The 72089-nt window shown below is 37.1% G+C and overlaps 1 non-coding gene across 1 annotated transcript; it reads right to left on the bottom strand.

Annotated features, from left to right (window-relative positions):
- Window positions 1–34079: 34079 nt before the first annotated feature.
- Window positions 34080–34185, bottom strand: LOC121105739. Its single transcript, XR_005838390.1, has one exon. It is a non-coding gene; the product is annotated as a U6 spliceosomal RNA (small nuclear RNA).
- Window positions 34186–72089: the final 37904 nt, after the last annotated feature.

Below are 72089 nucleotides of genomic sequence, written 5' to 3'. Positions count from 1 at the left end.
TATACCCTCTTCCAAATGATCTTATGTAAAGACTTATTCATTTGATTCTAGTGGTATCTCTTTAGTATAGTGGAAGGAATTTGCATCACAAATGGCAACAGATGTTTTCTTCATTTACATTATACAAAGCAATAAACATATGTTGCTCTGGTTGCTAACTTGGAGCCAGAAACATGCAGTTTCTATTTTCACTGTTGAAGAGTCTGTGATATCCTGGAAAAGACATTGAATTTAAAGTCAGAGCACCTGGGATTCTATCTATATTCTACCACTTATTGCACTGTGACCCTGGGAAAATCACTTTACCTCTCTGTAAAATAAAGGATTTGGGCAAGATGACCTCAGAAATTTCTCTCTGCCCTTAAATTCTGATTGCGCCTCACACCATATTACTAATTTTCAATCTGCTTCAAATTTCTGAAGTTGTCTCTTTATCCTTCTGCATAGCCTCTACATTTCCCACTATTTTTCTAGGAAAAAAATTTCCACATTCCCTGTTTAAAAAGAAAAAGTCACATGTGACCTTATTATAAGAAATATTGATTAAATACATAATGTAAAATGTGAATAGAATTAAAGAATTAATTTATTACTGATCTTCAAGCTGTATTCAGTTCTTGGTGACCCGTACTAGAAAACTGAACACCTATGAGGTACCATGCAAAACACTGGGCAAACAATGAAGAAACTGCCATTGAGGAACTTACAGTCTCTTGGGGAACACAGTTAACGAGCATCACAGCGTAGCATGTGTTTAGTGGGGTCAAGACTGGGTGCCGTGGAAAGCATGAGAATGGACACCAGGCTTAGTTGGGGGTAGAGAGTGATGAGTGGCTTTTTAGAAGTGACAATGTCAAAATGAATGCTGATAAGACAAGTAAAGTTATGCCAAGGGAAGATAAACAGGGGAGAAAGTGGAAGAAAGTACCCAGGCCTCATGGGGTCTGATGTACCTGATTTTGTGTCAAAGTGTATCTACCGGTACTTTTAAATTGCTATCTCTTTGAAACAAACCAAAAAAGCCCCCACACTTTCCAATTCATATCCCTGATATATGTTACTAAAATAAACTGAGCTATGCTGGTAGATTAATAACATCTGAATGTTCATTTTCTTACTTACTAGTTAGTACCCTGCTAGAAAAGTTGTTGCCACTTATTTATTGTGAAAAGATCTTTGGGCACTTGTATGCTCATCAGAAATTATAGTATTCTTATTTATTCTAATTCTTACCTGTCCTTTCAAGATGTTCTCCTTAGGCTGAAAATCAGTAGCTTTTGTTCATGAATAATAATTCATTTTAAGAGTTAAAACTGAAGGTCTGATACTGTATCTTGAGATAACTAAAGCTCTTTGTCCTCAATGATTTCACTATTTGATTATCTTTTAGAAATGCTACCCTATTGAGGATTGCTTTTTATGCTATCTAATGCCTCATCCAGATAAACAAATTTTAAAATCCCAGCTGGAGGTGAGTGTTTGCCTTCATGGCAAACTCATCAGAAGCTTATTGTCTTCATCCTTTTCTTGCTCTTGCTTTTAAATCCATCCTCAAGCAAATTCTCTCCTTTTGTTTGTTTTTCGATTTGATAGGGCATATTAATGGGACAGATGCAGCAACAATGTGAAAACGGATTTGAAAGAGATAAAGCTTCATTTATACATTGTTCCTGTCCTAACACTTCATAGAGTTACTAAGTCTCCGTGCATTATTAGAAGAAGGCTCTGACATCCACAATGATCTTTTCCAGTTCTGAGTGGCATGGTGTATTGGCCTGTGCACAGCTTTACTTCAGCATCTCTATAGAGGAGAGGAGTAAGAAACAGAAAAATGTTCATGGAAATATTTATGCATGTGTTTTAGACTTAAGGAGTAAGAATATTCTGGAAACTACTTTTAAAATCAAATCTGTGCAAGTATTAATATTTTAATGTGTTGCTCCAAATAGGTGTTCTTGTCTTTTAAAACATCTAATTTCCATTTGAAATATTTTGATGAAGTAAATGTAGTGAGTCCTGATAAAAAGTAAGAAAGTCACTCAGGTTTTTTATAAACAATAATAAGAAATAGGAGTGGAGGTTGAAGAGACTGGTAAGCTGTGATATTAAGAACTAGTTTATTCTTTTGTTGATTATATTAACTCTTGTCCAAATGTCTTTAGAATATAAGTAATAAGACAGACATGCTTTGTAAGAGCATTAAGGGAAGTATGGAAAACACTTTTTGAAATCCATCCTGCTTTAAGCTCGAGGCACATATATCTTCCACCCAATTAATTACCCACTCCCCTCACCCCCAACTGAGCTAAGAGTTTCAAAGGTACTAAAAGCCTTCAGCATTGCAGTAAACCTGCAAATTCTAGAGTCAGACAACTTAACACAAATGTCAGCTTTGCCACTCACTGGCTATGCCATCTTGGAAAACTTAACCTCTCGAAGTCTTTTCATATCTATAAAATGAAGTGCCTATAGTGTTATTGTGAAAGTTATGAGAATAATTCACTTGAAGCATATAGCAAAGAGTCTAGCACACAGAATATGTCCAACATATTAACTACCATTAACAAATAAGTAAGACATATTAATATCCCTACTACTCTCAAGACTCCTACAGAACAATTGTGATGCTTGTCCATTAGAGCCATCAGTAGTAAGTGAATATGTCCAGGCGAATGTATGTATATTAGTGGGGAAAGTAGGTAGTATCGTCTTAATTTTAGACTGTCCATGATTCTGTTTTCAACATTTTTTTTTCTGGGCAATACATTGGATTGTGGTTTTTGTTTACCATGTCCACAAGCTCAACTTATTTTAGAAGTTTGGATTTGAAATATTATTTCTAAATTTAGGACAGAACAACGGAATAGAAAATTAGGTACAAGCGTTTTGTACTTCAAAAATTATTGCCAGAAGCATATTATAACTATGAACAGAAAAATTGCTATATTAAAAATTCATAACTCAACACATTAAGGTTTTATATCAGCTAAGTAGCTAATTAATTTACTGAATCAATCTAAAAGTACAGATTGTTAAATATGAAATATGATTAAATAGTCATGTTTTAACATCAAATTTGATAAGCTATAATTCTTTCATTTGCTTTGAGCTGTAAATTAAGACAAAATATAAATAGCCAAAGAAAAATGTTTCCATTGTAGAGAAGACCAAATAAGTATGCTTTAGGGTGGTGACTTGTACGTTGTAGGTGGTCAGTAAATATTCACTAAACTAAACTGACATAGACAGAATAAGTTTCAGAATAACTAGAGATGATTAAAGAATAGTTAAGAATAATGATGGTGTCTTATTTAATTAAGGGTGAGAGGCTGTTTGGGGAAGTTTTAAAATTGCACCCATATTAACCCCTGTCTTGTCAAGAGCAATGAACTTCTAAATAAATTTCTAATTTTGCAAAGAAAATCGGCTTCACTGAGCATGCATTATTTTAGCTTTTAAACAATTATCTGTGTTACTTTCAATCATGTAATTTAACCTCACCAGCTTTCCATATCACTTCTTCTGTAAAAGGAACATGGCAATCATGTTCTGTGCTGTTGAAAACCCCCTGAATCAGGAACACCTGACAGAACTTGTCCAACAAGAACATCCCAGGGCCCATCTTGGGCTTCCTGAATTAAAATCTCAGAGACTGGACCTGGGAACCTGCATTTTAAGCAGTGCTCCCGCCCTGTGTGGTTCTAATGCAGACTAACCTCAGAGAACCACTAGTCCTTAGAGTCCCTATTAATGACTGATTGAGGAAAGGAGTACCTGGTAGCATCAATGAGGGAGCCAAGGCATCCTTTCCTTTGGAACAGAATTCAGAGACATAATGTTTGCTAAAAATTGAAAGATAAAATAATAAAAAATGCCTATATAAAAGGAAGTAAAAATAAATAACATTATATAGTAAACTGTTATTTATTGTCTCCAGAATCAAAACAAGAGTAAAGAAAAATAACATTTTCTCATGTAATTAGTATATCACAATTTGGAAATTTATGGTTCTTTCCTAGAATTTAGGCGTCTCATCACAGTACATCCATGACTCTGCTACTGTGTCTATATTGTTTGTTTTCAAATCCAGACAGAGCACATGCTCTGTGATCAGGCATTGTTATAAGCATGTTACAAATTCTAATAAATTTTATAATCAAGCAGCAGATAGCCTGCTTTTTTGATATGAGTTTCCATTCCCAACATATGTTCACACGGGCTTATCAAAAGAAAGCTTAGCCCCCCCCCCAAAAAAAGAAAGAAAAGAAAGCTTAATAGAAAATGTACTTTCTTCACACAATATCCTCTCTTCAAAATAGGAATGTAAGCAAAAGAATGCATTTCCGTTTGAATCAATTCTGTTTGGCTATTTGGCAGCCTTGTTACAGTAGAAATGAAAAGACTCACACAAAGTTATTCATTACATTTAGAAAAGAAAGCCCAGGATACAAGGGAAAAATCATTCAGAAAGTATTAATCTTAGAAGGCATTTTCTAGGAGAAATAAACAAAATTGCTGAGATAATTTAATGTTCCTGAATTTTTAATAATAAATGGTTTGTATAATGATTTTCCCCAAGTTTTTTGAATTTTTTTTTTCTTTTCAGGGTAGAATATACTATTACCACTGGCTCAGCTCCAGGAAAGATAAAGGAGAATCAAATCTGCTCAATGTAGCAAAGGCCTTGAATATAGTTACCAAAAATGCTGCATACTTTGTAGGGAGTCTGACTACTTTTGAGCAGTAGCAGAAAAAAAAAATTGAAAGTGAAAAGAAATACATTAAAATTTTGAATTAGGTCATGTGATTTTTCTACTGGCAAGTGTTTCCTGTCTCCTTATAATAGAAATATATTTGATTTGTTAGAACATTAGTGCATATATCTATTATCTTTTTACTAAAGACACACTTGGGTGTAAGCAGCTCATCGTGTTCTAATAGACATGACACTAAATTGGAATTTGAAAACAAGGCTTGCTTGCTTGCTTGTTTTTTGTTTTTTGCCAGTTCTATTGCCTCACAAGTCATTTGGCTCTTTTGATGCTCACTTCATAATCCTCTTTATTCACTGATTCAACAAATAGCTGTAAGCGTAACATATCTATGTTAGATACAGTAAGTGAAGGGAAAAAGGATGTGAGTTCCTTTAAAAAGTTCATCCCTCAATACCTCAATACCTTCCAGACTTTGCTTTAGGTAAATCAGGTCAAACCAATCAGGTTCCAGGTGCGTAATACCAAATTCTAGTCCATGTTGCTTCTATTCCTAGCACTAATCTGATGCATAATTCTGCCCTATATTTTTATATCCCATGTCCATGCACTGAAATTCATAATTTTTTCCAAATAGTACCCTTATTTAGTGAGGGGAAGATATCTCTCAAAAGCAGTCAGTACTCCTTACTTACAATCTCGGAACTACCAACAAAATGGCAAACTATACGACCCAAAACTACACAACCCAATGTATATTTATTTGGAGTTTTGTCATGTAATTAATACATTTACCAAGTTTTTAGCCATCTATAGCAGATAATCATAAACACTTATTAATCTGTTACCAGTCTATCGCTTAAGCTTATTTTCATCAACAACAACAAAAAAAACCCTGCTGTTTCAAAATTAATGATAGTAGGAATTTTTTTTTAAAGATTTTATTTATTTGACAGAAAGAGAAACAGCGAGAGAGGGAACACAATCAGCGGGAGTGGGAGAGGGAGAAACATGTTGCCTGCTGAGCAGGGAGCCCCAGGACCCTGGGATCGTGACCTGAGCTGAAAGCAGATGCTTAACAATTGAGCCACCCAGGTGCCCCAATGATAGTAGGAATTAAAATCATTATAGGAACTTAGGCTTTTAACCAAATTTTGGAAGTAATTATGCTGAATAATGAAGGATGGGTATAGATTTCCTGCCCTCAGCAGATTACAACTAATTCTCCCTTGTGGACCCCCTAATAGCCTGAATGTGTCTGAACCCCCTAGAGGATCTATCTGATTTTACCAGAAACCAAAAATGCTGGAGAGGTGAATATGCAAGCAAGTCCTCAGATGCAAAGTAAGGGTCAGAGCTCTGGAGGGTAAATGGCCAAAAGCATGACGAGGTGGTGCGGCAGAGAGTCAAGCCAGGGGAAGCTATAAATAATAGAGCAACTCAAAACAACCTAGAACAGGGTTCATAATCATCCAGCTCTTATCCTGAATGGACATTAGGTAGGGGTATGGGTTGTCCTAAAAGGAAAGCACTAGGGTGAATATTTTTGGTCCTCAGCTTCAGGATAAGAGAATAAATTCCTCTTACACTGTTGATAGTAATGCAAGTTGGTGCAGCCACTCTGGAAAACAGTGTGGAGGTCCCTTAAAAAGTTAAAAATAGAGCTACCCTATGATCCAGCAATTGCACTACTGGGTATTTACCCCAAAGATACAGACGTAGTGAAGAGAAGGGCCATATGCACCCCAATATTCATAGCAGCATTGTCCACAATAGCTAAATTGTGGAAGGAGCTGAGATGCCCTTCAACAGATGACTGGATTAAGAAGATGTGGTCCATATATACAATGGAATATTACTCAGCCATCAGAAAGAACGATTACCCAACATTTGCAGCAACATGGACCGGACTGGAGGAGATTATGCTAAGTGAAATAAGTCAAGCAGAGAAAGACAATTATCATATGGTTTCACTCATTTATGGAACATAAGAAATAGCAGGAAGATCGGTAGGAGAAGGAAGGGAAGAATGAAGGGGGGTAAACAGAAGGGGGAATGAACCATGAGAGACTATGGACTCTGGGAAACAAACTGAGGGCTTCAGAGGGGAGGAGGAGTGGGGGACTGGGATAGGCCGGTGATGGGTAGTAAGGAGGGCACGTATTGCATGGTGTACTGGGTGTTATACGCAAGTAATGAATCATGGAACACTACATCAAAAACTAAGGATATACTGTATGGTGACTAACATAACATAATAAAAAATTATTATTAAAAAAAAAGAGAGAGAGAGAGAATAAATCCTGGCCCTGTAATAAGTATCAGTAATAAAGGGCATAGTCTTACAAAAAATTATACAATCATTTATTTCCTGTCACAAAATGTAAAAAGAAATTCTATCAATTTTTAAGTGGTGCAATGATAACCTAGTTTTCTAGGCATTACTCAGGATAATCCACCTTATTTAACCATGCCACCAATATTCAAACTAATATGCTGAGGTGAAAAAACCGTAAAAAGCTACTGAGCTCAAGAGGTACAAACTTCAAGCCAACAGGCAATGATGCAATTATGATTCTTCCCTGTGTATATTCTAAGAAAGGTATGTTACTTAATAAATATTTAATATATTTCCAAAGGTTTATTGATTTTAAGCCCTGTGTATTTTCAAAATTTTATTTTGCTAATAAAGATATTGCAAAAAATATATGAAAGAGAGAATAACCTTGTCGTTCGCTAACATAAAGACCAGTATCTAATTATTTTAAGATTAAAGAACATTTATTCTTTAAAGTTAATGTCCATTCCCCTGTCTTACTGATAAACGTATAAATACAGAGCTTCATCCACTAAAATTATAACAATAATTTTCTTCTGTTATATGTGCCCCTATCCTCATCTATTTATTTTTCTGTCCATTACCAACTCCTAGCAATAAAGATTTCTCATTTATAAGAACAAGGAAGAACTAGTCCTCACACCATTCTTCCCTAGTCCCACCAATAGCTTTTAAGAACCATAGAATATGTTAGGCTAAGGATACTTTACTAAAATAATATATTCTTGTTATTGTATTTATGATTTTATTTTTTGAAGCACTTCAATATGCCTCCTGAGACTCATTGGGCTAGCTCCAAGAGTACTTGGGTAATCCAGGTATCTGTGGGGCTCACTTTTGATTTGAACTCTCTCTGACCTATGCCCTTGTAGCCCGTGGCATTTCTGTTCCTCACGAATTCTCTAACTCACCAAATTTGCTTAGTTAAAATGTGTTCATTTGAAAAAACAGCAATCTCAACTCAAACTGTCCTAAAAAATAAGATCGAATAACGTAACAGCAGGTTCATAACTAGCGTAGATTTCACAAGTGTTTGATGTAGCGGCTGAGCAATGTCTTGAGGGAACCAGATTCTTTCCATCTCTCCATTCACCTCGCCTTAGTGTCAGCTTCAGCCAGAATATCTGGTTATCAACCAGCTGTCATAAACAGTTGGGGCTACATAGTTTCTTGTTCAAGACCGGCTAGGAAGAAGTTGACTACTTTTCATGTAAGATTAAGGAAGAACTTTTCCTAGAAGCCTTCAGAAAACTCTTCTGGAATCTGTCGTTAGCTCTATGCATAGACTCTCTCATTTAATTTTCACAATAATCTTATTAAATAAGTACTATTCTTTTTCTTTCTTTTCTTTAATTTTAATTCCAGTATAGTTAAGATATAGTGTCAGAGTAGTTTCAAGTATACAAGATAATGATTCAACAATTCTATAGATTACTCAGTGCTCATCATAATAAGTGTACTCTTAATCTCTTTCTCCTATTTTACCCATTCCCCACCAACCTCCTCTCTAGTAACCATCAGTTTGTTCTCTCTAGTTAAGAGTCTATTCTTAGGTTGGTCTCCTTTATTTCTTTGTTTTGTTTCTCATATTCCACATATGAGTGAAATCATATGGTATTTGTCTTTCTCTCACTGACTTATTTCACTTACCATTATACCCCCTGGGTACATCCATGTTGTTGCAAATGGCAAGATTTCATTCCTCTTTATGGTGCCGTAATATTCCATTGTGTACATATACCACTTCTTTTTTATTCATTCATCTATTGATGGATACTTGGGCTTGCTTCCATAATTTGGCTATTGTCAATAATGCTGGGATAAATATAGGGGTGCATATATGTTTCAAATTCGTGTTTTCGTATTCTTTGGGTAAAGACCCAGTAGTGGAATTACTGGATCATATGGTAATTCTAGTTTTAATTTTTTTGAGGAACATCCATACCGTCTTGCACAGTGGCTGCCCCAGTTTGCATTCCCACCATACTGTTTAACAGATACGTCATTTGCAAATATCTTCTTCCATTCAGTAAGTTCTCTTTTAGTTTTGTTGATTATTTCTTTTTGCCATGCAGAAGCTTTTTATTTTGATGTAGTCCCAATAGTTTATTTTTGCTTTTGTTTCCCTTGCCTCAAGAGACGTATCTAGAAAAATGTTGCTATGGCTGATGTTAGAGAAATTACTGCCTGTGCTCTCTTCTAGGATTTTGATGGTATCTGGTCTCACATTAGGTCCTTAATCCAGTTTGAGTTTCTTTTTTTGTTTGGTGTAAGAAAGTGGTCCAGTTTCATTCTTTGCATGTAGCTGTCCAGTTTTCCCAGCACCATTTGTTGAAGAGACTGTCTTTTCCCACTGTATATTCTTAACTCCTAATTGAAGATTAATTGACCATATAATCATGGGTTTATTTCTGGGCTTTCTGTTCTGTTCTACTGATCTATGTGTCTATTTTTGTGCCAGCACCATACTATTTTGATTACTACAGCTTTGTAGTATAACTTGAAATCTGGGACTAGGACCTCCAGTTTTGTTCTTTTTCAAGATGGCTTTGGCTATTTCGGGTCTTTCATGGTTCCATACAAATTTAGGATTATTTTTTCTATATTTGTGAAAAATGCTGTTGCTATTTGGATAGGGATTGCATTGAATCTGTAGATTGTTTTGGGTAATATGGACATTTTAACATTTGTTCATCCAATTCATGAACATGGAATGTCTTTATATTTGTTTGTGTCGTTTTCAATTTCTTTCATCATGTTTTATAGTTTTCAGAGTACCAGTCTTTCACCTCTTGGCTAAGTTCATTCCTAGGTATTCTGTATTTTTTTTATGTAATTGTAAATGTGATAATTTTCTTAATTTATCTTTCTACTACTTCATTATTAGTGTATAGAAACGCAACAAATTTCTGTATATTGATTTTGTATCCTGTAACTTTACTGAATTCATGTATCAGTTCTAGTAGTTTTTGGTGGAGTCTTCAGGGTTTTCTACATACAGTATCATGTCATCTGCAAATAGTGAAAGTTTTACTTCTTCCTTACAAATGTGGATACCTTTTATTTCTTTTTTTTTCTTTTTTTAAGATTTTATTTATTTATTTGACAGAGAGAGAGAGACAGCCAGTGAGAGAGGGAGCACAAGCAGGGGTAGTGGGAGAGGAAGAAGCAGGCTCCCAGCAGAAGAGCCTGACGTGGGGCTCAATCCCAGAACGCCGGGATCATGCCCTGAGCCAAAGGCAGACAGTTAACGACTGAGCCACCCAGGCACCCTAATACCTTTTATTTCTTTTTCTTGTTTTATTGCTGTGGCTAGGACTTCCAATACTATGTTGAATACAAGTAATGAGAATGGACATCTTTATATTTTTCCTGATGTTAGGGGACAGGTCTTCAGTTTTTTACCAGTGAGTAAGATGTTAGCTGTGGGGTTTTCATATATGGCCTTTATTATGTTGAGGTATGTTCCCTCTAAAGCAACTTTGTTGAGGGTTTTTATCATGAATGGATGTTGTACTTTGTCAAATACTTTTTGTGCATCTATTGAAATGATCATATGGTTTTTCTCCTCTCTCTTGTTGATGTGATGTGTTATGTTGATTGACTTGTGAATATTGAACCACCCTTGCATCCCAGGAATAAGTTCCACCTGATCATGGTAAATGATTTTTTTTAACATATTATTGGATTCGGTTTGCTAATATTTTGCTGAGGATGGTACTATCCTTATTACCGTTGTGCAGTTAAGTACTTATTCAAGACCGCCAAGCCAGTAATGAGACAAGGGCAGTCTCATCACAAAATCATAGCAAGTGAAGATGCATTCTTGCATATAGATAGATTGAAACTAAAGAAATACACTTTTTCTGAAAATTAATGTCAAAAAATTAGGTACAACAGTAGTACTGGTATGATTGCTTAGCTACATTGTGGATGAAATAAGGATTTGGGGGGTCCACTTTAGGATAGGATTATAAAGATTCTTTCTAAATATCATTTCTGTGGAGGGGTGCCTGGGTGTCTCAGTTGGCTAAGTGTCTGCCTTTGGCTCAGGTCATGAGCCTTGGGTCCTGGGTTGGAGCCCCACATCAGCCTTTCTGCTAAGTAGGGAGCTTGCTTCTGCCACTCCCCCGCTTGTGCTCTTGCACTCTCTCTCTCTCTCTCTGGCAAATAAATAATAAAATCTTTTTAAAAAGTCATTTCTGTGGAAAGAACATTCTTGTGTTCAAAAAGACTAACTGAAAAATAAACAAATTTTAGAATAGACAACGCAGTCAAAGATTAAGAGAGTCTTCATAGGTGGGTGTTAGGACAAAGATAGCAGAGAATAAAGTGTGGTGTCAGAGGTTTAAAACCAAACATTAAGCTAAAAAAAATTTTAATTTTCATAAAAGCAGCTAAAATACTTGGCTTTAAGAAATTATCTGGACTGTTGCTGATCACACTTTGGTAAATTATTGATTATTTGGTGACAAAAATTAGTAGGGAAAATTTATCAGATTTCTTTAATTTAGAATGTACCTCAGTAGTGTTGAAACAAACTTTGGGGCCTGAGATGGAGCTGCCTCAGGCGCCATGTCAGCCACTGAGATAACTTGTGTACTTCTGTAAATGCTTCACCTGATCAGAAATGTAGTGTATTCAGTCAGCCAATCCCCAAATCCCAAGCCAACTCTGGGCTCTGAACTTATTTCCTTGTTCCTTCTCACCCCAAACAAGGTTGACTCTGTGGCTCCAGTCAATCATATATTTTCTATTTGCTTCTTCCTTGTTCATTATTCTTCATCTTATAAAAGCTTCTTGACTTTGCCCCATCTGGCAGTTTTCTGAAGGAAGACTGTCCTACTTCATGAAATAGTAAATAAAGTTTGTTTGGTCCACCCAAACTATCTTCATTTTTTTAACAGCAGGAGTAAATAGGTATGAAGAAAGTAAAGAAATACATACTGAGTGAAAAACAAAACCAACAAAGAGATTAATTAGAAAAAACAAATGGTAACAGTACAATTAAAAACAATTTAAGAATGAAAAAATGCAATAGTTACGCAATCTGAAAGACTGAGAGAATGAATTAAATGATTACTTTAATGGAAAAAATTACACTTACATAGATATTTTATCTACCCTAGGTTTGATAGGATATATATCATGAAGGAGAAATTTGCCAGAACCAAAATGGTAACATTAAAATATATGTGAGGTTGTCCCAGCAATAGCTTTATGAAGAAAGGGATAAATTTCAGAAGTTTCCTGAAGGGAAAAGTAAATTTAGCCAAGTGAGATGAAAGAAAAATGATCAAAGGTTTCCACTGATTTGCTTGCTTGAAGGCAGTAACAATAATGGGTGGGAAAGATGAGAAGAGGAACTGAGTAGAATCTTTTTTTTTTTTTTCATTTATGGACAGTCAGACACATAACATGTGACTTTGCTCATATGATAGCTGAAAGAAGTCAGACTCATAAAGGTAAAATTAATGTGGGCCATGTACAGTTCTGATTAAAGCAAATCAAATGAGAAAATTACAAGCTTTGGTTTAAAAGATTTTGTTTAAAACTCTTACTTTAGAAGATTAGCTGTCGCAAAGTAAGCATCCAGATTACAGAATGGAAAAAATAGTAGAGATGACAAAAACAACAGGAATTAAAGGGAAAAAAGACAAAGGTAGTGGGGAAAGCTTTAAAACTTTGTTGCACTTGAAATCAGAAAATCAGAATAGTTTGGGATTACTATTCACCAAATTTATTACTAAAGACCTTTTCATAACAGCACAACACCTAAGGAATGTAGAAGTTTCTATCAAGAGAATAGTTGACATTGAGAAACAATAACTTTGTTTGGGAGAACTTTTCTTTGAAAAAAGAGACATGATAGCTGCTTGTTGGCCAATATAACAGACTCTTTATGTTTATGTCAATCAAATCACAGAAGTTATCAGAGTTTTCTGCAAAATATATTTCTCAATTTATGGATTCTCATTTATGTTAAATCTTGTCATCTTAAATAAAATCTCCAAAGATCAGATAAACATTCTATCATTTCAGATTGGAAGCAAACTACTAAATTGTTTTAAAAATATGTTTACAGGGGACTGGAAAGTTTATTCTGTGGTGTTTTATGAATTCAGCTTTTTTTGGTCAACTTTATTAGATTGATGGGGAAAAAAACCACTCTGACAACCCCTCTGGCAATGATTATGGATTTGATATGCTATATTTGTTGAATATTCCAATATTCCACACAAGTTATTAACAGCAGCCCAGAATGTAATATCCCTGTAGTACTGCTTCAGTGATTTTTTTCACATAAAGATTTTATGAACTTTGAAGTAAAACTGATATGTTATTGGCACTTTCTCTCTTCTTATGTAAAAATATGGGGGGAAAAAGATCAAAAAACACAATTAGAAGTAGTGTTACAGTAGATAATATTTGCAAGAACTGGCAATTCTAAATATTCAAATTATGGTAATTAGTTACTTGTTTATAATGGTAATAATGATAACTTTAAAAATGAGTCCATTCTTTCTCATGCTTTCCTTTTGTTCCCCACAAATTATTATCTTACTTGTTTTACATGCAGGAAACTGAAGTGTCAAGTGATTTGTCTAGGGTCATTCATGCATTTTCAAATTGAATAATTTATGTGGTTTGCAAGGCAATCACCAGAGATTATAATTAAAAACAGTCTTCAATGGTTATGGAAGTTCATAGTTTAATTACATACACATATCCACAGTTCCTCTTGCACAAATAATTCAGTCATCTCACCAGAGTGGCTTACTTTGGTAGCAAGAGAAATGAGAACCAGTTTCAATTGTAATTGTAATGCCATGTTCTGGAGAAATTCCATGTGTAATGGCATTTCCTAAACTAATAGAAGATGACAATATTTCATCAGTTAGTGCCTGTGGATTCCAGAGTATTCTTTTGCTGTTCTGAGATGGGGGTGGGGGAGTATCTTAGCTCTTCGTGCAGAAATTCTTCTTTACTCAGAGCTAATGATTGGCATTGATTCTTGGGAAACTTTAGGACATATATGTTTTCTTCGTTTCTCAAAAATAAAAGCCATTTTAAAATATTTTTATTTTCATGTTTTCGTTTTAATGTTAATATACTTGTCATTCAACATATTATTACTATCAAAGCAGTAATTCCACATCTAAAGATATAGTAAAATACGTGGGCACTGAAAGGTCTATGGATGCTCATCACAGCATGTTAATAATGTACAAAACAAAGCAAAATGCCTAAATGTGTTACAATAGAGAGTGGTTAAATAAATTATGAGAGCTCTAATCCATAGAATATTATTCCACCATGAAATATGGTTTAAGACTTTTTGTGAAATAGAAAAATTCTTAGAATTCAGTATTATCAGTGAAAACCAGAGCTTCAAAATAAATACACAGCATGACCTAAACCATGGTAAAAGTTATGTGCATAGATAAAACACTCCACTGTTAATAGAGTTTGTTTAAAGTGGTGGGGATTGTGAATTATCATCATTTTTGTCTCTGTACTTATCTGGATTTCCAAATTGCATCTAACTGGCATGCATTTCATTTATAATCAGAAACACATACTACTCTTTGGAAATGACTATTGCTCTTGATTTAAACTTTCAAAAAGTGAATCAGAGTTTTTTCTTTGCTAGTATTCACATTCAGGACCAGCCATTCCTGTAACTACACATAATTTCAGTTCCTCCTCAATGCAGAAAATGAGAGGCAAAAGCAAAGAAAGTCATAATTATTGTTATTTTCTATAAGATCATTTCATCCTTTAATGCTTCTTGAACACTTTCAAAAAGCATGGGTCTTCACGAAGTCCGTGAAACACGGCATGAATGACGCACAAAAGGAAAACAAATGTGTTTCATAGCTAGAGTACGGAGTTCAAGCTCTCCTTCCCCTGAGTTACATACACAGTTTACTTTGCAATATGAGTTTTGTTTCAAGGACATAAAGCAGAAATTTCTGTTTTAAAATTCACGTAAAGTGTAGGAAATTTTGAAGTTTTTTGGAAGAAAATCAATAACTACAAAACACAATACATAATTATATGCAAGAAATTAAGTAAAAGCTTGTGTTCCTCCCTGCACAGAAAGAGAAATTTTGTGTCAGTGTTGTTGCATTGTGAATGTCAACCTACATTCCTCCATTGCAGGATTAGTTCTGTTGCAGGGTTGCGGGGTTCTTGTCTCACAGAGTCGAAGAAAGAATCTCACAGACGATAGGGTGAAGCGAAGTGAAAGTTTATTAAGGGAACTTGAGAACAGAAAGGAAAGAAAAGGAGGTCTCTAGAGAGAGAGGGGTCCCAAATGGGTTGCCATTGAGGGTTTTTATGGTCAGTCTTTTATAGAAAACTGACCAGGGAACTTGGTAAATATCTTGTCTATAACATTTAAGACAAACAAGGTGCATTTGTAAATACAATGAAACTATCTCGTCTATATTTAGAACAAACAAGGTGGATTTGTTATGTTCCCTTCCCTCTGGCTAGTATCTTGCCCATAGCATTTCTCCACATCTGGGATTTCTGTGAGCCTGGTTATGTAGCCCTCAGTGTGAGCCTAGTCACTTTGCCCCCATCTGTCTCTCCCTACCCAGCCTCGCCAGTCCCTTACTCAGTTTCTCCATGCTATCTAACAAATTAGAATATACTTAGTGGCTTAAAACAACAGAAACTTATTCTCTCGCGGTTCTGGAGGCCGGGAGTTTGAAATTAAGTTGTCGGCAGGGTCACGCTCCTTCTGAAGGCTCTTGAGAAGTATCCTACCTTGTTTCTCCCGAGTTTTGGGGGGTTGCCAGCAATCTGTGGAGCACTCCTTGGAGATCTTAGGCTTGTGGTATCAGCGCTCCAATTTCCACCTCTTTCCTCACATGGCTGTCTTCCCACTGTGTCTGTATCCAGAATTTCCCCTTCTAATCTACTCCCTCTAATCCAGTATGACCTCATCTTAACTTGATACATCTGCAAAGACTCTCTTTTCCAATAGGTCACACTCACGGGTACCAGGGATTATGACTTCAATATATCTTTTCTGGGGACACAAATCAAACTGTATCACCCCACTCTCCCTTCTGCCTTTCCTTCCTTCTTTTCCTCCCTCTCCTTCCTCCCTCTCTTTCCTCCCTTCCCTTCCCTACCTCCTTCTTCCCTCCCTTCCTTCCTTCCATCCTTCCTTCCTTCCTTCCTTCCTCCCTTCCTTCCTTCCTTCCACAAATGAAACACTTCCATCTCTTGGCCTTGAAGTTTCAGTTTCCAAGATGTACTTAAACCTCATTACCTACCCCCTCTCACTCTCTTGCAGGAGTCTCCTTTTTTTTTTTTTTTTTTTTTTTTTCAGCTTTAAAATTTGCTGGGCCCGGGACCTGATCCTCAGCATCTTGTCTTTAGAATCCTTGCATTTTCCATAGGTGGTCTTATCTATTTCCAGGCTCTAAATACCATTTATTAAACTTTGTATTTTGGAATATCTTGGGATTGGTTATCAGGGTATCTTACTACACACTACTATGTACTCATTCCCTGGATGATGCTATTAATTTCAAACCTTTCAAACATTATCTAACAGCAGAAAATTCTTACACATATCCATCTCCACTCTGTTTTCTGATTCCAATCCTGTTTTCCATATGCCTGAAAGAAATCTCCATTTGGTGCTTCACAAGCTTCTCAAAATGAAAATGCTCAAAATCCATTGTAAAGGGCTCTTCCTTCCATACCTAAGAATTTCTTTTTTCCTTTACTGTTTCTCATGTCAGGAATGGCCCTAACTTCCATTCAGTTGCTGGTGTCAGGAATTGATCTCCATTAGTTCAGATTTCAACTACATTTCCTCTAGTTTTCTTCTAAATCTTGGTAGGGGAGAAAAAACACCCCACGGAGCCTAAAAACAGGGGCCAGAGGAGTAGCAGAGTGGAGAGTCACAGGAGTGAAGACAAGAATGTCTTAAGAAAAGATTTATTCACTGTTTTAAATGATGCATCATCCCTTGTTATGAAAAATATAACATTTCTCTAAATGGAACAACACTGAGGTCAGTGTTCACGATAGAGGGTGAGCTTTTCATGGAGCTGTTACGATATAATGGGTCCAGGCACAAGAGGAAGGCAAGAAATGGAGAGGGATGGAATCCAAGGTCAATTCTTTGGAGAAGTTTGACTATGAAAGCAAGAAGAGAGATCAGATAATGGCTTGGTGGGTGATATGGGGTGCAGAGATACGTTTGTTGTTTAATTTATTCATTTCTTTCTATTGTTTTTAATTTGAAAGAAAGCATATTTGAATGTTGATAGGGAGGGCCCAGTAGAGCCATCAGAGATAGTTATAAGAGAGGCCGGTACTCGATGGAACAAAAATCCTAAGAATGCTGATTGGGATGAAATCCAAGAACATATGATAAATTTGACCCCTGGTACAAAGACTGGCACCTCTGAGATTGGATAGAAGACCCTTTCCTCTGAAATAGTTGCAGGTTAAGATAAATTTGTGCATGAAGTGATGGGAAGATGAGTAAATTTCTGATGCTGTCTGTTTTTGTTGGCGAGTGTGAAGGTAGGTCACCCACTGAAAGTGACTGATAAGGGATGTTCGTGGGGGAGTGAAGAAGATGGGAAATATTTTCCTGAGAGATTGGAAGAATGAACTGAAAAGAGAAACATGGAAGAATATCAGGCAGTCTCGGGAGCCAAACTGTAATTAGTAGTCATGAATTCAGAGTAATATCAATATGCCTGTTTATTTAATTGCTCTGATGAAAACTGCTAACATACTGTGTAGATCTTTTCAGGAAGTTGGAAAGGTGGCTGTCACCTGGGGAAGCCGCCCAGAAGCTGTCAAGGAGCATTACCAAGTGGCATTAATCTTAGTGAATCCACCACAGATTGGAGGCTAGGACGTTGCTATGCAGGATCAGAACTTCAATCTACCAGCCTCTGGGGGGTCACACATCTTTTAGGAGCAAACCTATCTCTCTCAAGCTCACAAGTTATAATGTGTCAGATAGCATCACAATTTGTTATTTACAGTTATCACTAGAATTGATATGTTCACAGTGGCATGTTTATAATACCGGAATAGACTCAAATAGGGCTTGATGAACATGAAATCAGAACAAAGGGGATTAGAAAAATGAATCGCATACTGGATGACATGGGATATGTAGTTGCCTTCACAGTAGGTACATGTTAGCCATAAGCACAGAGACGCCAGAAGCCTTGGACCAGGACACCCCAACCTTGGGAAGCAATGACCTGGCACAGCCAGTGTAGGCTCTCCACCTCGCTGCTTTTTCAGCTCTCCTAGTTTGTTCACCCTCTTTCTAAATGACACATTTTTATTTTTTTAGACTTACTTTGGTCTGGGATCCACCGTGTAACACTAAGTGACTTTGCATACCTCTGCTTTACTCCATTCCGGGCTGTTCATAATTAATTCCCACACGGCAATCTTAATTTTCTTTTTTTCCGTGTTCTTGGACTATAGATTGCCAAGACAGATCAATCATATTTATACTTCTACAAAATTAGTCTATGACTCTGGTAGCTCATTGACATTAAATGCAAAAATGTCATAATTTCTTAGTTTGTCCTTGATTTTGTAACAATTTGTTAATTTTTGGTTTGTGACCATTGAGAAAGAAGGTGCTAAAGATAATCCTAAAATCTTCAAGTGATACATAAAAGATTAAATTAAATCATTTTCCTTGATATTAATCAGCAACTTCTGGAGAAAATCTTAACAAATCGCTTACTGTTAATAAGCTGATTTACAAAATGTAAACACATAGTACTTTTAACTATAGCTGTGATAGTTTAAAATGAAGTGTGTGTCTCTACAGCCTCTCATCCTTTGAATTTCCCAAACTGCACAACTAAAATTCTGAGTAAAGAAATCTTGAATTATATTCCTCCACTTTCTCAAACTAGTTCCACTCAAAAGATTTTTTAAAATCTGCGTTAAGAAACTGAATAGCCATAGGAATATATTGAAAGAGAAATCACTAACTTTATCAGAATACACACATTCCTGAACTTTTTTTGCAAAGACCTAAATGATATTTCTATTTCTTTTAGTTTTATAATATTGCTCTGTTCCTTAAATCTACCGAGATTTTCTTATGCTCCAATTATTTCTTTGCTGGATACATGCTAAAAGACTGTTAAGCAGAAATAATCCTTTAAAGATACTCTTCTAGAAGCAACCAACGACCTAGTTTCTGTTCTTCTACAAGACTACTGCTAAAGACAAGCCAGAAGAAGTCAGTGCTGGGGCCTCATTTCCCCCAGTAACCTCAATGCCAAGCATCTGCACTGTGCTACTTTAAAGACAACAATAATATTAGAACAGTAATGGTGATAGTAATGAAGCTACTTTTCACGAACCAGGAACTTTCCTTACACTGTTTCATTTAATTCAATTAATTCTCAAAGCAAACCTCTCTGATATTCAATTGTAGGTCAAAGGCCTGTTAGCACGACTCCCATAGACTTCTGGATAAATTGTCATGATTCTAATTCCATACCTAGGAATTCTTGAATCTACTTGAACCAGGCTCAGCTAGCTTGGGGAAGCCGGTAATAAATAATGAGATGTTCATTCAAGCCTGACTCTATACCATGCATAAAACAATTCTGGGGTTGATGAGAAGTATCTGGCTCAAGTAAAAAGTTTCCAGCATATTTTCAGGCAAGGCTCTTTGTAGGATGATCCCAATATTATATATGTAAGTCTACATCTGTAAGAAAGCACTTAGGTCTTCTGAAGTTCTGATGTTACTTCATTCTCTTTCTGTATCATCAACCCCAAATATGCCTCTTCTCACCACTTCCATCACATTGTCTCCCAACCGACCTCTAGGGTGAAGCATCTCCCTCGGCCCTAGATCATGTTTATCTCTTAAGTATTGTCACCATACTGACTTCCTTCCATGTCCTTTAGTTTAGAAAATTCTAATTTGTCCAGATGTTTTCTATAGATATTTTCATTACACTTTCTTTAAATCTTTCTGTATGTACTTTAGCGTGTGTATATAGAGTCGTTACACAGCATTACTATCCCTGTTTGTATTAATTAAAGAAAAAAACCTGGAAAGCAACATGATTGAGTAAAGTTGTAGTGACATTTATCATGCAAGCAAAGGTCTGCGTGGTTTAAATACCTCACGTTACGTCATGACCCCAGTGCGATGTGATGTCGGCCATGGGAACCCACTTTCTCTCTACTAAGGGATCACTGTCAGTATGCTTCACACCCACCAGTAACACTCACAGCCCTGAAGCAGTGGTTCTCAATCAGGGACAATTTACCCTCAGGGCACATTTGGCAACATCCTTAGCCATTTTTGATTGTCATGTCTGGGAGATTACTGCTGCAAACTAGTGGGTAGAACACAGGGCTGCTGCTAGATATCCCGCAAGGCACTGGACATTCTTATAATAAAGAATTATCTGATCTAAAATATCAATAAGGTTGGGTGGAGAAATCCTGCCCTAAAGCTTTTAGATCTTCGGTAAAACAGAACAACACTTTGAGAATTTGTGGAGCCCGTGTGCTTTATCTCTTACCCCACCCCCTGCATCTGGACATCTCTGCCAGATGTACTGATGTTTCCTCATGTACTGATCTCTCTGGAGCAATAAGATGATGTTCACTTAGAAGTATTCCTATTCATGTATGCGATGTTTATTTCCTTAGTATTTATTTATACAAACATTTTTTAAAGTGACCATAATAAATATGTTTTTCAAACCCCTCAAAAACTGTATGTGGAAAAAAATTCTAATTCAACTTTTTGCAGTTTAAAATCTGAGATTCTTCCTCTGATTCAAACATATAACAATAGTGGCTAACACATTAAAAAAAGAACATTAAAATGCATTATTGTGTTTAAAATAATATTCATACTTTCATAGATCAGCAATGAGAGAAAACATACCAACATAAGTGGGTTGCCTTTTTATGAGTATAGAAATAGCAGAGGTGAAGAAAAAAAGTCTACCCTTGCAGAAAGAAAGAGATCCAAAGTCTTTGGCTCCAACAAGAAAAACAAAAACAAAAACAAAAGAAACCTTATGAAAAAAAATGAGCAAAGGACTAGATGTTTCTCCAAAGAAGATCAATGAATGGCCAACAAGCACATGAAAAGATACTTATCATCACTAATCATTAGAGAAATGCAAGCTAAAACTATAATGAGACACTATCTCACACCCATTAGGATGGCTATTATACAAATAAAAATAGAAAATAACAACTGTTGGCAAGGATGTGGAGAAATTAGAACATTTGTGCATTACTGGTGAGAATGTAAAATGGTATGGGCACTGTGGAAAATAGTTTGGAAGTTCCTGAAAAAAAATTAAACACAAAATTACTATATAATCCAGCAATCTCTCTTCTGAGTACATACCCCAAAAAACTGAAAACAGAGACTTGACCAGACAATTGTACATCCATGTTCATTAACATTATTCACAATAGTCTAAAGGTGGAAGGAAACCAAGTGTCCATTGACAGATGAATAGGTAAATGACATGTGGTATATACAACAATGGCATATTAATTAGCCTTACAAAGGAAGGAGATTCTAACATAGGTTACAACCTGGATGAACTTGGAAGACATTATGCCAAGTGAAATAAGACAGTTGCAGAAGAGCATATATTGTATGATTGCTTCTACTTATATAATGTACCTAGAGTAGTCAAATTCATAAGGACAGAAAATAGAATGGAGGTTCCCAGGGACTGGGGGGATGGAGGAATAGGGAGTTATTGTTGAATAGGTACAGAGTTTAGTTTGGAAAGATACTTGGGAAAAATTTCTCTGATGGATGGTGGGGATGATTGCACTACAATGTGGGCATACTTAATGCCACTGATTTGTACACTTAAATGGTCAAAATGATACATTTGATGTTATGTATATTTTGCCACAAAAAAAAAAGTTCCCAGTCCAAAACTGGAAACAACCAAAATGCCTATCAACATGCAAATGGATAAATTGTGGTATACTCATACAACGGAATATAACACAACTACAATGCGACAGCATGGATAGATTTAAGACAGCACTGAGTTAGAGAAGTCAAAGGATACATATAGGATTCCACTTACATGAATATAGCTTCATATAAAACTAATTTATCATTGCAGAAATCAGAAGAATACCTTTGTGGGGGGAAGAGGTACTGAGAAAACTTTTCGGGGTGGGCAGTGAGCTAAATCTTGATCCGGATGGTAGTTACAGGGTGTCCACATATGTGTACTTTATACTGTATATTATACCTAAATTTAAATAGGAAAAAGTTCACTATGCAAGGCCTAGTACTTCGGCCATTCTCACTTCCTGAAAAAAAGAGTTGGAGAATATTCCTAAACCCATGAAAAGAGTATGGAAAAACATGCAACCGACTTTACCTGATGTTAAATAGAGCTTCTGGCATGAGGCAGCGGGGATGAAGTCAGAAAGTAGAGATGCATGAGGAAATAGACCCTACTGGAGGCCACCACTGAGTCAAGTTATTCCACTAGGCAATATCCCAGTGTACATGAGTGAGTGTGTGTGTGTGGTGTGTGTGTGTAATCAAGGTTACAAGTTAAAACTTTTTGCATTTCTGAGGAATGACCTCCCACAGTGTACCCTAGCAATCCTTTTGGGTGGGGAGATGAAGGGTAGGAAAGAGATTAGAATTTGCTATGGAGGATTGCCATGGAAGGGGACAAAAGCTTCTACAACTCAAAGTAGTTTTAGCCATATGGTTAATGCTAAACTTGAAGAGATTTTAAAAAATGGAGATGTAATGGCTCCTGATATTTTTCTCAGTATTTCACATCAAAACATTGTTTGGAATATACGCCACTTTTCTTTTCAAATATGAGGCTACCGCAATTGTAAAAGAAATATAAACTGTTCACCCAATAGAATGCAGGTAAAAGATTGAGTATTCAGAGTCCAAAGTTGTGAGGAGAGTTCCAAGTGACCTCAGGCCAGTCCACAGTGTATGTTGGCTTCTTTAACCTCTAGTGCTTGCTCCTGGGTCCTCCCTTTTCTGTGGCAGTTGCGTCTCTGGGCTTTTGGGGAGTCAACAATACGAAAAGCAATTCACAATAAGGTATTCTGCTTCTTAGGAGAAATTGAAGAAGGTAGCACGTAATCCTTGTAGGAAGTCTATAATTTCAAATATTTCAAAAGTCAGAAGGAAAAATACTGAAATATTCAAATAATCATTAGTTAACATCTTCGTGATTTACACCCTACATCAGAAGTTAATAGCTGGAATCTGTGAACTTGAGTGATTAATTACCACATTTTATCAATTCCGGGATGCTATTTGAAAATGTTTTAGCATTTTTAAATTGGGATGCATCTTATAATTCTGGTATTTTATGATCATGTTCAGCTAATTAGCAATCATCACCTGGTCGTATAAAAAAGCTTCAAGAAAACACCAACATCAAAGGATTTTGGCTTGAGGGAATATGGTAACTCAGAGCGGCCTAGAGAGTGCCCACTATGCCCCAAGCACTGTGTAAAGTGCTAAGAGTAGAATGAAGAAAAAGTCAGATGTAATCCTTGTTTCTCATGGAATGTGCAGTCTATTGAAGGAAACAGATATTAAAATAAAGTATAATGATGGATATAATGGGGAAAACAGGGTAAACATTTTAGATGTGTCTGTGAGTGTGTTTTTGGATAAGATTGATATTTAAATCAGTGGACCTGAGTAAAGCAGATTACCCTCCATAATGTGGGTGGGCCTCCTTCAATCAGTTGAAAGCTTGAATGGAACAAAAGACTGACCTCCTCTGTTTTTCTGGAGAACTCTGATTAATACAGCAATTTATTCCCTAGGTTGGGTGTTTTACTCTCTATCAAGTGCCATGCTGCATTTTATAACAACTATTCATAATACCTCTATATTTCCATCCTAAAACTTAACCTACCAAAACAAATGATTAATAAAAGTCAATATAATGCTATAAGTGCAATACAAAAATAAAATAAAACATAATAAAATACACTTCTAATAAAATGGTATATATGTCATCATGCAAATACATAGGCTTGACTACCCTAAAAGACGTATAATGAAGTAGACAAGTGCTTTCAATGATTTGTAATAAATAAATTGGGCTGTAAGATAAACAAAAAGACCAGAAACTATTCTGTACCAGAATTAGCAGTAAATGAGGAATCAAAGGTTTTAGGTGGACACTAAAGTAAAAACTACAGTTAGAAAAAAAAAGAAAAAAAAAGAACTGAGGTTTGCTTTATGATAAGACGTAAATAACTTTGAAGTAAGAAAAGCATTCTTAGTCAAACTATAGAGCATTAAGATGACAGAAATGAGAAGAAATGATACTCTGATACTCTCATCAATGAGCGGAGCTATATTTATTTAAGTATCGTGTCAAAAGTACTCTATATGGTACACATATATTATCACATAAAATAGACCTTTACTTAGAAGTCCACTCATAGCTTCTAGTTCTTAGCGAGATCATAAAGACCATATTCCTTGACAGGCAACTAGGAATAGAAGATGAACTGGAAAAAGAAGCAGTCTCTCAATACAAATTTCAAGAAGTGATTTTGCAGCACAGATTTCTTATTATAGTGTTATAAAATATTTAATACACAAAGAATACCAGTGAGATTAACTATTTTCTAATATTTATTAATAATATTTTATAAGATCCTTCCATCTTATGTATCTTCATTAACTTAACAGTATTTGATTCTAAGTATGTTTTAAAAAGAGTCTCAAAACTCTGCCACCATATATTTGAATATAACAGACAACTATAAGGCAGACTGGTATTTAGGGACAGGTCAGTTATTACCTCAAATATCAGTAATGACGATACTGCCGATCACATCATTTTCTGATATGAAGAACTCTTGGGAAGTTGAAAACAGAACAATGTGCGATATTCTATTGATTTGCATAGCAGTCAGATTCTGGAAATATTCAGAAAAAATCAGAACACAAATTGTTAACCTCGCTGGAATTGACTGCAGAAGACATTCAAGAATTATGAAAAATCCAGGGAAATTCAGAAGCTGTCGGGATTGCTCTCTGTGCATTGTAAAAATCTTAGAATCTTTGGCCTCTGCCCTCACAATGTCAGTTTACTCTCTGTAGTCATTAGGACAACTGGAAAGCCCCAATATTTTCCCAACACGAGAGAGGTAGTAAAACCCAGGTTAATAACTAGGGTCTTGAAGCAAATGATTCACAAACTCCTACTCTGAGCCATACCTGCTTCCAGCTGCCTACTCCTACTGCCACTCGGATGAATTATCAGCAACTCAAATCTAAGCATAAGCGAAACTCACAGTGGATCTCTTCACCGACACCTACTCTCCTTCCCTCACCATGAGCCATCTCTAGCAATAGCAACTCCGTTATTCTAATGTTGCTCAGGTCAAAAACTTTGACTCCTTTCTTTCTCCCACACTCCACATCTTATCCGATATTGTCTGCTCCAATCAGAGTTTATCAAGAAAGTAATCCCTGTCACTACCCAAGTAATACCACCCTAATCCAATCATCACGCATCCAGATTATTGCATTTGTCCTTTTGACTCCAGTCTCATCATGGCGCTCAGGTTTACTCTTCAATCACAGGAGTCAGAACATATTTACTCCTCTGCTGAAAAAACTCTCAAGCAGCTTACCATTTTTCTCAGAGTAAAAGCGGTATTTTTTAAGTATCTGTGACATCAGCCTCTTCCTTCCCCTCTCTGAACTCATCTTGGACCACTCTCTGCCTAGTTCATTCCTCTTCAGCCACATGGCTACTGTGCTGTTCCTTGATCTGCTGAGCATACCCCTGCCTCAGTGCCTCTGTACTTGCCATTCCCGCTTCTTAGACTCCTCCTTCAGATGACCTCGTGTCTAGCTTCTTTATTTCCTGTAGGCCTTTAGTCGAATATCACCTTATCCAACCTTTCTTCATTACCTTGTGTCGAATAGCAATCACTTTCTCACCACGGCCCTTCCCATTCCTCTTGCAACAGGGTGTTTGGCTTGCCTGTGTGTATACAGATAGGGAAAGAGAGAGAAAGATTAATTTTTAAAAACTGGCTCATGTGATGGTGAGGGCAGGCAAGTCCAAAATCTATAGACTAGGCCATCATGCTGAAAACACAGGGCAGCGTTGTGGCAATGTTGAGTTCAAAGGCAGTCCAGAGGCAGATTCTCTTTTTCTTCAAGGAACCTTGATCTTTTCTCTTAAGGCCTTCAACTGATTGGATGAGGACCATACACATTATGGAGGGTACTCTGTTTCACTCAGTCTACTAATTTAAATGTTAATCACATCTAAAAAACATCTAGACTGATGTTTGACCAAAAATTGGGAACTATGGCCTAGCCAACTTGACTCATAAAATTTAACCATCATACCTCTTATTCTGCTTTCTGTTTCTCCGTAGCCCTTACCATTATCTGATTTTATGTAATTGTTAGTTGTTTATTGCTATCTTCCTTTACTAACATGCAAGCTCCTTTAGGATAGGAATTAGTCTGTTTACTGCTCTGAATGCATACTAGTCACTCTATAAACACTCGTTACATGAATAACTGAATGTATTATTAAATTGAAACTACTTGACTGGTTACCAATGACTATCACATGTTACAACAGAGACAAAAATCCAGTTGAGGCCAATACAATTTCCTAATTCATGAAGGATAAAGATTATATAAGGTCTATATCTTCTGTAATTTGGTTTATAAAAGTTTCTGTATATACAGAGCATGTTTAATTTTCATCCCAGAGTACAGATTCGACAAACAAATCCTCCTGTTGGCTTTACTGAGAAAAATTAAAAGCCTCTGTTAAACTGACAGAGAATACTGAATTCTACAGCCCCCATAACAGACAGCAAAAAAGCTGGTACCTAGCATGTCTCACCAAAAAAAAAAAAAAAAAGACTAATTTTTTTTCTAGATGTACTATGTGTCACATAACTCTTAAATATATCTTCTATAAAATTTCTTATGTAAAGAAATCATAAGAAAATTGTTTCTGCTTTCAGAGAAAGAAAACAAATTAATTAAAATTTTAATTCCTTTTGCATAAGTAAGATTTTGGTTTTCACTTTCTTCAAAGCAAACACAAAATAGCTGTATATTTACATACTGGGTATATTCAACCTTCTCTCTGTGTCCTTTATTTTCTTAAGCACAATAGTCTTGAGTAGAAATTTTGCTTAGTTCTTTTCAAGTCACAACATCTTCTCTTAGTACTAAATATGGCAATGAATAAATTATATAATATCTGATTTACAATGCCCTTCAAGCTCTTTACTTCCAGCAATTTCTGGAATCCTATATTTTAAAAGCCTGCATGCCATAGTATGTTTGACTAGATTTTACATGTTTTGTATACCAACTCTCATTTCAAGTCTTTGTGAATTTAAACTGGAATTCTATTAAGTAATTGATGTTCATAGTTTCATTTTCAAATGGGATCCACATTTGGACCAAATAATGAAATAACAAAGTTTAGTGAATAAAGAAATGAACTAATTTAATATTAGTGATATTAATACTATTATTATATTAATAATGATAATTAATAATGTATTACTCACCACTCAGTGATTAGACACATTCTTTGCAAGAATATGTTGACACAGATTAGACAAAATAGACAGTAGACTTCAAAAGGCTGTTTCCATTAAAAGGTGTTTCAAGCTAGAAGCACTTACCCTAAGGCATTCTTGTTGGGGACAGTGGGGGGGGGGCGGGCTGTGACGTGGTTCTAAATTTCTTACTAATAGAAGAACTAAATTGCACTTAAGGTGGAGTTCAGAGAAAGAAAATGTATTTCTCAGAACTTACTCTTGAAATAACAGAAATCCAACTCAAACAAGTTAAAGCAAAACTGAAATCTATTTGCTGACATAACTGAAAAAATCCAGTGTTCCAGGGGCTCAAAACATGTCTCCAAGTATCCTCTCGCTCTCCTAATTTTGATTTCCTGCATATGGCTTCACTCTGGGCAAAGTTCTTTCCTTATGATGAATGTCTACTAGCACCTCCATACTGACATTCTCATAACTGTGCCCCACCGGCAAAGTGACAGTCCCCTTTTCTCAATAATTTCAGAGTCAAGTCAAATATGTATCTTTGACCCATTCACTGTTTCCAGAAAGATGGAATATGATGATTGTCCCACATGTCCATTCTTGGAGTGGAGGCTGGAGAAAAGGAGAAGGGAAAGAATGGGGCATAGGGTCAGGCCAACCTAAGCAATATAGACTAAGTGTGGGCAAGAGGCTATTCTCAAAGGAAGACCTGAAGAGTCCTGGGGAGACTAGAAGGAAAGGAGTAGGTGAAAGCCACCAAATGTCCACTAGATTCATTTCACACTGGTTCAGAAATATTCATTTCACATCTGCTCAGAAGGAACAGATAATTGAGAAAAGGGTTGTAAAGCGAGTAGAAAAAGAAAAAGGATGAGAGGGAAAACTTAGACCTCCTAGTAGAATGGATGGGAGTTGTCAGAGAGAATAAGGTTAATTAGCTCAGAAACAAGAACGGGAGTGAGGTTCCCACAGGATCTACTTTCCATTTCATTCAGGACACTTTTAATATGGAGTTAAACATGGATTTCACCTTCTCCGGTGATTACCAGGACTCCAGTAATGGAAATGAATGTTAGGCACGTTATTTGAGCTTCCTGAAAACTGACACTTTCCAGATTATATGGCTTATGGCTTCTAGTTTTACAGTCCAGAGAGTACTTGTACTGTTTAGGTAAAAGTTACACAATCTTTATCTCTATGTCTTCCACAACGTGATGAGAGGAATGCCTCGTTTTATTGGGGACCTACAATTTGCCAGACCCTATGTTAACACTTCCACACGTGTAATCCGGAAGAATAATAGACATTCACTGGAAGATGGTGGAAACAGAGTGAAACAAAATCATGTAGGAAGTCAATGTGCCAGGTGAGTTGTGTAACGTAAGGATTAAGGCCGTGTATCTGTCTTTGGAGGCTGAGTAAATGGAGCTTACAGACACCATTGGCTGTAGGCTGTTTGTAGCTTGTCTTCAACTTCCATGTTCCATTTTAAAAATAAACATTCTCTTTCTTTTTCTGAGAAGCCCATATATGTCTAGGTAGCTCTCACACATCCATAGTAAAGCACTCCTTGAACTGGTAGAGAATATTACAATGAGAAGAGAAGGGGCAGATCTAATAATCCAGAAGCTCAGCCTCCCGGAACATGGAATTTTCTACTGGACTGCCTTCTACTAGACTAGACAAAGTCTAGATAAGCCACAAAAGGAAAATAACAAAGCATTTTTCTTAATAAACTTTCAGCATCCTGTTTCATTTTGCATTATATGTGAAGAATAACTAGAAATATTGTATAATTAAAGTTTAACAGCATTTTCATGGCAATTTGGAAACAAAACCAAATATTTTTGTCATGTGTGCTATACATACAAAATTTTATGAGGCATTTTACAGAGGTTAATTATTTTTATAATCAACAAAGTTCTAAGAGTCCACAAATTTTAGTGGTTACTCTGATACACAACAAATTCAAATATAAGATCATTTAAAAATTGAAAAAGATTTTATTTTATACATGCCTATTTAATGAGGGAGAAGCTAAGTAATTACCTTCAGTACATACTCCTAATTCTTAGTGACCTTTTAAAAAGAAGAAAGTTGCTGATATGATAAATAGTTTGTATATGACCAAAATATTTTAGTCTGAATCTACTACCAACCAGATATATGACTTGAGCAAGGCACTCAGCTACGAGAGACCTCATTTTCCTCATGAGAGACCTGGATCATATAATTTCTGTGAATCTCTGAAACTCTAAAATTCTAATATCCTAAAAATTAGAATGTCTCTTATTTAATTTGCCCCTAGATACAATGGGATTTAAATAGTTCTGATCAAATAGATAGATATCATATTTAAAAACAAAAACAAAGTAAATGTGTAAAATGAGAAAAGTTTCTCCCGAACTACTGATAATTTTTATCATCTTGAAGTCACCCCTGCATGAGGGAACAGCTATGGGATTAGTAGCTTGTAGACAAATTTCATGCTTGGCAGCACTTTCCCGTGGTAACCAAAAATTTAAACTATATGACTTATGAATATAGTTTGAGTTCTTATTCTCAGATGCAACTGAAAACTAACATAGATCTAAACCATATACAAAATTCCCAAATTCAGGAGACACCTCCCCTTCCCTAAGGATTGTTTAAGCTTAGCCTGACAATCCCTAGCATGCACTTATAACAAAGGGACCTCTTCTGTTCGCATAGAAGATGATGTTTCATTTCTCAAGCATCTCCATAGGCTCATGTCAGGCACAAGCAAAGCCCACCTAATAAACAATTTATATGGTCTCTCATTGTTGGTGTTGATTCATCTCCCAAGTATGGATGAAATACATGAGAAAAATCAAGGGGAGAAGAGAACGGGCATCCTTTACTCATACTCTGGGCCTAGAATAATTCTGTTTGAGCTCTGATTCTATTGATTGTGTTTCTCATTCTAAGGAAGGCTCAAGTCAAATGATAATTTACTTATAAGAAACTCACAAGACTAAGATTTTACAGAGTAGTAGTGTGAGTTATAATTTTTCTAGACTTTTCCATATCCTGACGCAAAGCAAGTATTAGGGAGAAGTTGTTACACAGTTGGTTGATTTAGGACTGATTCCATAACTTTTATTCAGTTGCTCCAAGGCCAAGTAACATATTAAGCTGTATTTCTGGGTAGGAAATAAACAAAGTTTATATATTTCATACTTTAGTAATTCATAAATTTTGGGCTCTATTTCTGGTAAATCGGGCTCTATTTTAGGTAAATACATTCAGTTAGTGATTTTGTGACTATTTACCCTCTTTTTTCAGATAATTTAAGGGAGGAGTGTAATATTTAGTTTTCCATACCTGTACTATTTGAAGACATGAAAATTCATAATTTTCGTGTGGAGACTGGTCAAGGGAAAAAAAATTGCAATTTAATTTTCAATAATTATATCACTTGTCTTAAATTTGCCTTTCAATTATTGCTGTCACTTAAAGTTTTTTTATTGTCATATTGATATAAAAAATAATAAAAATACCGGGGCACCTGGGTGGCTCAGTCAGTTAAGCATCTGACTCTTGATTTTGGCTCAGGTCCTATCCCAGGATCCTGAGATTGACCCTGCGTCAGGCTCTGTGCTTAACATAGAGTCTGCTTGAGATTCTCTCTCTCCCTCTGCCCCTACCTTGCTCATGCACTCTCTCTCTCCAAAATAAATAAATAAAATCTCTAAAAAAGATACTATACACAACCTTTGTGAGAATGTCACAAACTTTAAAAAATCAGGTAAGATTAATGGCATAAATTTTAAGAAGTTTCATGTGTACTTTGTGAAATGATTACTGCAATCAAATTAATTAACACATCAATCATATCACTTACCTTTGAGTTATACACCCATTAGAGTAGTGGTAGAAGGAACAGAGTGATTAATTTTATCTGAATGTCTTTAGGGAAGTATTTACTGCAAGATGTTTATTTTGAGTCTAGGTTCATGAGTACCATATTTCAGAATTGGTAATGCAGAGTGCACAGAAAAGGGTCAATAGGGCAAGACTGAGACTGCTATCCTCACAAGATCCTGCCTGAAATTTGACCCTTGGCCCGTGTCTGGAAACTTAGATGTTACACGTGTTCCTACCATGCCCTGATAAGAAAGGTTCACTGTGTCTAACCTATCTGCACAAATAATATAGCTTTTGCTGAGTACCTGGTTTCCTTCTGGGAGTCTGGAAATTTGGTATGTGCTGGAGGGCTAGGCAGAGGTTGCCTATATGACCAGCCCTCATTAAAAATTCTGGGCACTGTGTTTCTAAGGGGCTTCCCTGCTAGACAACATTTCACAGTATTGTCACAACTTATCGCTGGGAGAATTAAGTGCATCCTGTATGACTCCACTGGGAGAGGATCCTGGAAACTTGCGCCTGGTTTCCTCCAGACTTCACTCCCTCACCTTTTCCCTTGCTCCTATTTATTTGTACCCTATAGCTGTCATAAATTGCAACTGTATGACTTATGTTTAGTTCTATAAATCCTCCTAACAAATCAACATAGGGGTAATCTTGGACAGACCCAGTACAGGAAAGATTTTTTGGGAGGTCGTCTTTGGCAGAGAAAACAGTAGTGGTCAGAGACAAGGGCAACTTGTCAAAAAGGAAACATTATGTTTTGGGAACTGCACCTCATTTTGAATGATTCTAAGATGGGGAGGACTATTACACAAGAAGCCAAAGAGGACCTTAAACATCATCTAGGTATTTGGTTATTTCCCTTTTTAAGGGCTTTGATTAGTTCAATTCTTATTCGACCAAGCCTTCCTAAAAGCTTCTTACTGAGAATGATCACAGAAAGGTCATAAGAGTCCAACTGAAGTCAAGGACCTGACTCAAATATCGCCACCCCAAGAAAACTGTTCTGATTCCAACCAGTGAAAAATGGAATCTGTTCATGGTCTTATTTTTCAAAATATTTATTACAAAGTAAGCTCCATGAGAGAAGGATTGTGTGGGTTTTTTTAAAAGATTTATTTATTTGTGGGAGAGAAAAAGAGAGAGAGAGCGTGAGCACAAGTGGGGGGGGTGGAGGGAGAGAGAGACTCCCCACTGAGCAGGGAGCCCAATATGGGACTCGATTCCAGGACCCCGGGATCATGACCTGAACTGAAGGCAGACGCTGAACCGGGCCACCCAGGCGCCCGAGAAGGATTGTGTTTTATTTGTTTTTATTTTTCCTTAATGCAATGCCTAGCATAGTGTTTTATTAATAGAGGACAGTTAATAAATATTATATGTATGATCCCTTATGAGATTATGAGCTTCTTACGAGATGGGACCATCTTTTACTCATCTTTGTATCTGTGTAATCTGGTTCAGTATCCTGGTTTACATTATCCATTCTTTTATTTCCAGGATATTTATTGAACATCTATGATGTGGCACACAGAGTTCTAGGTGCTCCTACTGAAAGAGCAAACAAGACAACAGGGCTAGCAGTCACGTGGGAGCTGGATAACTGTTTGTTGCATTCAGTGGTGTTTATCAGCCAGACTCTTGACTTCCCACAAGCCTGGCACAGTGAAAGCCGTCCCTACCTTTCTCCTATATTCTCTTTGCCTTATTCCCTTATTTGTACACTGTGATTCTGGCTTTGAAACGGGAATAACTCCTGCTGCTCTTGTCATTCAGACTTTTCCCCTCAGAAACGGCATAAACTCCTGGTCTAAAACAATTCTAACCAAAAACACAATTTCACTGACCAAGATGGACTATGACAATTATAAATTGTAACGTGTGATTTACAATGTGCTCCAACAAAGGCAGGGATTTTTGCTTGTTTTGTCTGCTTCTATTTTCTCAGAACTTAGGATAGTACTTTCTCAATAAAAAATTTGTTGAGTAAATTGGTTGAATAAATAATCTGATATAAGTATCAAATGAAAGTTTATCAACAAAATATTTAAGATTATTTTTTGGAAAATAGTATTAGCCAGGGGAGCCAAAACATGCAACACATAATGTAAAAGAAGCTGAAAAACTGGGACACCTGGGTGGCTCTGTTGGTTAAGTGTCTGTCTTTAGCTTAGGTCATGATCCCAGGGTCCTGAGTTTGAGTCCTGCATCAGGCTCCTTGCTTAGCGGGGAGTCTGCTTCTCCCCCTATGTGTGCTCTCTCTCTCTGACAAATAAATAAATAAAATCTTTAAAAAAAAAAAGAAGCTGAAAAACTCAAGATGATTCTATAATGAAAAAGTTTCCTAAGATGGGAGGCAGAGAAGTTGGTCTCTGGGTGCTTTGCCATTAACTTGCAATAATAGGACTTTGGTCTGGTCATTTTAACCTTTATGCACCTCAGTTTTCTCATCTGTGAATTGAAGATGTTGAAAGAGATTTCTACACTCCCTTCCATGTCAGTATTAAATCTGTGTGATTGCTTAGGAATGATACCTGATGGGAGTTATATATTTGCGTGTCAGCCTTTGTATGGGCCATGCTAATCTTCTCTGTATTGTTCCAATTTCAATATGTGTGCTGCCAAAGCAAGCACCCTGATGGGAGTTACGTACAACCTAATTTGACTGTTCTGTAGACTACTTCCATCAGTTGCTGGTCATTTTCTCATATTCTAAATTTATTAATGTCTCAGATAGCGATGACAATGGCGATGGGCAGGCAAATAATAGAAACAATGGTATCAACTTACAGGAAAAACTTTCTAGCAGATGAAGCTTTATCAGAATACAAAATAAAATAGTAAGCTAAGGGATGAGTAAATAGGGAAAAAAATAAGATGATGCATTTCTATCTGTCTCTATGGCGCATTTGAATTTAAGTTGTGAATAGCAGAAAGAAGGTTGAATTGCTGCAGACTGATCCAGGAAGACAGATTTTCTTTTCTGGAAAATTCCTCATAGAATTTCACATGCTTCGTAGTCATTAAATCTGTTATCATCATTTTTAACAGTGATATGTCTTAGTGGATCTATTATTTATATTTAATACATAATAGTTTCTAATAGATTTGTATAAATTGGTAAAACAATGTATTTGATACAGTAAAATGAATACCGGTGATATTTACTTTCTGTGTTAAACCCTCTTGAGAGTTAACACTTAGGTAAAATGCTATAACACATAGATCACATTATTGAGGATTGCCTTGGGACAGGCCGCCGTTGCTATTTATCCAGATATACAGCCATCTGGGGCTTTCATCAGGGATGAGAATTCTCGGACAAAAACAAAGATTTACCATGAAGCCTGAAACAGGCAGACAAGTAGCTTTAAACAGTAAGCAATCTTTTCAGATTGATCTTTTTTTCTTTCAACAAGAGTCAGTGTCAATGATGTCTGGCTTTCCCCAGGATTCATGACATAAAATTTTTATCTTAGGAAATGTTTGTTAAAAACAGGGCGCATGGGTGTCTCAGTCCTTTAAGCATCAGACTCTTGGTTTTAGCTCAGGTTGTGATCTCAGTGTCATGGGACCTGCTCAGTGCCCAGTCTGCTTGTCCCTCTCTTTCCTCCCCCTCTGCACCTTCCCCCACTTGCACACCTGCTCTGTGCCCATGCTGTGATCTGAGCACACCTGAGTGTGTGCTCTCTCACTCTTTCTCTCTCTAAATGAATACATAAAATCCTAAAGAACAAACAGACAGTGTCTAGTGTGTACTTTTATCACACAATGCCTATAATGTAGCACCAGGATTTTGTTGTATCTGTCCATAATTATTTATCTGGAATGTAAGTTTTTGAAGAACCTGATTCTGGAAACTCATAAGACTATCGTAAAGATTGATGTTTGGGTATCCAGTAGAAACTTTTAAGAATCAAATGTTTTTTGATTTATTATATATTGGGCTAAATATGAAGGGAGTGGGGAGATAATTCTTCTAAGTCCTTTTTTAAAAGACTAAATAAAAAGTTTAAGACTGATAAAATACGACCTCTCAAAAACTTCTCAGCAACCTTTTGAGAAAAAAAAGTTGTGATTGGTAAGTCACATTGATGGTGAAACTAATTTACAAAGGCATTTTTACATAAATTTTATGTATCTGAACCTAGTCACCTTTGTCTAAATGCTCTATTTTGGTCTGACTTTGAAATTCTCATTTTTGCATACTGGATATCTCCTTGATTTTTGACTCATGTCATTTTCAAGGAAATCATAAAAAATTATGTCATTAGAATTTATATTTCGTGTTTTTTCCATTCAAATTTGTCCACTATAGTCCTCTTGCTACAAGATTACCTTATCCAGGGGCGCCTGGGTGGCGCAGTCGTTAAGCATCTGCCTTCGGCTCAGGGCGTGATCCCGGCGTTCTGGGGTCGAGCCCCACATCAGGCTCCTCCGCTGGGAGCCTGCTTCTTCCTCTCCCACTCCCCCTGCTTGTGTTCCCTCTCTCGCTGGCTGTCTCTATCTCTGTCAAATAAATAAATAAAATCTTAAAAAAAAAAGATTACCTTATCCAATACCAATATTCTGTCTTGTGATTATGTAGTACTTCAAAGAATTCATCCAGCCCCAAATCTCTAACTCTAAAGTCCAAGTTAGTTATCATCAAATCCATTTGGTTATTAATCCTATTGATAGATATTTATTGAGTATCTTCAGACCTGCTAAGCACTGTGTTGAGCACAACGGTGAGAATTTCCTCCACCTCAGTCTGTCTTTCTGCTTGTTTCTTCATTCATTCTTTTATTCAACAAATATTTAATAGACTCCTATTTTGTGCCAGGAAAAGTACTAAGTGGAGGAATTACAGTTTATAATTTTTTTAACCATGAAAGATGTAAATGGACAATTTCAGCTTTAAGAAGTAAGTGCTAGTATGATAAAGGTTTTCTACAGGAAGCTCTGGAAGATGGGTGAGCATGGAGGTTCAAGAAAAGGTTCTGCATTATTTAGTATCTTGCCTGAGATATCAAACCCAAGCCAGTTGTGTTCATTTGAATTTCTCTAGAAGTTGACCATGAGACAAGGATTCAAGTGCAAGTAGTTTATTTGGTAAACTGGTAGACAAATGGGGAAATAAAACAGGGAGGAGAAAGATGACAATAGAAAGTGTACATGCTCAAGCCAGTTACCACCATGGACAACTGGAACTCCACCCCTCTAGGGAAGCAGGAGAAACATTATGGTATACAACTTAGAGTTACCTAGCGTCCTCTGCCCTAAGTTGAAGAATCTGGTTTTTATTCACCAGCACCCTGTCCATCATTGTCCACTTCTGGGGACACTGACTCTTTGTCACTTCTAGCTTTCCTTATGCATGACCACATGTGCTCTTGAGGCTAATAAAACATTTAGACCAATAAGTGCAGATATTTACATTAAGCAGCCTTGGATGTATATAAATGAATGTTGCAGGCATTTGCACAGGGTAGCAACACCATCGGTTAAATCAGGTAATTCATAGAAGGAACTTAACACAGGAAATTGGCTGTGAAGTTGTCAGAAGTGCTGTAAGAACAAACAGGGGAAAAGTGAGGTGATACCAAGATTAGCAAGTGCAGGAAGTCAATATGACCCTTAGGGCAAGAGGAACACAGGAGGCAAAGAGTGTGTCTGGGCCCAGGAGGCAGGGCTGCGTAGCCGAAGCTGAATCACTGAGAAGACAAAGCAACCACTAGAGATGTTAATTGAAAGAGTAAGATAAAGATAGACCCTGGTTTTGTCTATCTTCCTGTTCTCCAGAGTCCAGCCAGTACTTCCCATTGGCCAAACCCAGCTGAGAAGACATTAGTCAGAGAAGTCTGGTAAGTGTGGCTTCGGGGATCAGGCCCTTGAAATACACAGCATAGTAGAGAAGGGCAGGGGATAGACCTCAGCCAAAAGGCAAATAACCAGCCAGGGTCTTTAGATATGCTGCCTACACAGAGTTGCCAAGATTTCCCCCACCTAATTTTATTTTGCCCTTTTTGTCACCAAACCACCTCTATTGCATTGAGGGTAGTGTCTTTCTAACCCTAAAAAAGTGATATACTCAGGCTGTTTTCCCAGTCTACAATCCTCCTTTCTACAACTAATGGTCTTTCAAAGTCCAGGTTATGACCTTCCCAAATATTCTAGGTGGCAATGATGGCCCCTTTCCTGGGAGTTTTAGTGTCTGTGTTTGTGTGTGTGAGACACATTATTCTATGCCACCGTGCACTGGTTCCTGTTTAATGATGTTTTATTTGCCTCTTCCCCACCTCCCCGAAGGGGAGGGACCTGTATGAGTCAGAATTACTTTGTGCTATTTGACAGAAGAGCAAAAATGTCACCGACTATTTTTCTCTCTTGTGTAAACATGGATCATCTAGGCTGATATGACAGTTTCTCTACCATCAAGGATCTATAGCCCTAATCCTAAATACCTGCTTCCACTTCATGATCTGAGCTAGCTGCCGTGAACCTAAGCACTACGCCCACATTCTCGCTAGCAGGATGGAGGCCGTGAGGAAGAGAAGACCAACCTCCTGGTAGATCACTTCAAGGTTAGTACATATCATGCGCACTTATAGCCACATAGTCATGGTCACACTTGGATGCCAGAGAGTCTGGCATATTACTTATTCCGAATAGTCCTATGTATTATGCTGGATCTTTTAAGAAGCAAACATCAAGATAGAATTAGCTGTACAAAATCTTACCTGGGTGGGGGTGGGGGTGCCTCTGAAGAAGAAAGGAGACAGAGTAGGAGCAGGCAGGGAAGACTTTCAGATCATGATTGATGCAGATCAGACACCTGAGAAAGGAAGGAATTGGGTAGGAAGAACTTCATACTGCAGTACAACTCTGAGAAAGTCTCAGGGAGGCCTGTAGGAAGCCCCAGAGCAAGGATTTCCCATTAAAAAAGTCCGACGTTGGTCATGAATGGCCCAGTTTGTGCTCTCACTGTGCGCAGTCCTCCCAACTGGTGGTCCTCCCACCCCGTCTCTGGCAGGGGTGATGAGTGGCAGTCCCGGGGGTTGCCACAGTAGGTGACCATGGCCCCCTTGCTTCGATTACTACAAAATATTCACGGAATCCTTCCTCGCACTTCTTTTCTACCCTGTTAGCTTCCAATGCAACATTATATACGTGGCTGTGGAATAGTACACACACGTGCTCTCGGAGTAATTTTCTGACTTTAAATGCCGGGTCATACTCTAGTTTTTTCCTGGTTTTCTGAGCACAACCACACAGAGAGACTTTCAGATGTAACCAGATTCTGAGTTCCAACATAGTCTTGAAAGCCAAGAAAAATTTTCTAAGAGTTGGGATTTTATCCGTTGTCAAATGGAAGTTAAGGGGGTGAACACTGACAAAGGCAGCAGAATATTATGGGTTTGCAGAATTCAGAAGGAAATGAACACATGTACTTTCAGAGATGAAAGCTAGTTCCACTTCTGCTCTTAGTGAACAGCTGAGGGAACAGAGGCACAGGTGATAACCTACCTAAGTTCTCACGGTACATTGAGGCATCGTCAGGCCGAGGTCCCTGGTCTCCCAATTTCCCAATATTACGGTCTGTGCTGTGCTCTGCCTCTCTTTTTGCATCGGGCTTTATCACCAAACTTTGCTAACTGGTAAGTTCTATTTGGAGGTCATATCCTACAAAAAGAATTGAAGAGAAAGAAAGTGATTCGGGTTTTAAAGGTCAGGCCAAAAAGGCTATTTTCCTAGAGAATGAAAGACTTTGTTATACCCATTAAGCATAGTAATTGGTGACTGATAGTCATAATGCCTTATGCTCTGGTTAACCCAATCAACAGGATCTGTAAAATAGCAATCCATTCGCTGCTTACACTAGGAGGGGCTTCTGGAGAAATGCTAGGCTTTCATATTAATTGGAACAAATTGCACATAATGGGTTTCTTCTAAATGGTCTGATGCCTTACGCTGTCAAGTCTTCGCAGTCCAGATCTGGAGGATAACTGTCTTGGGCATAAAGATGCAAACAGCTTCATCTGCCCAAAGTTGTTCACCTGCGGTGTGAGAGGATTGCCGCATGAGTCACAAGTAATAGTAGTTTGCTACTCCTTCTCCCATTATTGTTAAGCAGCAAATAAACCGCAAAGCTAAACACTCACCCCAGGCTTCCTTACGTCTTCATTTCCGTACCTCTGAGAATTCGGGTGCCTTTTCCACAAGTTTACAGCTTCATAAGACATCACTACAGCCCTTCGGTTGCAGTAACGTTCTGCCAGGTGCGGTGCTCAGAATGGCATCCTGTGTACTACTAACAGTGCATTAAATCTCTCTCAGATCCTGCCGACCCCCAGGATCAAGGCCGTTCTGGGGGAGCTGTTTGAAGAGATTGCTGATGCTCAGGATTGATAACAAGGAGCCAAGGGTGAAGGTTGCATTCAGTACTGAAACTGCGTCTTCTTTTACAATAAACACCTCAGCTTTCTTTTCTCTTTTGGACCCTGATGTAATAATGATAACTAGAGAACGGTCTTCAGCAAAGAGAAGGTAACTGGTCCAATTAGGTAACAATACACACATCATGCAAACACCAGGAGCAAGATAAAAAACGATCAGTGTTGGGCTAGTTTGTCGTGACTTTTCTGCTGTTTCCTAGTCACACTTAGGAATAAGTGCCAGGTAATTAACCATGGCCCCTTTAATCAAATAATGAGAGATTAGCTGCTAGTAACAGAATATTCAGACAAGAGTGGCCCAGACAATAAGAACTTTACTATCTTACCTAGTAAGAAGTCTGGAAAGAGGTGGTTTTAGGGTTTATTTAGGGATTCAGTGACATCATACAGGGTTAAGGATCTTGTCATTTTTTCCAATCTACCACCCAACATTTACTATGTTCATGGTCATTATGGTTGGTCAGAGAGTACATTGACCAGTTATTAATTTAAAAAACAAAAATCAGGGACACATGGATGGCTCAGTTGGTTAAGCATCTGCCTTCAACTCAGGTCAAGATCCCAGGGTCCTGGGATTGAGTCCCACATCAGTTTCCTTGCTCAGCAGGGAGCCTGCTTCTCCCTCTGCCTGCTGCTCCCCCTGTTTGCTCTCTCTCTCTCTGACAAATAAATAAAATCTTAAAAATATAAATAAAAAACAAAAATCCCTAATTCCCAGTGGATTAAGTGCAATTTATAAACTTTGTAAAAAAAATGGAGGGTAATACTTTTATGACATTATCCTAGGGAAGGAGGAACATTTTAAGAAGTTACACAAAATTTTAAAAATCACAAAATTATTAATTTAGCTATTATTAAAATTAACATATTCTATTGGTTAAATTGTTATAAAGAGAGTAAAGATATAAGCCACAAACTAAAAAATATTTATAACACAGATAGCCAATAAAGGAATAAATTCAGGATATGTATATATTAGTATAATACTTACCTATTAATAAGAAAACAAACACTCAAATAGGAAAATGAGCAAAAGATACGATTTCATAGCAGAGCAAATAAAGGCCCTTAATCACATAAAAGAGATGTTCAACCTATTTAATAGTTAGGTAATTTGATAATTAAAACCACAGCTGCAACGGACTGAATTTTTGCCCCCCAACAATTCATATGTTGCAGTTCTAACCACCAACACAATGCTATTTGGAGATGAGGCCTTTGGAAGATAAAGTTGCATTAGTTTATGAGGGTGGGGCCCTCATGATAGGATTAGCGGTCTTAGAAGAAGAAGAGAAGGAGGTCCTTCTCTTGCCAAGTGAGGTCATACTGAGAAGGTAGCCATGGGCAAGCTAGGGAGAGAGCTCTCACCAAAACTTGACTTTGTTAACACCCTGATCTCAAACTTCGAGCCTCCAAAACTGTGAGAAAATAATTTCTGTTTTTAAGCCACCCAGGCTATTATGGTATTTTGTTACGGCAGCCAGAGCTGACGAAGACGATAGCATACATCCGATTGGCAGCTGTTAAAAAATGAGATCATACCATGTGTTTGGCCAATTTGTGGATTAAAAGAAATTACATCCACTGCTTGTGGGTGAATAAATTGGAACAACCGTGTTGGAAAGCATTTTGGCATTCCCCAGGAATCTGAGCATGTAAACATCCTACCTTTCACCTAGAAATTAGGGAAACATTTCCAAATGTGCGCCGGGAAGCAAGCATGTGAATGTGCAAAACAGCTTTGTCCAACATGGCCCCAAACTACAATGATCCTGAATGCTTATCAACAGCTAAATGGACAAATACATTGTGATACATTCATAATACACAAGACTGCTGTACTACAGTGAATATAAACTGTAACTAACCCACAGGGTAAATGTCAAAAAGATAATATAAAATGAAAGAAGCAAGTCACAAAAGAATTCTTACAATATGATTTCATTTATGTGAAGTTCAAAAACAGGAAAAACAAAATTTCATTTTATTTTATTTTTTCAAATATATTTAATATACTGTGGTATATTAGTTTCAGGTGTGTAATATGATGATTCAACAATTCTATTCATTTTTCAGTGCTCGTCAAGATAAGTGTACTCTAAATCCCCTGTATCTGTTTTACCCATCCCCTCCCCCACTTCCTCTCTGGCAACCAGTTTGTTCTCTGTATTTGAGTCTGGTTTTCTTGTTTATCTTTTTTTTTCTTTGTGTATTCATTTATTTGTTTCTTAAATTCCACATATGAGTGAAATCTTATGGTATCTGTCTTGCTCTATCGGACTTACTTCACTTAGCATTATACCCTGTAGGTCCATCCATGTTGCAAGTGGCAAGATTTCATCTTTTTATGACTAATATTCCATTATATATACACCACATCTTCTTCATCCATTCATCTATCACTTCCATATCTTGGCTTTTGTAAATAATGCTGCAGTAAACATAGGGGTGCGTATATCCTTTCCAGTGTTTTCATTTACTTTGGGTAAATATGCAGTAGTGGAATTACTGGGTCATACGGCAATTCTATTTTATTTAAGTTTGTCAGGAACCTCCGTACCATCTTCCACAGTGGCTGCACCACACTGCTTTGCTACCAGCAGTGCAGAAGATTCCAATTTTTCCATATCCTCTCTAACACTTGTTTCTTGTGTTTCTGATTTTAGCCATTGTGACACATGTGAGGTGATATCCCATGGTGGCTTTGATTTGCATTTTCCTGATGATGAGTGACGTTGAGCATCTTTTCATATGTCTGTGGGGCTTGTATGTCTTCTTTGGAAAAAATGCCTGTTCAGGTCCTCTGCCCATTTTTTAATCAGATTATTTGGGGTTTTTTTTGGTGTTGAGTTGTGTAAATTCTTTATGTATTTTGCATATTAAGTCATCATTGGATATATTATTTGCAAATATCTTCTCTCATTCTTTGGTTGCCTTTTTGTTTTATTGTTGGTTTTCTTCACTGTGCAAAAGCTTTATATTTTGGTGTAGTCCCAACAGTTTAATTTTGCATTTGTTTCCTTCGGCTGAGGAGACATATCCAGAAAAATGTGTCTATGGGTAACGTCAAAGAAATTACTGCCTATGATTTCTTCTTGGATTTTTATGGTTTCAGGTCTTACATGTAGATCTTCAATCCATTTTTTTAAATCAGCATTACTAGGCAAAATTGACATAAAATTGACTATGTATATTTAAAGTGTAAAATCAGATACACATTGACATATGCATATATCTGTGAAACCATCACCATAATCAAAACAGTGAACATATTCATTACTCCCAGTTTCCTTCTGCTCCTTTGTAATTCACATCTTCTGTGTCACATCCCCCATTCTTATCAGAGATCTGCCTTTTATTACTATGTGTTAGTTTGTCTTTTCCATAGGTTTATATAAATGAAACCATACAGTAAGATTATTTCTTGATTTGTCTTCTTTCACTCAGAATAATCATCTTGAGATCAACTATGCTGTTGTTATAACAATAGTTCATTCTTTTTTAATTGCTGAATAGTATTGTATGGATATACCATAATGTATTTTATCCATTCACCTGTTGGCTGACATTTCAATAGTTTCCTCGTTTGGGCTATTATAAATAAAACTGCTATGAACATTCCTATACAAGTCTCTGTACGCACATTTTTTCCTTTTCTCTTCAAGTGGGATGGCTAAATCATTGTTAGGTGTGTGCTCAACTATGTAAGAAATTTCCAAATTGTTTTCCAAAAAGATCATACCATTTTATATTTCCACTAGGAGAGCATGAGCATTCTAATTTCTCCACACCTTTGTCCAAACCTGGTATGTTTGGGTTTTTTAAATTTTAGATATTCTGATAGGTGTGAAGTAGTATTTCATTGTGGTTTTGATTTGCATTTCCCTAATTCACATAGTAACCGATGATATTGAACATCTTGTCATATCATTACTTGCCATCCATCTATCCTTTGGTGAAATACCTGTTCAAATATTTGGATCGTTTTTAAATTTGGTGTTTGGGTTTTTATATCATTATTGTTGAGTTTTTAAAGTTCATCACATATTCTGGATACAAGTTCTTTATCAAATATAAGCTTTGCAAATATTTATTACTAGTCTGTGGGCTTGTCTTTTAATTCTCTTGACAGTATCTTTCAGGGAGCAGAAGCGCTTTAATTTTGGTGAGGTCCGATTTAAAAAGTTATTCTTTTATGGATTATGCTTTTGGTATTATATATAAGAAATCTTTGTCTAACCCAAATTCACTCAGACTTTCTCTTACATTTTCTTCTGGAAGTTTTATAGTTTTCAGTTTTCTATTTAGGTCTATAATCTCTTTGAATTGTTTTTTATATGATATGAGGTATGGATTGAAGTACACGGGTTGTTTTGTTTTTTGTTTTTGTTTTTGTTTTTTTTTTTGCATTTGGACAAATATTCCAATATTCCAGCACCATTTGTGGATAAGACTGTCCTTTGTCCACTAAGTTACCTTTGTACCTTTGTTAAAAAATTGGTCATCCCTATTTGTGTAGGTTCATTTCAGGATTCTTTATTCTAAAATAATGTATTTTAAAACAATATATAAATAAGGGATTAAACTATAAATAAAATAAAAAGAATGATTAACACAAATTTCAGGGTCATGATTACCTTCACGTGAGTTGACAGAGCAATGAAGTATGAGATCAAAGAAAGGCTTTTATGACACAAAATGTTCTGCTTTTTTAAGTTGGGTTATGGGTATAAGCTGTTTGGTTTTATTCTTAGTCTTTAAACTTGACTTTTACATTACAGAAAATCTATTTTATAAACTGTACTCTAGAAACCCTATATTTCACACAAAAAAGTACCCCCACACTGACTTCTCTGTAGCTTCTATTAGTCAAAACTGGTTTACATGATGTTCCCCTAAACAATCATTGCCAAAAGGAAGTTGAATTTTTATGTGTTTCAAGGTGACCAAAGCCAATGTGCTGTTATTAAGCTATGTTCTCATTGCCTCAAACCCATTTTTCTATACAATTTTCCTCCCTGACCCACAGTTGTCTTTCTGCGGTTTCAGTAACCAGGGCCAGGTGCCATCAGGAAGCAGATGATCCTTCTGACGTATCATCGGAAGGTCAGGAGTAGTCTTAACACTACATCACAGTGCCTTTGACATTCACCTCACTTCCTCTCATTATGTAGGCATTTATCATCTCACATCATCACAAAAGAAGGGTGAGTACAGTACAATAAGATATTTTGAGAGAAAGAGGCACATTACTTTTATTACAGTATATTACAGTTACAATTGTTCTATTTTATTATTAGTTATTGTTGTTAATCTCTTACTGTGCCTAATTTATAAGTTAAAATTTGTCATAAATATGCATGTAGAGGGAAAAAAAACCTACTAATATATAGAGTTCGGTACTATCTGTGCTTTCAGGCATCCACTAAGAGTCTTGGAATGTGTCCCCCACAGTTAAGGGGGGGTGCCATGAACTCGGCTTCGTGAAGCTGGGGCTGAAACTGCAAACGTTTCCCCTTTGCCGACTCCCTCTCTGTTAGGCTGACAGCAGAGGGCGCTAGAGGCAGCCCGGACAGCAGCAAGCTAGAAAAGGGATAGGAAACTTCCTCAGCAACCTGGTCCTGCTAGCAGCTCGGTTCCAGTCTTCAGATTGTATTCCACATTTCTAGACCAGTCACGGAGTTATCAACACCAGGAAGTGCCGCCTTTGCCTTGGTCTGAGTCCAGATTTCCTCCCATTTTCTCGGGTCTGATAAACAGAATTCTTCCCTTTGTTCCTCTCAAGACCTGGGGCTGGAAGCCGGTTCCTACATTTTCGATCATCTTCACCTCACAATTCCCTTTTTGCCTAGTAGTCTTCAGAAAACCTTCCAGTTACCCAATTCTCTGTATCAAATTCACTCTTAAAATAGCTGTAGTGGTTTCAGTTTTGCTGACTTGACTCTGAGTATGTCATTCATATTAGCTTTTTCTTTCTGGAAGATATGGTAGCCTCCAAGAGGAAGTTATATGTTAAAGCTACCACACAACGTTGGTTTTTTTTTGTTTTGTTTTGTTTTGTTTTGTTTTTAACTTTTCTTTTTAATCACGTGGTTTATTACAGTAAGAACTAGTCTTACATTAAGTTCTGCTACACACTCCAACATCTATTAGCCACCAGGATCAAAACTGGTATAATAAATTTTGCAATTCATTGAAGTACCAGTTTTTATCTTTATAAATGCTTGGAGAAAAAAACACTTTGTAAGATAGGTGCAGTCGAAGCAGGTCGCACATATTGTAATGGCAGAATTCAGCTAGCCTTTTAGCCAGAACAGGTGCGAGGACCCTCCAAAACCATTTTAACACAGTTCTGAAGCTTAAGTTAAGGACGCAGCTTTGTAAGGACCGTAGGCTATTGAGCTCACTAAGTTCTTCTTTTTTTTTTTAATGTTTTTTTATTATATTATGTTAGTCACCATACAGTACATCCCTGGTTTCTGATGTAAAGTTCCATGAATCATTAGTTGCGTATAATACCCAGTGCACCATGCAATACGTGCCCTCCTTACTGCCCATCACCGGTCTATCCCATTCCCCCACCCCCTCCCCTCTGAAGCCCTCAGTTTGTTTCCCAGAGTCCATAGTCTCTCATGCTTCATTCCCCCTTCTCACTAAGTTCTTACACACATCCTATGTAATGATGAAAAGGCCGATGTACACATTTGAACAACACTTAGTCAACAAATGAAAAAATATTTTCTAACAAGGTCTCTGATGCTTGATAGAAATAGCAGTAGTGAGGGGCGCCGGGGTGGCTCAGTCGGTTAATGGTACGACTCTTGATCTCAGATCAGGTCTTGATCTCACGGTTGTGAGTTCGAGCCCCGCATTAGAGCCCACTTAAAAAAAAAACAGTAGTGAAAACACCTGCAGTTAGTGGTGTCTGAACTGTATATACAAGACTAGAATCTTTTAAATTCTGACTGTCTATACCAGGATTAGAGTATTTCACATGACAACTAACGGCCCCAGAAGTATACAAAAAATAATACATATCCAGGCACTGTACACATGCAGCATACGTGTGTGTGCACGCATGTACTCCTCAGTAATGAAGTAGCACAGTGTAATTTATAGTTAGCATAGCATCTAGCATGGTTCATATCCTGAGGCTGGAAGAAAAGCCTTCCCTGGATACATTACCTCCCCCTGCCTAAGTAATACTGGGGTTCTATTGTCAAGACCAACAATATCTGCCTCAAGCCTAAGTATGTTTTCTAGATTCGTAAATCTTAACATGTTAGGCTGGTGGAATTTAACTTTATTGGATTGTATGAAGAAGACTAAAATTTTATTTGTGACTCTAGTATTTATATAAACGTTTCCATATTTCACGCATATTTCCATATTAAACCCAGTTCTGGTTTATTTTTGTTATCTTAGTACTTATTGGCAAGAACTCCTTCCAGTTTCAATAGTGATCAGGTTTGAACAATACAATATTCAATAATTCAAGTAAATAAAGTAATAAAATGAACCATGTCACTTTTCATTGTCAACATGCTCAATTAGTTTGGGTGGAAACATAAAATGCTATATAGTCTCTAAAAATGTTCTCTATTAAGGTTGAAAGGTGGATTATTATTTAAATTTATTTTCAGAACTTCAGTAAGTTTTACTTTCTATACTTCTAACCCTCTACATGTCTGTATGAATTCTTAGTATGAATTTAAAGTACTTTTTCTCTGCATATTGGGAGAATGTGGTATGTAATTAAAATGAAAGATTAAAATTTGATGAGAAAACTCTGTTCTCCTCTGTTTTCTAACAAATGAAATATCAATGTGTTCTTAGATTATAGATGAGAGTTTTCAACCAAGAAATGTAAATTGATTGGGAGTGATTTAGTGCAAAGTCACTGCATCTGTACTAATTATACAACATAAGAAATCAACTTTAACTCAGAAATCTCAAAATCTGCTACAATGTTAGTGAAAGCATTAGTAGCTAAAACCTCTGGCTTTTAATTCAACTGATCAGAGCCATTTAAAGGAATAAAAAATGTGCAGAACCAGAGAGACACTTGAAAGTTCAAAAGGTAGGAAAGAAGATGTTCGTGTGGAACAGGCACCTTAAAACTACAGTAATTAGCCTTGAGTTAATAGCTGAGCAAAAACCAAAACATTGAACCTGAGACGAAATTACTGCATCTAATATATGCAGAAGATATCATATTCATATAGAGGTTTTAAAAGGCTCTTTCCTCCAATATTTGCATACAAGAGAGAATAGAGATCTTTATATTGCCATATTAGCTTAGAGGTGTAGAGCTCTTGATTTTCTTAAAGGTACTTAAGAGAGAATTCTTTGTAGAAACTCTGAAGAGGATTTGGAAATAACCCCCAGAGATGAAGTTATATGCTCCTGAGATCCAACATGCCCCCTAAATCCAGACGCGTAAGATAATGGGTCTGGAACATTAAGTCTAATACAATTTTCAGTCCTGACTTTCTGTTCTTTCCTGCATAAGGCAGTCTGAGAATAATCTACAATCCCTTCCCTTTCATCATATTTATAAAGGTAACAGGCCATCCTGCTTATCTCTCCTAATCAGGCCAGGTGTGGGAATGGTAGGCTTTGTCTAATTTTCAGCTCTGGACCGTAAAGGTCATTGATGACAAAAGGTTTTGATTTCTCTTATTCACCGTAGAACTATTTACTGTAAAATACCCCTATAATTGAAATTTAAAGAGATTTACTTTGTCTAGCCTTAAGAAGATAAAGTGCAGAGAAGTGACTTAATTTCATTCTGAAGTCGATTCTGTGACAGTGGTCTTCAGTTCTATTAAAGGTCAGGGCAAAAGGTACAGAGCAAAAGAAAAAGAGAAGTGTAGGGTAGATGTTAGAAATTTTGGGGTTTTACTTTGGGAATAACTAGAATTTATTGGCCAGATGTTTGTTCTTCTGAAGATGTTTAAGTAAAGCGTCCCAAATCATCATTCTCCTGGGGAGTTTGGAATGCAATCTTTGCGGGACCAGAATAATGAGATATTAAGTAAGTAATGCTATTCTTTTGAAGTTGATTTTCTGCAGTCCCCCTCTCTCTCCTCTCTCTCTCTCTCATCTATCTATCATCTATCAATCACTTAAAGTACTTTATAACTATAAATGCATTTTACGAATCTAAATTTATAAAACCTACCTAGCAATCAGTAAGAACTCCTTGAAGGAATCTAATTCCTCCAATGATAAACTGGAAGCTTTAGAGTAGACTGAACATTTAAACTGCTATTTGTATGAGTGTGGGAATGAATGTTTGTGTGTGTGTGTTTTGAAAGCACCGTATCAAGAAAATCCTCTTCCCTCTAGGTTGCTACAGAACTAACAAGAACCACAAAGTCCTCAATTAAGCTGCTGGCGAGACTTGGAGAAGTCAGGGACTACAAGGAATCAGGAAATAACTGTGCCAGACTTGAATCACTAACATGTATACCTAGTGACTCCCTCAGTGGGTCAGACTTGAATCTGAAAAGGGATAATGACTTGTTTCTCAACAAGTTTGAATCTTTACGGTTTGGCAGAAACCAATAAAAGATCTCAGGCCATTATAAGATATTTAATGTGGCCATTAAGAACCTCAGCTCCCTCAGTGCCTGACTCTGGCAGATAATCTCTCCAAGAATTACAAGTAGACAAATTTATTTAGTTTTGACTCTTGAGTCCGATTTTTAATTTTCAATTTCATTGCTGACATTTTATCTTCAGTCCTAAGTACAAAAACATTTCAAACCTTTCATTATGAAATTCGGTTTAGTTATTCTGTTAAAATATCAGCAATGTGCTAACTACTAGGGCCGTGTAATTGTTAAGATACTTAGCTATTGGACTTTCTTTGTCAGGAAAAAGAGAATTTTTTTGCTTTGTTTTATTTCAGATAGGCTTGGCAACATCTTATTTCATGGCCAATGAACGATGCTATTAAAAGAAGATTCTGAAACTTACTACCTCTACCCTTAATGAAGAATTAAAAATGTTTTAATAAAATTGAGCTTTTGTATGATATTATCCAATACTCTTGAAAGACTTTGGCATCTTCTTAATAGTGACTTCATGTTTATTCGGTACTCAGGGATTGAAACACATTTTATCAATAACTTTTATCTGAATCTAAACCCTTCTGATATTCTCCATTTTTGTGAAGTTATTTGATAATTTTAAAAAAGCTGCTCAAACAATTATCAGTGTAATGCTCTAATCCATGTGTCCGTATGCAATATGTATACAGACACATATACATGTATGTATGTAAACACATGTTCATAGCAAACATATTCCAGTATTTTACAAATAAATAAGTAATACCCTTTGTCGTACTTGTCTGTATGAACATATTATGGGAAAAAATAAGCAAACTAAAGACGTACATTGAATTTCTGGAACTGTAGAAATTTCACATAATCTAATCAAGAAAGTAAGATGCAGATTTTTGGAATGTCCCCTGAGCTGTAAGATCAATGATATTGATTGGCTTTTCATAGCCACCTGTTCATCTTACGTGGGTGATGCAATATCAACAGTGCACATTTTAATAACTGCCCCCACCCCATAGTGCTTGCTTCTTAACTCTGTGGGTGGTTTCTTACTTGAATGATGCTCTCTATGTGCTCTATGGGTTATGGAACCATTTCAGATCCTCTGAGGAATCCAGAGCCTCATGGAACATGGTCAGTGTTGGCCTAGGTAAAACTCAAAAGGCTTTTTCATTTAAAAGTACTAGGTCGGGTTGCCTGGGTGGCTCAGGTCGTGCTCCCAGGGTCCTGGGATCGAGCCCCACATCCCCGCTCAATAGGCAGCCTACTTGTCCTACGCCACCACTTGTGGAGCTCAAATAAATAAGTAAAATCTTAATAATAAAAAAAAAGAACCCAATATCATTAAAAAATAGTGCTAGGTCATGTATATATCTCCATCTACACTGACACGTTTCTATTCAATCTGTAATTGAAATGTGTTATTAATCCCTACGTTGTTAAAATGCATGAAGTCAGTCCATAAGCAGGTAGACGACATTTTGAGAGAAATAATGGAATACTCACCCGGGGACTGGCAAAGCTGGGTAGGACAGAAATTCTACCGCTCTGATCTTTCTAAGATCCCCAAAGTTACTGTGGCCTTGGACTTTCCACCAGGAACCATTATCAATTAACCTGCAATAAACCTCATGTCCTGTAGCTGTACCATAAGATCTCTGCTGAAGCAAAGCTCTGCTCTGCTTCTTTTCACACTAAGACAGGAACAATAAAGAAAAGAATTGGGGCGCCTGGGTGGCACAGCGGTTAAACGTCTGCCTTCGGCTCAGGGTGTGATCCCGGCGTTACGGGATCGAGCCCCACATCAGGCTCCTCCGCTAGGAGCCTGCTTCTTCCTCTCCCACTCCCCCTGCTTGTGTTCCCTCTCTCACTGGCTGTCTCTCTCTCTGTCAAATAAAATTTAAAAAATCTTAAAAAAAAAAAAGAAATGTATTAAAGAAAAGAACAATAATCTTTTATCCCAAGGGCAGGAGGAGTCTATTGATTACAATAGATAAATTGTTAGCAGGTTTTTGCATGATTTGACTTGCTCCATTCGTATCCAATGTTTAAAAAATTAGGCCGAGATATATTGTACATGCACTTGTTCTGAAAACCGAGAAAATAAAACAACAAAAATAATCCTTTGCCATAAATGTGGACGGTTTCTTGAGGTTTTATTTGTCTTAGATTTATGTGTGTAATTCAACTGCATAGAATTTACCACCGGTTGGTTTCACCACAGGCTTCTGTTTGTTTGACAGAGGCATGATCGATCCGTGCTTTTCTACGGAGTGTTACGGTTTCGAATGTTCCATTATCTAAACTGTGATTACCCAACCTGATCAATTATTCTTATGTGACGAAAAAGTCTCCGTTCCCAAATGAAAGAGAAGTTAAATGTACTGTATGAAAGCAAAAGAGAAGAAAAAAAAGTGTTGATGGATTTGGTCCTTTAAGCTGAATTACTGATAGAAATAAAGATTGGAAAAAATATACATGCTATCCCCTCTGCCTAGAATCACTTTTTTAGGTACCACCCTTGGATGGTAAAATCTGACCAAAATATAAGATGCAGATTAAAGATAAGCTCCTCTCTGAAATTTTCCTGACATTTACTAGTTAAAGCTAAGCACTTTTCGTTCTCGCTCATGAATCTAGATTGGGCTCAAATGGAGTTCAGACATAGCTGATAGTATTTGGGAAACTCTTAGGTGTGGACTGAATGAGCAAGTTGGCTTAGGCATTTTAGGCAGTTTATTGATTTCCTAGCTCTGCCATAGCAAAGTACTACAAACTGGGTGCTTTAGAACAATAGAAATGTATTCTGTCACCGTTCTGGAGGCTAGAAGCTCAAAAGCAAGGTGTCAGCCATGCTCTCTCTTGGTATTCCTTGGCTTGCAGCTTCATCACCCCCATGTCTGCCTCTGGCTGTCATCATGGGACACTCTCCTTTGTGTCTGTCTCTTCACATAGCCATGCCCTCACATCGTCTCTTATAAGGATACCAGTTATCTTTGATTAAAGGCCCATCCTATTCCAGTCTGATCTCATCCTAACTAATTACTTCTGCAAAAACCCTATTTCTAAATAAGGTTGCACCCCGAGGTACTGGGTGTCGGGACTTCAACATATCTTTTTGGAGGACACAATTCAACTCATCAGAGGCAGAAAGGAAAGGGTGTATCTTGTTGGGGAGTCTGGGTCAAAGCCTGCATGGGGAGGATAGCCTGTCCTCAGTCTTGGGTGCTGGCTCCTCGGCTTAGCACTTGGATTTGCTTCTGAGTTCTGTGAGGAGGGGGCAGACATGGGTGCGGAAATTCACGTAAGGCTTTATGTCCTTAAGACATGGGATGGAACTGAGAGGCTGGGGAAACCAAGATGGCTAGAGTTTGGGATGCCCGAGTGGCTCAGTCTGTTAAGTGTCTGCCTTCCGCTCAGGCTCAGGTCATGATCCCAGGGTCCTGGGACTGAGCCCCCGCGTCCGGCTCCCAGCTCAGCAGGGGAGTCTGCTCCTCTTACTCCCTCTCCCTCTGCCCCTGCTCCTGTGCTCTCTCTCTCTCTCTGTCTCACTCACTCTCTCTCTCTCAAATAAATAAATAAAATCTTCAAAAACAAACAAACAAACAAAAAAAGATGGCTAGAGTTCTCAGGACAGGATACTGAAGAAGAGAGAGCTGAATGGAGAGAAAACTCCAGCTGAATACTGATCAGATCATATGTGTGGGGAAACTATTTAAGGCTAGAGAAAGAACCACCTGGAATGATCACAGATAATGTTGCACTGCAAAGAATGTTAAAGGTCGTCCTTCAGGCAGAAGGAAAACAATGCATAGAAATACGGATCTGCACAGAGGAATGAAATACTCTGGAAATGGTAACGACATGGGTAAACACATAAGACTTCAAAATTTTTTTATTGTTTAAATCTCTTTAAGAAATAATTGACTGTTGATCACAAGTAATAACAACATGCGATGTTTTCTGCTAAGAAAGCATTCACGAAAAACCCTTGGCTTTTGAAGTGGGCAGCCCTGAGTAACTGGAGATCTTACAGAGAGTGAAGGGTAGGCAACACTTCACCTGAGGGCTATTGGCGGAACGCTCAGCTGTGCGTTCTGGTGGCAGGTTGTCTGTATACTAAATGGGGGCTAAGAGCTTGCCAAAAGTTTGCCCCTTGCAGAAGAGAATTGCAGCACCTGTCAAAGGCTTCTGATTCTTTTCTTGCAACCTTGAAACATGCCCTTAGAGCACTTTTAAACTCCTTTCCTGGGTAGCTTTGGAAAAATGAGAATACTTCACTAATGTGCAGTAGCTTTTAGCTGCTCTCCCGTGAGAGATCTTGTGGAAGGATGTTGGGGAAGAACATTTTCTAGGTGCCCTAGAGGATGATGAACTCAGTGACAAGCCTTATGAACTTTTATCCAAACAAACACAAATTGGATCAAGACATACAGTCTCATAAAAAAAAAAAAAACACAGATGACAAATCAGGAAAATTGAATCCAAATCTATTTGAATTCTGACAACTGACATAAACATGATGCCAAGTTTTTCAGCCAGACAGGTGTTTATTTTATGAAACCAGTAACTTAAAAACTTTACCAAAAAAAATAAAAAAGGAGGGGGAGAGAAGAAATCAAAATAAAATCATCAAACAGTTGGAGTTCTAATGGAGTTTTATATTGGAAGCCCCTGTAGCATTGCTTTAGTCACATGTTTAATTTACGATGCTGACTTTCAATTAGAAACTTTTCTACTACGAAGAGTCAAACTATCTTTATTTTGTCTCTTACTTCCTGAGTCTGCAGGGGAGCAGAGATGACAATTCCATGACAGTCCTATACCAAGAACGTCAGTCAGTTTTACAAATAGTCAACATTTATTTCTGAGATCATTCTGGAGGTTGTCAGTGTCCAGCCTGAGGATCACGCACGTTCTCCTGCACTGTACGTACTGCCGTGGGCGTGTGGCCGCTGACGAGAGCACGCGGATGAGCAAGAGTCAGGGCCGGAGAGCGTTTAAACCCTCAACTCTATGGGTCCACGGTTCACTCTTTGGCCTTGGCAGCAAGGTGCCAACCGAGCTGAGTGTGAAAGAACAAGCCTATGCATCTTGCCGGGGCATCACTTCTACTCAAAATCTGCTAGGATATGGTGTTAAGGGTAAAAAAGCTTAAAAGTTTAATATTATAACGAATACAGTTATGTTATAGAGTATGTTATGGTCGATGTGGGTTTAAGGACAGTGGAATCTGGAAGCATATTATAAAGAGCAGCTATGGTGACTGCTGATTCTGCTTTGTACTTAGAGCGCGATGATGGTCTGTTGCTAACAGGGTCTGCACTGAACGGAAAGGGACTCAATTTGTTTCTTTATTATAAAGTGAGTATACTACTATCCTGTCCTACCTGGCTTTCAAGGAAATTGCCAGGCCTAGAGAAAGGAACAAAGGAAGGTGTTGGGTATGGAAATTAGGACCGCACAGATGCTAAGCACATGGCCTTCCTCTAAGTTACACCCCTTTAGTTTGAGAGGTCTGGGGCAGGAACACCTTGTAAGCCATAAGGAGGACCTCCTTAACTGTGAGGAGGAGGGAGAGGAAGAAGAGGTGGAGAATAGAGAGGAGGAGGAAAAGGGCAGTAAGAGTAATAAAGCCAGAAGAAGGCCATTCTATTTTCTTTGAAGTCCAGTTTCCAACAGGCCACGGATTTCCATAGGTTCGTGCTTTGCATTAAGTTTGGTAACGTCCTTCCGCAAATTACATTGTTAGCAAATTCCTCTTCATCCTTCAGCTCAGGTATTGTTTTTCTGTGAAGCATTTTCTGTCCTGCTTTTTTTCCTCAGGCATGATAAGGTAAGACCCTCTTTCTGTTCTTGGATATATGTTCATTTGATATCAAGCAATCTTATTTTTATAACTACTTTATTATTTAGATAAAATTGACGTACAAGAAAATGCACAGATTTGTATACACCTCCTCAACCACCATTTCTATCATGGCATGTCTATTTTTCTAGAAAGTTCTCTTTTTCCCTCTTCTCATACACCTGGAGGGAAATAGTTTTCTGATTTCTGACACTATACTTGATTTTGCTGTTCATAAACTTCATACAAAAGGAATCATAGAACACGTACTCCTTCATGCTTGCCTTTTTTGGTGTTTTTAAAATTCTTCCCTGTTGTGTTTATCAGTAATTCTTACCTTTTTTATTACTTAGAGATATTTTATTGAATACATTTATCATAGTTTATTTTTCCATTCCCCTCTCATGAGTATTTGAGCTGCTTTTTTAGTTTTTGGATACTATGTATAATGCTGCTATGAACATTCTTGTACAGGACTTTTCGTGGGTGCATGTGCTCACTGGTATTAAGTAAACAACTAGAAGTGGAACTGCTGGCAAAGGGCAGGTGTGCGTTGTAAGTTAATTGATCATATTTGTGTGGGCTTATTTCTGGGATCTCTCTTCTGTACCATTGATCAGCCTAAATGCCAAAACCATACTGTTTTGATTATAATAGCTTTGTAGTATAGTTTGAAATCTGGAATCATGATGCCTCTAGCTTTGGCCAGATTGCTTTGACTATTCAGGGTCTTTTGTGTTTCTATACAAATTTTAGGATTATTTGTTCTATTTCTGTGAAAAATGCCAAAGGAATTTATTAGGAATTATATTGAATCTGTAGATTGATTTGAGTAGTGTGAACATTTTAACAATATTAAATCTTCTAATCCATTAAAGATGATATCTTTCCGTTTATTTGTGTCTTCTTCAATTTCTTTCATCAGTGGCTTTCTTATTTTTTCGGTGTATTGGTCTTTCACCTCTTGGATTGAATTTATTCCTAGGTATCTTAATCTTTTTGATGAAATTATAAATGGGATTGTTTTCTTTCTTTTTTTTTTTTAAGATTTTATTTTTATTTATTCAACAGAGATAGAGACAGCCAGTGAGAGAGGGAACACAAGCAGGGGGAGTGGGAGAGGAAGAAGCAGGCTCCCAGCGGAGGAGCCTGATGTGGGGCTCGATCCCATAACACTGGGATCACGCCCTGAGCCAAAGGCAGACGCTTAACCGCTGTGCCACCCAGGCGCCCCTGGGATTGTTTTCTTAATGTCTCTTTCTGGTAGTTTATTCCTGTGTAGATACTCAACAGATTTTTCATGTTGACTTTGTATCCTGCAACTTTACTGAATTCATTTATGAGCTCTAACAGGTTTTTTGTGGAGTCTTGAGGACTTTCCATATAAATTATCACATCATCTATAGTTAGTGAGAGTTTTACTTCTTCCTTTCTAATTTATTGCTTTTTCCTGCCCAACTGCTCTGGCTGGGACTTCTAATACTATGTTGAATAAAAATGGCAACACCAGGCATCTTTGTCATGTTCTTGATCTCAGAGGAAAAATTTTCAGCTTTTTACCATTGAGTATGATTTTTAGCTGTGGGCTTGTCATTTATGGCCTTCGTTATGTTGACGTACATTCCCTCTTCACCCACTTTGTTGAGAGCTTTTATTGTAAATACATGTTGAATTTTGTCAAATGCTTTTCCTGCCTCCATTGAAATGGTAGATTTTCTCTATTTTGTATTGATCTCCACTCTAATCTTTATTATTTCCATTCTTCTGTTTACTTTGTATTTGGTGTTCTCATCTTTTTCTGTCATGAATTGACTCTCTTTTTTTGATTATTAGTGTTAACATTGTGAATAGTTTTCTATCCTTTTACTTCCAACTGTTGCATGCCTTGGTACTCACAGTGGATTTATATAGGCAGCCTGTAATTGCATTTTCCTCTTATCATCTGATAAATTCTGCCTTTCAGTTGGAGGATTTAGACTGTTTATAATTACTTCGATCATTAATATGTACGCGAGGACAGAAATCTGCTGTTAGTATTTTCTTTTCTCATCTCTCCTTTGATCCTTATTTCTCTTTTTTAGTCTTCTTTCAGATTATTTGAATATTTTTGTGATTCCATTTCATCTCTTTAGGTTGATTTATTAGTTTTTTTGAGGTTGCTTTAGGGTACTTAGCAAACACCTTTAACTTAACACCATCTGCCTTCAAGTAAAATTATACCTTTTCACTGAAAGTATAAAAAAATAAAGACAATATGCATCTATACTTAACTTCTGGCCTGCGTTCTATTCTTTTCAAGCATTTCACTTCTGCATATGCTCTAAACTGCACAATACATTGCTGTTATACTTGCTTAAAAGAGATGTAAATAATAAGAAAAAGTCTTTTCTATACACAAACATGTTTGCTATGTTTAAGGCTCTTCATTTCTTCGTGTATCTTTTTCTGGTATCTTTTTCTCAGTTATTCTGTTCAGTTGATTTCTTTGAGCTATTTTCAAATTCACAAGTCGATTGTTTTGTTTTATTTTTTTGTTTTGTCCAATATATGGCTAATTCAATTCTTTTCAATTACATATTATATTTTTATTTCTAGGCTTACCAAGTTTTATTACAGTTTCATTTTTCCAGAAATTCCCAAATCTTGTCCCATTATGTCCATTTTTCTTGTTGATTTTTAAGTATATTTATTATAGGTATTCAAAAGTACTTTTCTGCTAAATCCATCATCAGTTTTGTCAGTGAATCTGTTTTCATTGACAGATTTTTCTCCTGACTATGGGACATATTTTCCTATGTCTTCATATTTTTCATCATTTTTGTTTGTATACTAGACATTGTGGATTATGTGGTATAAAGTTGTGATAATTATTTAATTTTTTTCCTAGTAAGCTACTATATTACTATGGATTAAGTTTTCAGAGGCTTGGTTTTGGCTCTTTTAGGAGGATTTATTTTAGTTTTTGTCTTTAGGCCTACAGAAAATCTCTTAGTTCTAGAATATATATTTTTTACTCCTAAGGCAATGCTTTTCTGAGGTTTCAATGAAAAGTATGAGATATTTACTGTACTCTAATGTGTGAAATTTGAACTCTAAATTTTGTCTCCTGTGCCAGGGGCAGCAGGTGCTGGGATATCTGCCAAGCTCTTGAAGCCTTCCGGTCGCTCTTTTCTTCTTGGGCTCCATTTAGTTTCCTTCTCACATGCACAGTTCGAGATCAGGCAAGGATTTAAGAAAATTTATATGCAGATTTTGGGCTCTCCTCTCTGGATATCCTCCTTTCTGAGTCTTTTTCCTCTAATGTCCAGCCCCTCCAGCAGCTCAAAACTTCAAGTGTGTCTCTTCACTCGGCTGCAGCTGTCCGCTTACGTTCATCTGTCTCATGTTGTATGGACTATGGAGAATCCTTGAGGATAAATCCTACAAATCTAGCTTGAACACAGCATGATTCACTTCTTTCAAGTGTGGACTTCCCTCAATTATTTTTTTTCTCTATGATCATTTCCACTGTCATCCACAGTTCCTTTTCCATCTTCTCAAGAGTTCGTATTTGGTACAGGCAAGAGGATTCATCCAGTACATGCTACCCCACCATGACTGGACTCAATAGTATCTTTTATTTCTTTATTTTTTAACTATCAAAATTCTGAACACCTTGAGGGGCAGGGGCTTTATTTATTTATTTATTTATTTATTTATTTATTGCTTGTAAAATCTTTTTAATTATACCACAAATTGTGGTAATGTTCAGGGGCTTTATTTTTATGCTTAGAACACTGTCTGACATATAATTGATGTTCATAAATATATGTTCAATGAACATTGACATCATTGACATTTTTGATCAGGCCCCATGAAATAAGAGAGCCAAAATCATCTAAGAAGTCTTATAAAAGGCAAGGATGTCCAGTAAATTGAAAAATGTAGTTTTACTTCAGAATTTGTCATGTTGTGTTTGAGATAAGACATCTGGATATACACTTGTGCTGACCATGAATTTAATGTTGAGGAAAGAAATTCATATCCTCAGCAATGCACTTCTTCCATTTAATTTTGTCTTTCAGGGAAACTTAAATTCTGTTTACAGGAAGTCAGACTTTCCCCAACACCTACCAGTAGATGAAATTTAAAGTACCACGAAGATACAAGAGTAATTGTATTTTTATTAAAGGAATACTCCTTTTCCTATTTGGATGCAAAAGCAATAGATTCCAAGCATGTTTAATTTAAAGGATCTTTCTTAGTGCTTTCTTTGCAAATGGCTATTACATTCTGTAACTTTCAAAGAAAATAGCCCAAACTGGAATGCGTATGCCTTCATGCCCTGGTCCACAGCGTATGGTATTTTTGTCTTGCTTGCCTTTTTTTTCCTTTTTCTTTCTCTCTCTCTCTCTTTCAGATAGCAGCAGGAGTGCAGTATAAGACAGGGTTTACACATGCAAACGTAAAAGATTAATTTTGTGAAAGAAGAATTCAAGGGCTTTTGTGCCTCCAATCAATCACCATTGTCTTCTGCTGATGTCTGAGCCTGAAAAAGAAATGGGATAATATATAGGACACCATGTGAAACACATTTTCTGTGTCTCTGTCGGGACAGTGAACTACAAAATAAATGATATTGGGGCAAGTTCAGTATGGCTGTCAGTTAACTGCTTCCAAAGTGGAAGAACTAAGAGAAAAAAAAAATAGACAAAGAAATCAAAGGAGCAAAAGAAGCTTCTACTAGAAAACATCTGTCAAAGAAAATATACCTCTGAATATATTCTTCTGTTCAATTACTGAAAAAGAGCAACCTGTTTGCCAGCCAAGATATAATACAGAATGCAGCCACAAACACTTCCTAATATATATTCATCTGTGCTTCCAACACAGAGTGTGCAGACAACCTCATTTTCTGCCCCCTCTAAAAGATAATAGGCAAGAGTGAAAGATCATGCACTCCTTTTGGAGAAATATCTGCCCTCTTGCTATGGTAGGAAGGAATTATTAAAATAAATTTATCTCACAAGAGGGTATGGAAACTCAAATATTTAAATTTAAACATTTCCCCTTCTCTACTTTAAAGATAGTTTTTAGAGCAGGGCAGAGAAAAGGAAACTAATTTTTGTATTTCTTATTAACAGTCTAGCGTTTTTCATTCAATTTTAAAATATTTGTTGAGTACTGGGTTAGCCACCTCAGTGGCTATAAGATAAATAAAGCATAATTCTTTACCTCAAGCTTAATGCCAGACAGACACAAGCCAGATTGTTTAAAGTACCATAAGAAATATTCTTACAAAATGCTATGTCTCTACAAATGCTATCTATACATGCTGTGTCTATACACGAAGAGCTCAAATCCAGTTAGGAAATTAGAACAAACTTAATTGGGAATACAGCATTGTGGATGCAACTTGCAGGGATATGTTAGGTTCAGCTCGTAGGAAAAGAAGATCCAAGGAGAGTGATGGGTAGATTTAGACAACAGCAAATCAATTGGTACTGCAAAAAAGCAAGGACATAAGTTACATGAGACTTCCATTAGAAGCCTTAGTTTTTACGGTCATTTACCTCAAAACTGCTATTAGCATGATGTCCCGTCCCCCAAATAGGTCCACCTGCCCAACACATCAACTCAAATACGAAATTATGGGAAGATTTACATGAGGAGGTGAGGACAAGGGCTTCCATTAGACAAGTTAGAGAACTAAGCAAATTAACAAACTATAAAATGAATATATAATTTATCAAATTCTCTGACAGACAATTCTGGATTCCCCACCACAGTTCATCTCCACCAGTTGCCACCACCTCATCCCTCCTGCTCTACTTCTCCCCACGTTGCTCCTTCCAGATCAAGTTTCCTGCAAGCCAGGTAGCTCCTACTGGCCCTTCGTAACTTGTTTTTCTGCTTGATTTCCTGCAGCTAAGCTAAACCTTCCACCTCTACTATGCTCAGGCTGACATAACCATCGCAGACGACAAGAATAGAGCACAATGACTTTACTTAATGGATCCAGGAATGGGTCTGATTTATTTTATGTGGTGATTTGTTTATTTACATAATCTGCCCTGGAGAAGACTTACCAATTTTTCCTACTCTCTTCATTCCATAAGTGTGGTTATAGGGCATTCAGGAGTCTAGGACTTCTATATGCTCTTGAAATATGTATCCAAATGAATCTAATAATTTGATGTGAAATTAGATAAACTGTATTATATAGTACACTGGTTTTTATGAAAACAATAGGACGCGTTATGTCCTGCATTGGAGGATGTATTTATTTCTCAATTTAAGAGCCATTAGGGATTCTGAGAGTCATTGGTATCATGCCATTGGCTTTGAACATTATCAACAAAGGCCAGAATGTAATGAGCTAACATTTGTTTAGAATATTCATTCATTACTAAGTATCACTTTCTTCCCTTACAGCAATTTGTTCCAAACTACAGCCTAAAATGTCACATTATTGATGTGGCATTATCAAGTTTCATCATGATTGACCTGATGTCACACTGTTTTGTAACACAACTGGTTGCTGTCAATCAAAAGCACATACAGAAACCTGCTACAAACATAGGAAACAACTTGTGCCGGCAAAGAACCATCTGGTACACTCCTCACTTTAAAGATGAGACTTGTGGTTCTTTAAAAAGTCATTAAAGTTTCCATGTGAATTTTTGCTATATATTTTTGCCTTTGATTGATCCTTGAAATTTTTAACACTTCAATAGGCATTCCATGTAAGTAAAAATGTTTAGGACTTTCCTTTATGTAGGAGTTTTCATTGACATTGGTGACATGCCAGGAGGTCAAGAGCCTGGCATACGCCCATGACTCTTCTCTGGGAAAGAAAAAGCACTCGTTGATGAGGCTAAGAGAGGCAGAAAGACCCAGGGAAAGGAGAAAGGGAAAGGCTGAGAAACAGAGTCAAAGAGGTCCTTTGGCTAAGCTACTAAAAAAGAAAAACAAACAAACAGAGAAAACGAAACAAGGGGTGCTGTTGTTGATCTGAGATGCCAGTCGAGTTGTATGAAGCATCCTGCATGGGTTCTGAAACATGACCTCAGTCCCACTGTGGCTGCTTTCGCCTCATGTGTCATGGGGCTTTTACCCGAACTAATGCCCTTGTCTGCGTTCCTAACCACTGCTATTTCTGCCACTACCACTTTGTTCAAAAGTGACTTTTATATGTCTAAGTCTTTGAAGTCAGCTCCCTGGGATTTGTTTTGTTTTGTTTTGTTTTTAGATTTTATTTATTTACTTGAGAGAGAGCAAGCACACATGCTCACACGAGTGGAGGGAGTGGTAGAGGGAGAGGGAGAGAATCTCAAGCAGACCCTCTGTTTGGTGCACAGCCTATGCCAGTCTCCACACAGGGCTCAACATGGGGTTTGACTTGGGGCTCCATCTCACGACCTGGAAATCATGACCTAGAGATCATGACTCTGCGATCATAACCTGAGCTGAAACCAAGAGTCATTCGCTTAACTGACTGAGCCCCCCACGCACCCCCAGCTCCGTGGGTTTCTGAAGAGAAGGTAAAGAGAGCAGAGGGTATGGTTTAGGGTGAATGTGGGAGAAGGTGGAGCGTCCGCTGCAGCTTTCTCACCCCTCCCCCACTGAATAAGAAAGTATATGCTGTCAAGAGGGTTCGGTTGTAGGAAAAAAAAAATCTCTATTTCCATGAACATACTATGGAATAACTTCCCTTTTATCTCTTTGCTGCTCTTCATCCTCTTAGCCATTCCTCCATTGAAAGTCCTTCCACTTCCATATACACCAACCTTCTGATTCCCCTTTTAGCTACCTGTATCTTGCATCTTTCCCTACAGAAAGGCATTCCCAGGATCAGTCTTGTGTTCTCTTTGCTTTCTCTCTCTCTTTTTCTGAAATCTCATCCCAATGGCTTTGATGATTACTTTTTTTTAAATTTTTTTTATTATATTATGTTAGTCACCATACAATACGTCCCTGGTTTCTGATGTAAAGTTCGATGATTCATTAGCTGAGTATAACACCCAGTGTATCATGCAATACGTGCCCTCCTTACTACCCATCACCAGTCTATCCCATTCCCCCAATGATTACTTTTATGCAAACGTTTAAATGCTTTTGCTCCAGCCTTAAGCATGCTCCTTTATGTAGAAATTAATGTTCACGATTTCTAGTTTTCCAGTTCTCATTATACAGGATGTACTCTGAAAAAAGTGGCATATTAATAGTTATATAATGACTAATAAACATAACAAATCACAATTTTAACTTCTTGGTCCGTAGTTATTTCAGAATCTTTCCTTTTGTCTTTTCAGATAACTTACTACTCTGGAGAGATATTATTTTAATACTATAATCCTCTTCCAAATCTAACATAGTATCCTAAAAGCTATAGATGGAAAGCATACATCAAGAATTATATATCCTGGGGCGCCTGGGTGGCTCAGTCGTTAAGCGTCTACCTTCTGCTCAGGGCGTGATCCCGGCGTTCTGGGATCGAGCCCCACATCAGGCTCCTCTTCTGGAAGCCTGCTTCTTCCTCTCCCACTCCCTCTGCTTGTGTTCCCTCTCTTGCTGGCTGTCTCTATCTCTGTCAAATAAATAAAAAATCTTAAAAAAAAAAAAAGAATTATATATCCCGTGGCCATTGCTAGACTGGTTTCCTATAATGAATGCAGTTTAGCACTTATTTCAACCTTTTTAAAGTATGTTTAGTAAATGTGACCCTTCAACTTAATTTTCCAGTTTTTTTTAACATACAAAGCTTTAGCAGATGCTTTGCAGTGCCTCAATCAATATTTCATCAACGTTTTTGTGATAAGTCTGAGAAAAAATTACAATACTATGCATAATATAAAACAAATGACATTGGAGAGTATCCTACCCAACTCCTCTCATTTTATAGATAGGAAAACAACACGAAATAAAACTTGACATTCACAGAAGTGAATAGGTTTGTCCAAAGATCACAACCAGTAATGATGGCTGTAGGACCAGAATCTCAGAAATCAAAGCCCCAAATACTTGTTTGCTTGATTATACCGCACATACTTTCTGTTTCCCCAAAGCTTTAAGCGGTATCTGTAGCTCCCCTCTCTTCACCTGATTCTAATATTCTCAACTAGTCTCCAGGAGTTGTTTGAAGGAGAAAATATGGGCTAGAAAGGAAGAGGGGGAAACGGGAAGCTGTAGAAAATTTGCACTCAAATTTCATTGCTCCGTAAGAACTGTTTCTCTTTCGTGTTAGCTCTGCACCTTCTTCTATAAATACGGCTGTATTTGAGCTCATTATGTTACCTTTAAAAACATGTTTCTTGATATTTAATAAAGGTTTACATAAATATTTTTCTGCATAAACATTTTTTTCTGTGTATTTACTCCCCGGTTTTATTTATATTTACATAATTTGTTACACTTTAACTTTGAAAACCACTCTTATTTTCTTTTCATCAGCTTGCGATTAAGGCTATTCTGCAACTAATTCACTTAACACATTTAGATGTATGCAATCTGGATGGTTTCTAGAAGCTTGCATGCTTTAAATATGGTTTTTTTAATTGCTGCTTTTTTTTCTCTCCAACTGCTATATTTCTTTAAGATCATTCCAGGCATTTTTTTCTTATTAAAATTTTATGTTTTATCTTTTTTTTTACTTTAGTCTTGATTAATTGCACGTTCTTCATCATATATTAACTGGCCTACTTTCCTTGGAGGCATTATCCTGATACTATTCTATCCACACATTTGATACCAAAATTGGCCTCACAGTTTTTAACAAAGCATCCCAGTTTGCTTAGGATGTTTTCCTCCTTTCTTCTACATTTCAAGCACTTGTCTTTTTTCTTTTTCTTTTTTTAAATGACAAATGTTATACCTTTTTCCTTATTTACTTTGTAGAAAAAGCAGAAGGACCGAGAACAGTTCTCAAGAGTTTGTCCAGTACAGGATTTTGATCTCCAGGCAGCACTGCTCCTACACTATGGGACTTCAAAAACCACACAAAAACAGATTCATGTACCGTCTGACTCCTGACCTGTTAGGAGAACTAAGTCTCTCGGAGATCTTGTTCACCTGGGGAGCCGTAGCTCATTGTAGCACCTCCTTTCTTCAACACTGAGCCATGACTCCTAACTCTCGTCTGTTGATACCCATCAGAACTCCCAAGGGCATGGAGAGGGCTCAGTCTAGTTCTCAAAATGCATATCAATTGCCCTTCAGTGTTTGCGTGAGCTGACTTCCTTCTCTATTGAAGTTCTGGCTTGTTGGCTTGGAGAATCCTGGGAAAGGTATGCAGGAAGAAAAAATTTGTAGCATCCCTCCCTCTGAGAGCTTCAGCGGCAGGTGCAGTGGTCACTGTGCCTGATTGTTCTCCCTCATACCTTTAGAAAAGGGAAACTTCATTCATGTTTTCTATCACTTTGATATCATTGCAGATGTCGGTTCTTCACTTAGGTGATACTTGGCTTTTTTAGGCTCTAAAAGGCACTAAATTGGATTAATGAATGACTATGTTGTTATTCATTGTATTTAATTACCATTTCATATTTGAACCTGTTAATTACAGATTGCATTGCCCTTGGAACCGTTGTCCAAAGCATTTACCTTAATTTTCAAATCACGCTAAAAATTCTTAACACTTGTCATTGCTTAAGACTCATTTAATGTCTCGTAACTTACCCTAGCATAAACATCCACTAAATTACATCATATAATCCTTTCCCTCCTCCATGATTCCATCTTAGAACTTCTCACGGCCCAGATAGACTTAGCTTGACCAAGAAGAAATTCGCAGCACTGAAGCCTGTGGCGAAATCATTTAAAACCCTATTTATGGTTCAAAAATATTCTGCTGTGTTGTTAGAGACATGTTTCCTTTACCTCAGGCAGTTTGTATTTAAATCCATTGTTAATAATGGCAAGCTGATGGACGAGCGATCTTCTAGTTGTATGAAATTAGACCAGTAGCTACTGCTTGGTAAGTACAGCAGGGGAAAAGAGAAAAAGAACTAATTGAAAAAGAGATTTTTCATATTAGGAAAGAATAATGAATCTAAGGAAGGGTAGTGAACGAGAAGAAAATTATCATTTTAGTGCCGATTCTCTAGAAGATAGCTTTTTACTTCTTTGTTGTTGTTGTTTTCTATGCTGAAGGGTGAAGAAATGAGTCTTCAGGGCTGTTATAGGGTACAGGAAAAAAGCAACTGAAGTCAGCCAGTAAGTCAACCCATTCATTCAGTCTCTACTGTGTTCTAGGCAGTGCAGCTTGCTCCCTGACCTGGCCTTGGCGTACAAGCAAAATGCAACGAAGGCTTTTAATGCTGAGTGAAACAGAGGATGAAAAGCAAACTATTAGGAATAGATTTTAAATTCAACAAATAGATTAAATGATAAAGGAATATTCTAAACAGGATATGTATGTGAAATTATATTTTTTAAAAACTAACAATTAAAAAGTATTAGTAAAGAGGGGGAGAGTTATATTACACTATTTTTTGAAAATATACAGTTGGCTTATAAAGAATTTTTTCACATGGGTCACTGTTTAGTGTGTCTACTGATTTTGCCTTGAAAGTGGCAGACAGAAGTATCTGCTTCTCTTGGTAATACTTGCATTGTTTTACCATAATACAATGTCACCGCCCGAGGACAGTGTGTCTCTATGGCCAGAGCAGTGGTGATTTTTGCTCCTGAAAAGTAAAGAAATTATTTTCTGAAAACTGAAATGATAAAGTATAGAACTACTCCAATTTTTGCACACTTCCTCTCTCTTTCATGCTGATTAAGTAGTGAGCAATTGGATAATTGACAGCAGCTCCCCCCTGCCTTCCCCGATGTACTGTAGAAATGGACAAAATTCTCACCATTGCTGTTACATGAGTTGAGTTGATTTCAGCGGATTAGTAGTTATTTAGATCAGTGTTTCAGAGTCTTTGCCCAGTCATGATACTCATGGGATAATACATGGTGGGATATGAGAATGGCATGACCAGAAGTCAACTCTATAGGGTGTCCTGGCCCTGGGACCAATCCTGGACCCTAAGGGCTAAGGACTCAATCTATCATTACCTGTGTAACTTTTTCAAACACATAGGAATGAGAAAGCTTTTACCTAGATCAAACCAGACAGCTAGACAAAGCTAGATTTATTTTGCTGGGCTTTCCTCCCGTTTATTCAGCTCAAAGCAAGACTGTATAACATGAATAATAATTACAGACAAATTTCCTTAATGCCAAATCATGACAAAGTTGTTAATAGAGAGCTTGCTGTTCTGGAAAGTTGAAAGTGGCAGGATTATCTCGTTGTTCTCTGGGTTATCTTAATCCTGTTTTGAGGAGCTTCTGGGAGAGACGGTCTCAAGGACTTGGATGTTTGTCCACAGCACCACAACAGAGCTCACAAAGGACCGAGATTTGCTGCTTTATTTTGTTGAGTGTATGTGTTACAAGGGGAATTTGGCTTCAATGATTCCCTAGGAGAAAGTACGTTGGACCATTTTTATTAGACTTTAACTTCCAAAAAGGAGAACCAAAATCGGAAAGCAAAGAATAAATACCATAAGCCATTTTTTGGAAAACAGATGGCATCTCTAGGGGTGGCTGGGTACTAATTTGAGGGGAAAATATTTTTATATTCCTATTTCAAATGGGAAGAAACGACTGTTAGAGGTAACATGACATCCTCATACGCATTAATACAAATGACTCAGCCTGTTCTCCGAAAGAAGCTTGTTAAATGTTGATTGTGTAAGTAAATCCAAGCAAGGAGAAATACACATATATGCCTTTGTCTTATTAGCTAAAATAACCACATGTCACAAATCCTGATGCCTGATGAATACGGTGGTTTTATTTGGCTGTTAGTAAATCTTGGTAGGTGGTAAAGAAAAGCCAGGAGAAAAAGCAAAATTGGGACAGAAAGCTTCGAATTTTGAATTGTCCTTAACTTTGACCTAATCAATAATTCTAATAAGAAATAATACCACATAAATGATTTCGGATTGGAATCAGATATGCTGTGTACTTAAAAAAAATAGTTTTGATGGCAAAGGAGTTCTGCTCTGCTAATGGAAGTAATAATTCAACCACCAAATAAATAAAAGGCAGGCCATTTTATATTCAGCAAGCCCTCTGTATAGTAAACAAAGAGTCTATAAATTTTGTTGTCCATGTTGAACAGTAATATTGCTGATTGGTTCTATTATTTATATTAAAAAGCAAAGCTAGCAAATAAGCCTTCTTGCCTCCAGGGACTTTTATAAGCATCAAGTAAATTCATAATTGATCTGATTTTACATGAGGAGCTCTTGCTTTTGGAATTAAGAGGGAAAAAATGCTTCCCATACACCAAGGGGTAAACTTATAAAAGCTAATCAACCCAGTGAGAACAGGAGGGCTAAATTACCTTCTGGTAACCAATTTTATATGTTTTCCGTGCCTTTTAAGTGTTACCGTACAATGTAGTGGGACAAGAATTGTTTCACGTCATAGAACTGGGTTAAAAGTCTCAACTTTGTCCCTTTTCACTGTGACTTCAATCAGGATGATGGCTAAACACACATTCTACAGGCTGTGATAGCTTGAAATTACAGAAAACGTATTACAAACATCTATAAGCATGCTAGAAGACACAATGTAAGAGGACTTTTTGAAAAAAGAAAATAAATGGGTTGGCTAAATGGACATAAAGTTACGAATTAAGCTTCGCAAAGACACCTATGATGCAAGAAGCAGGGTGTCCAAACTCAGAGATAATAGAAGTAATGAGTATGAGGAAGTCAGAGGCAAATATTGAGAGATTAAACATGGAACTGCAAGCAGGCTAGCCTCTCGTGCTCTGCGCTGTCACTCTCCCCCACCAAGCAGCAGGCAGCAGAAATGCTGGGCCCTTGCTAAGTCACAGATGGTGGGAGCCAGCACTTGAAATGCAGAATAGTGACCACGGTGAATAACAGCCTTGAGGAGGCAAACAGAACCTGCAAAACCAGAAAACAAGTTAACTCCATATCTTCTCCTGCACACATCCTAGACCACTGCTGCTCTCAAAGAAGAAAAGGTCTGGTATTCATAACTTATACCCATAGACAGGCCAACAGAAATTATGAAACACGAAGATGAGATGAAACCAAGAATTATCAAGCTTTGAAAAAAATCAACGTGTGAAAGGCAGGCAACAAACTCAGCAATAAAACTACAGCCTGGCAATGGTGTAAAGCAAGCAAAGAGAAAGCTTTAAAATAAGTGTGATTAGTTTACTTAGAAAGATTCCATCCCTTTCACAAGAGATTGGGAAACAGGTGGCAGAAAAATCGATCTTCAAAATATAAAAATTCAAGAGATGAACAGAATAAAGGATGGGCTTAGATGAAAAGGGAATAAATTAGCTGGAAGAGCAAGTGGAAGGATTGTCCCAGATCAAAAGAAACGTAAAATGTGATTTTAATATAATAAAATGGTTCAAAAATATCTAATAAGAGTCCTACAGGTGAATAACAGGAGGACTGTGTGTGTGTGTGTGCGTTTGGTGGTGACGATGAAGTACTGAAAGTAAGGAAAATAAAAGATGACGTCCCAGATAATACCTCCTGAAGGAGTCCTGAAATCTTGGATTAAAAAGATTCCAAGGGATAAATAAGATCAATTTAAAAACAACATACATAGATCCATCATGGGATGTGTTTCATATTTCAGAGCACAGTGAATATAAAGAAGACAAATGAAAAGAGAAAAAATTAAGGAAAAGGAACTGGAATAGTATTACTATTTTAGCAACACTATATGGTAGCAGACATTTGATTAAATCTTCAAAACTTTGAGAGAAAATAAATTTTAGTGTAGAACTCAAACCACAATATATTGATCTTTAAGTAAGAACTGAGAACGTTTATCACCTTTTTTTAAGGACTGATAAATTCTCAAAATTCTCAGTATATTTCTCTTAAAAACAATTGACACAATTAAAATTGACCTAGATAATAAATATGTATAGACTTGTTTTTAATACATGGAGAACATACATTATTTTTAAAATTTCCTGAAATAGTCACCAACTTGGATAATACATTAGATCACAAAGAAGAATCTCAACCAATTTCCTTAAGAAGAAATTCTCTAGTCACAATACAATGTACTTCTTTGGAATCTAAGGTCCAAGGAAGAAATCAGAATGAAAATTCCAAACAATATTTTGAACAAATGAAAATACAATATGGCATGTCAAAACTTGTGAAAAGAAGCTAAATTGTTGGTCAGAAGGAAATTTATAGCCTTCAACTCATATGTTAGGGAGAAAAATCTGTAAATCAATGATTAATAATCCATCTGTAAAGGGCAGAAATATAACAGCTAATTAAATCCAAAGGCTGTAAAAAGAAGAGAATAATTGAGATAAGAACTAATATGAAAATAGAAAATAAACTATCAAAGACTGATTAAGAAAAATGAGAGAAGTCACATGTTGTCAAGATCAAAAATACAGATACAGATATTCAGAGAATAAAATGAGAACCCTATCTATGAACAATCTGATGCTGGCCAATATTCATTTGTGAAATATTACCTTAACTCTATTCCTTATATCATATACCAAAATAAATTCAAAATGAATTAAAGAACTCTATGAAGAAACTAAATAGAGAAAATTTGTAGAATAAAAGATACAAATTTAGAATTTGCAAGGACCAGGGCACCTGGGCAGCTCAGTCAGTTAAGCAGCTGCCTTCAGTTCAGATCATGATCCCAGGTCCTGGGATCGAGCCCCGCATCTGTTGGGCTCCCTGCTCAGCAGGGAGTCTGCTTCTCCCTCTACCGCTCTCCCCTGCTCATGATCTCTCTCTCTCCCTTACTCTCTCTCTCAAATAAATAAAACCTTTAAAGAATTTTTAAAAATCAATTAGTATTTATTAATATGTGGTGAAAAATATCATAAATATGTTTAAGTTCTGTATAAGAAATACAGGAATTGTCCACCAAGAGCGGGTAGATGTCAGGAAATGTTACATGCCATGATGCACGCCATGGCTAGTCTCTTGATGGTGTTTCATCAAGGGTACGTATAAAGTTTGCCCCCTAACTGTGAATCAGGGCAAACAAAAGCGATAGGCGAACCAAGCACTTGTCTAGTAGGGCGGACTCTCTAATGCAGTGAAAATAAAGCTTAAACATCATTTTAATTGCATAATTTCCTCATAGTTATTTCATGCAAATGAAATTATCTCTATGACTTTACTTATGATGTTTAATAAACGAGCCATGTAGTGGCTTGATAAAAATGAAGTTGATTAGGGAGTTAGTCACAAAATCATTTTATGAAAAAACATTTTTGTAAGTGAACAAAATGAATAGAAACGGACCTATAAGGCAGAAGAAAAGTTATTTATTTATACAGAATTTCACATATATAGCTATTTTTACTAATTTCAAGAGATAAACCAAGGCCACTCTAGAGGCTTTTCATGGCTTCCTGTTCTGTAGCAAGAACTGTCTAGATTCGGGATTCGCCAATATAAAGCATCATCATCTCTGTGCACATCCAAACGACACGTGACTTGAGGCTGCAATGTAGCAGGTGCAGCTGTTCGTGGAGCCTCTCAAATGCAGTGAGTCCAGACGCATCATCCAGAAACGCAGCACTTGGCATCCTGTCCCCTCAGATAACATTCAACCAGCAGACCTGAACTCTGCATCCCTTTAGTAGGATTATTT

The sequence above is a fragment of the Ursus maritimus genome, unplaced genomic scaffold, assembly GCF_017311325.1.
Source record: "Ursus maritimus isolate PB19 unplaced genomic scaffold, ASM1731132v1 scaffold_29, whole genome shotgun sequence".
In the NCBI taxonomy this organism is placed as follows: domain Eukaryota; kingdom Metazoa; phylum Chordata; class Mammalia; order Carnivora; family Ursidae; genus Ursus; species Ursus maritimus.
The sequence above is the reverse complement of the archived record's forward strand: the minus strand, read 5'-3'. Positions and strand labels throughout refer to the sequence as shown.